Consider the following 72089-nt stretch of genomic DNA (forward strand, 5'->3'; position numbering starts at 1 on the left):
TTTCAGTCATGTCATCATCTTATCTGAGTTATGCAGAGCATTCAGCATGCAGTGTGCAGATCTTCTCCAAAAAAAAAAATATATATATATATATATATATATATATATATATATATATATATATATCCTAAACACATAAAAAACAAAATGTCTGTGCCTCTCTTATATAGTGTTGAAGATATACCCCCTTCAGAAGTCGGGGCATGTTGTAATTTGTAAGTGCAATACATATTAGCATTATATCCCAAGTGTCAAATAATTTGGCTTGATATTCATTAAACTGATGTTTGAGCAGCTATTCAGAAACTGTCAGGAAGAAGTTGGTCCAATAAAAGATATTACCTCTTCCACCTTGTGTCTCTGATGTCCTGGAATCTACACAGCTACAACTACCCTGCAAACAACTTACATTGCCACATTCACTCAACACACTGTTTCAGGGCATTCTGAAAGTGCTAATTTGTGATCAAGTCATTACATTTTTTTAAAAAAACTAAAAACTCGAAATAAGCTTAAAGATCTTGCATTTATTAAAACACCAAAACTGAGGCTACATAATATCTGATTTGCAACTGTTTGCAACAATAGTTTCCGTTCAGCATGCTAGATATCAAATGCAAGTTATTCCATGTCATTAAAAACTGTGGGCTCCATCCTCGGCAACTGTAAATCGGCATAGCTTCATTGAAATAAAAAGCTGACACTCTGGCCCTGTAATTTGAGAACAGTTTAGGAGTGCAAATACTACAAACTATGAACAAATATTTATATTAAAATAGTTTCCTTTCACTATGTGCACAAGGCAAATACAGTGTGATGCTCAGAACAAACTTAACAAGAATAAAGAAATTTCTATAAGATACAAAGTTAATGGTACATTCATCAAACTTTAAGGTTGCAAAACATTGCATCTTCTCTGCCCCATCATCAGACAAGGCAATGTTTTTTATTAAGATCAACTTTGCTATTCGAACTGATACATAGGGGGAATGGTACTTTACAATATGTGCTAACTACATATGCTAAACAACCTGTTCCACCTTGCATTTTGTTGTGAGGCTGGGAGTTCCTTTCCCAGGCCTGAAGAAGAGCTCTGTGTAGCTCGAAAGCTTGTCTCTCTCACCAACAGAAGGTGGGTCAATAAAAAATATTAACTCACCCACCTTGTCTGTCTACAATTCAGTATTGTTAAATAGGATTTACGGAACAAAAATACAAAGGAGGTTTGCATCTTGGGTCAAAAGCAGAGATAATTTACTCTGTAAGTAATCCATAGTTTTTAAAGCCAGAATGGGAGCATTATGATCATCTAGTCTGACATCCTGCACAACATAAGCCATACCACCTCACCCTGCAACCTCTGCATGAAGCAGATATTGGATTCAGAAGACACAAATAGTATTCTTGAATATAAATAGGACTGCAAAGGGTGCAAAGTAGTACCAGTACATCAGTGCAAAGGCTATGATCGCTTCGATTATCTGTCCATGTTTATGTCTATTTTGTACTGATCATTTTGATTTGTTGTTATTGTTTAAAAGGGAGCAGCTGTTTATAATTATGTCTAACAACCTTAAAGTGGTGTGATCATGTCCACTGTAATCTATCAGAGTTAAAATGTGATACAGGTACCGTTAACTGAAATCACTCCACAAGTAGATTTTCTTAAATAAGCCAAATGCAAAGTTACCATCATTATTAGTCACAAGTTATTATGCTGCTTCTCTCTCCATATCTGTGAAATGTCTGTAAGGTCAGGGATTGGGGCAGCAGAGTGAAGATCATGTCATGACAGCTCCCAAAGAAGCCACTTGCCATGGGAAAGGGATTGGTCTAAAGAGTTTTAGAGAGATATTGGACCGCTGCACAAATGCCCTAGCCTTCTACAGGTGACCCAAGATCCCGCTCATTTCCCCACTGTTCTTGAGTCCCCTGTGGGTTTGGAAGGCCAAGGTCTTTGCCAGCACTTTGCAAGGAAATCATCATGTTTTCCACAAGATGGGTAGCAGGAAACTCAGCAACTTGTTGAATAAAATACGCTGTCTAGCATACATATATATTATTCTGATAAAATTACCCACCATAGATATTCCAAGCATATAGGAATAATAATATTATTAAGCATTAATATAGCAGTTATATATATCCCAGACTGGCCTGTATCTTTCTTATAATGCTGTTCACTTATGCTAAGGATCCCATAACACCTTGCATTAGCTGCAGTAAGCTTTGGCTTAAGTAGATAGGACTGTCAGTATCAGAACATATATTGTTTCCTCATAGCAACAGAAAGGGAGTTAACCTCCCAAACCTATTTATCCTAGCACAGGCCTACAAAGTGTCCTCATGACCCTTACCACCTGGAATGCATGTACCCAGAACAAAGTTAAGAGTGCATCATGATTTGGAATGCATGCGTTCAGAACAAAAAAATAAAGGCGTACACCCCGGTATCAGAAACAAGCAAGGTAAAAAGCTGATTAATTTAGTCCAGTGTCCAGTGACATACATAGTACCTTTTACTGGTAAACAAGTAGGGTATAAAAAGATGGCTTTAGGGATGTAACCTCAGGGAGCACACCTTCTGCAGAAGGTGCATGCACAGGATTGCTCTTTGGAGACTGGTATTGTATAGAACATTTTTCCAGTACGACATTAACAAACCTGACTGACATTGGCTATTTGGTCTCTCGAGCATATTTCATAACAAACCAAAGTGTGGTCAAGCAACTGATCACACAATTTATCAACAAACTCATCAAATTTCTTGGCCAAGTGCTTATTTTTCCTCATATAGGGATGACCTAAGCCTTTCTTTTTTTTAATTAAGAAACAAGTTCCCTTCTTTACCTTAGAAAATAGTGGGTTTCGGTGCCATGCAGTGCAGCAGTACAAAGATTAACCTTATGCAGGAGGGCACGAGACGACAACAACAGAAGACAAGATAGTGGTTAAAATGTTAAAAAGGACATTTCTTAATTGACCGTGAAAACAAAAATGGTGGAGCTGAAATGCAAGTGGCTGAGAGAGATTTTTAAGCCAGAGAGTCTTGGACATAACTGGAACTGGAGCAACTGAGCTGGGAGGGAAAAGGAGAAGTTCTAATCAAAAATATTTTTAAAAGGGAAAATAGTGGTTCATTTGCTGTAAAATGAGAATAAGAGGAGAGGTGTGCTGTTTCTTTAGTAATAATTGATTTCCCGTGCTGGAGTAAACCGCATAGACTTGGGTCCCAGTTTATCCAGCTGACAATTGAACTGCTGCCTCATACAATGGAGGACCCAATAGAATATCTTGCAATTGTACTACATGTAGAAGATCACAGACACTTCAAATGCAGCTCTCCTGTGTGGTTTTTGTGTTGTAAATAGACTGCTCTGGTGAGTAACAGACAGCGAAAAGAGAGCAGGGGGAATATAGTGGCATTTTGTCATTATTGTTAACTTTGAGGATGCAATGTTGCGACTGATCATGATCACCGACAGGAGCAATAATGGGAGCAAAGTGATGTGCAAAGAAAAGCTGTTGCCATCTATGTGTTGAGACGAGTTGCAGCTAGAAGACAAGAACAGAGAAATCATGCTGGAGAGGTGGAACCATCAGTCTTCGGAAGAAATTAAAATGAGTGGGAAAGAACTGCTTGGTTGTCTTAGCTTCCAAAAGGACACTATTAGACTCTGTACTGCTGAGAGTATATTAAGCTGTTTATACGTATACCTTAGCCCAAATCTCATTTACCCCAAGGCCTGTTTACACTTGCCAGAGCAGTATAAAAAGGCCTTGGTGTAAATGAGAATTAAGCCCTATAATTGATGGAGCTCAGCAACAGAAAATGGTTCACAGGGAAGCTGAAGCCACACTTCCTTTCCTATTCCTCCCCAAAACCTGTATCCTAATCCAGCCACAGGGAGGCAACCAGAGGATCTCTCTGTGATGGGGTGATCTTCCTGGGGCTGGTTATGCCCACAGACAAGTACAAAGCAGCCCCAAAGAAGAGGATCAGAAGCAGCATGTCTAGTAGTTGCTATTAAGATCTTTGTAAGCAGATAACCTTACAAGAGTATTCCTTTGACTTTCGACATGACGTACCTAAGAAATTCTGTGAATATCTCAGCAATGTTAATTATTTACAAAGGCGTTTATAAATATCATAGTGATGAGCCCACAGTACATGCCAGTTGCATTTTCAAGCATGAGGATTTAGACCATGAAAACTAGTTATTCATAAGAGACAACAGCAGAAGTCTCCTATAAACAGGGGTGCTCTGTGGCACAATAGGGCCAAATTTCGCAACAAGTAACCCCAAATTCAGTGGCAATTATTTATTGTATCACCATGAAATAGACTCATTTCCAAACCTCTCACACTCAAATACACACCCACACAACTACAGCTTATAGTAGGAAACATTCATTCTGCAGCAAAAATGCTGAATTCTGCGGTATCTTGGAAAAATACAAACTTCTCCAGCAGCACAGTCATGCAGTCCACAGGGCCACGAGTGAGATGACAGGGGCAGTTCACACCCCTCAGAACCACCGTTTCAGGCTTTTTGCAGACTCAGATAAGCACTGGGTTACTCAGAGGTCAAATTTTCAAGGTTATTTTTGCAACCATAATGGCTAGAAAGTCAATTTAAAAAACAAACCAACCCATAATGAAAGCTGAGATTCTGCAGCCCAGTTCTGTGGCAAGGGGTACATTCTGCAGCAAATTCCACAATCACAGAACCATGGAAAAAAGTGGATCCTGCCTATAAATACTGTGGCAAATACAGTATCCCGCAGATACTGTATTTCGCACATGACATATGGCAATGTGCTTTTGACAGAAATGGTTATAAACAGTTTATAAAAGTGGCACATCCTTTACTATTAGCTAGATTGTGCGGTCATGCTACAAGGCCATGCAGGAAGATAAGGGGAAGCAAGACACCTCTCCCAAGTATGACCATGTAGGACCTACTTGGGTCATGGCTCTGGGTGCAGGAATGGAATGAACACAGGAGCTGTATGCTCCATACTTCTCTTGATCCACAGCTGCAAAGCAATGGGATGGGAAGCTTTCTACTGGCTATATAACTACTGTCCACATCACTGAGCTAAATAATGCTTCACGTTATTGAAGACAAGTCTGTAAGCATTTCACAGTTTCCAATATAGGAAGGGCTGGGTGGTTTAAAACTTAATTGATCATGGTTTAGTACTTACATGCAATAACTTGGAAATATTCAGTCATAGAACACTTGGTAGCTAAAGTTGTCAGACTTGATTTTGAAGTTGTATCTCCCAGTCTTTCGTTGGTATTGGAAAACCAAAATGGCCGCCAATCCCAGCGCAAAAACAAACACAGCAATGACAATAAGGATGATGTAGCCTACTCTTAGCCCAGGCTCCTTCCCACTTTTTGCATCAGATGCTAGAAAAAGAAAAAGTGAACATTTGGAATCCCTGGAATCTGTTCATACATTAAGACGCCAACTGAGTGTTAGAATCTTGCATGCAGTTTAGGATGCTTCAAGTAGTCCAACATCATGGTAATAGCACAACACTTTGATATGGTCCTCCTCGGAGGGTGATTCTCAGGGAAATGTCTCTGAGTTAGAGCAAATCCTGTCTTTAGATACTTGTGCAGAACCCCTACTGACTATGATGGGATATGTGTACTCCAATTGGTGTCGAGAATGTGACTCTAGGCATTTTCTGTTAAAATAGTAATAATAATATATACATTTCTGAGCTTCTACCCTAGCTTGCTTCAGTATAATCCTGCAGGCAGAATGTTCTTTGATTTTAGTCCAGTCATTCATCTGCGGTAATTAAGTATATTTGTAAAATTAATGTGTTTATGCCCTATGAGATACAATTCATATGTTCAGGGAGCAGGTACTAGTTAATGTCATGACATTACAGGCAATAATTTCACTTAAAAAGAACACTCAGCGCATATTCAGATGGAGTAGGGTAGTACAAGTAAGACCCTCTTCACACCAACTTGGTACTGAGTCTCCACTTGACTGACTTCTGGCCACTCTACCCATTTCTAAGGGGGTATAACGTGCCAAAGAACCAGGAGAGGTGTAAATTAGACTGATCTCCATCCTAGTTTACACCTTATTTCAGTTCCTAAACATGTAAATTGTGCCAACTTTTTCTCCCTTACAACATCAATAAAGTGGGTGTAAAGGAGCATAACAGACCTAACTTATATCACCTTACATAGCACACCTCTGAATTTGACCCTCAAGCCTAACATATTGTGCTCTAAAAGGAATCTAGTCTAAGCACTGTACAAAAGCTGGTTTCAGTATAAGACTTGAACAGACTCAGGACATTATAATTCAAATAACTTTTAGTTTGTGCAATTAATTCTACCTCCCCACTAGCACAAATAGCTGCACAGAACATTTCCGCCCGCATCCCCCCCAAGTGTATGACCATTACTGCATCCCAACAGACATAGACTTACCCATAAAATATCAGTAACTGCTACCCAGCTTCAATTGACCACCCTGTCTCAGCAAAAGGGGTTTATACCTTACAGAGAAGGTTTTCAAGTTCACCCACAGGTAAAACAAAATGTGTTAAATAATTAGATTGTGTCACTTTTTTGTAGCCATCTACTCATTACTCACCAGTGACTTTGCACAAAGGCCCCCAGGTTGCTTTATGAGTGGCAATAATTTCACCACTTTTCAGGGATCGAACACCTCTGCAGCTCTGTAACAATTACAAAACCTTGATCATTCATATATATTCCATATTGTTATATTATAAAGTCCTGTAATGACTACTCTAAAGAACGAAGAGTTTATGCTGACTTATTGAAGGTAGTACCCACTACCAGAGCTTTTTTTTATTTTCCAACACTAACCTTTGTTACATTCTAACATAAACTGAAAAAGATCAGAGAACAGAACTGAAAAAAACCATCAGCTTATAGTCTGTAGATCAACACTGAAAAGAAACCTCTACGGACAGGCCCCTGGGACAAAGTAGGTTGTGTAAGGTCTTTTTTTTTTTCTTTTTTTCTTTTTTTTTTAAATAAAATCTACAGGAGAATGTCTACCAAAATTTTTTCTAAGCAATACAGTGTGTGTACTAGTTAATTTTCTCCAGCTCACTTAGGGCATGTAAGAAGGATCTGCAAAATAAGCAAAATCAAATGAGACGATCTTCAGTTTCCTTTCTTAACAGCATTGCTCATTAATAATAATAATCATCATCATCATTTGTATTGTGTTGCCACCTACAGGCCTCAATCAGGATCAGCGTCTCTTTGTGTTTACAAGTAATAAGACTATCCCTCTCCTGAAGAGCTTGCAGTCTAGCTTGAAGAAAGATGCAACATGTGAAGAAAAGGACAGTAAGGGTAAGTAAAGGCTTGTTTACAGGGCAAGTTTTTACCAGTTATATTGGTATATTTAAATCTCTATAGTTATATTGGCATAACTCTACTTGTCAACACACTTATTCCAGTAAAACAGTGACTTTTTCCAGCTTAGCTTGAAAATTTTCCAAAGCAACATAATCCAAATTAAATAAAACAAAACAAACAAAAAAGCCAAAAAAGCACATGTAGCTATATTATTTCCCCACTTCACACTGATGTCAGTTAAAAAATTAAAGAAAATGTAGATGAGAAGTTTAAAGGATACCATCACCTTTTGGAAGCACATTATCCCTTCACTTTCCAGTTAGAGCACTATTAAATATCACGTAGAAAATTAAATGTAAAGGCTCAAACCTCTTACCGTCCTGCAGGTGCTTTCAGGGGTTTCCACACAAATACGAATTTTGCAGTGTAGGTAAACCACAGAATTGTTGACAAAGGAAAAGATTTTCAGCTTAAACTGAGCTTTTCTTGAATTTCCATTTTCAATCATGGTGGTGTAGGTCTCTGGGACTGGGCAGCTAAAAGGGTATAGGAAGACACACAAAGTAACTAGAGCTATAGAAGTTATTCCCCGGTAACAGCACCTTGTAATTCCATTCATAAGCTTCCTCTGAAAATCCTTATATTCCATATAGTGTTCTCCAGCACGGACAGCGGTGACAGTGTGCTGATTGTCAGCTGGTCCCTAGCATAGAACACCACTGAACACTAAAGCCTGGGTAGCTATGTAAACAGGAGATTCAGAAGTATTTAGAGAGATTCTTCAAATTCAGCATTGGAGAAAAAACAAAAATATGTTCAAGTCTGAGATGACTGAAGGCAGAAGATGATCTGGGTGTCACATGATACTGAATAGCTTTTAATGTTGTGAGCGGGATATTAAAGTCATTTGACACAATAAGCTGAAGATCAGTCATGCCCAGAGCACCATTCAGGGGTTCAAATGTCCTGCTATATATAAGAATTAATCCTTACTTTTAGAAGGGTGGTGCTGATGGAGCATTCCCATTCTTCAGAAATTGAAAAAGGGTTTTTTTTTTTAATATTTTCTTTTCAGCTCCTAAAGTGAAGTTCTGCTTTGAAAGCTGACTTTGTAAAAGTGTGTCATAGGGCTCCATCTTTATTGTCTTTCTACTATTTCCATATCAGATGGACCTTGGTTACTAGTCACTATTTTCACTCAAAGTGCCACCCCTGCAAAATGAACCTGGTCTTTGAAGGTACATCTGCACTGCAAAAAAAGACCCATGGCACGGCCAAAGCTGGCTCGGGACAGCTGACTTGGGCTCGCAGAGCTAAAAATAGCAGTGTGGACATTCGGGCTCAAGCTGGAGTCCAGGCTCTGAAAGCCCACAAGGCAGGTGGGTCTCAGAGCCTGGGCTCCAGCCCAAGCCTGAATGTCTATGCTACTATTTTTAGGCCTGCAACCTGAGCCGCACAAGGCCAAGTGAACTGAGCTGGACTCTGAGATTCAGTGCAGCGGGATTTTTACTGCAGCATGGACGTACCCTGAGTGTCAGATAGGGCTCTCTCCTTCTTTCTCATGCCCATCACTAGTAACAAAGGTTCTGCAAACCAGGTGAGGAGCTCAGTTTCACTTGTTCAACCCACTGTCTTCAAATTACGTCCTAGTGGCCTAGCCTGCTTCACAATCAGGCCAGCACGCTCTGATGCATATGAAGATGCTGAGTGTTCTTCAAGCATCACCCATATAGAGCACATTGCAATAATCTAACTTAGAGGCCCTAAAGGGGCTTTGGTAATGGCTGCATCAGAAAGAAATGGCTGCATCATAGATTTTAAAAAAATGCACTTGCACTATTGACCACCAAAGCCACCTATGTCTCCAGGACCAATCAGAGATCAAAGAGTAGACCTATACTGAACATCTCCTTTACAAATACGAGGGGGAGGCACCAGCCCCCTTCACCGCTGACTCTCTTTTAAAATGCTGGAAGTTAAGTGTTTGGCTTTGAAAAGAACAAGAACTTATTGATGACATGTAAAAAGTACATTAAAAAGATAGGGTATTAATAGCCATCTTAGGTTCATAGGAAAGCTCAGGGACTGCATTGCTAGACAGCGTGCACATGCATATGTCACTTCTAACTAATGTGTGCTGTACCTGTTGTTAATAAAAGCAAATGACAGAGGATCCACTGAACTACTAGTTGGAGTTGCCCAGCACTCAGTGAGGACAACCTTGAGCTTGCTGTCCTCTTGCTGAATTCCCACTTCAATCAGTATATCATCACTGGCAGCGACACTGAAATTTTGGGGGATTGGAGAGTTTCCAACGAACAATTGCATCTCTGTTATAAAGTGTCCAGATCCATTCAAATCTTCAAAAATGGTATAAACCCTGCAAAGACAACCAGCTGCTTTTAAAGTTCATAGATTTAATTAGTATTTTTACAGGTCACAACTACAATTCTTGTATCTCTACCTCCTGTGCACTACAGTAGTGAGGAAAAATCTGCAGTCCAGCGTATTATTAGGATATTAAGAGGAGAGGGTGGTTGCTTGCTGGAATCTAGGTCTATGGCGTACTGTGGAAGAAGTCATGGAGAAGAGTGTGGGAGGCTACAAAGGTGGAAGTTATTGGCAGTGTGAGAAGACAGCGTGGTGGGTGCAGGGAGAAATGACAACAGTGATTTAAGTGGGAACAGGAGTGTATGCATTGCTGAGGCTCAGAACAAGGCACGGAAGATAAGAGGAAGCAAGTGAAGAGATTTGAAGAGGGAATGATGTGGTCAGAATCGAAACTGAGGAAGACAACTTTGATGCTGCTTTTTGGACACATTGCAAGAGAGTGAGGGGTGAAATCATGTACGCCAAAGAGGATGGGGTTGAAGTAATCAAAGCAAAAGGTGATCAAGGTTTGGAGAAGAGGTTTTGTTGTAAGAATGGAGAAGAAAGGACAGGTTTTGGAGCTGTACAGGAAAGAAAGTGAGAGGATTTGGTGACGGCCTGGATGTGGTGGAAAGAAAGAGAAAATAGTCCATCCAAGTAAGGGATGAGGCTCATTGGCAGGACAATGTAAAGAAGTCTGGCTGTCATTTCTTGTGTTCTGCCCATTCTATAGACATAAGCAGAGGATCTCCCTCTATAGTGCTGCAAACCTGGACCCTTTCACATGAACTAAATTTGCATTACATTTTTTTTTAAAAAGGTGATCAAGTAAGTTTGTGGATTTAAAAAAAATCATCATCTTCATCATAATGCATAGCAATTACACAGCACTGCACAGACATTCATTCATCCCCAGAAGCAGAGAAGTATTATTATGGTTATTTTGCTGATGGGGAATATGACTTGCTCACGACCACACAAGGAGCCAGTGACACAGATGAGATTACAGCTCAGGAATTTCTGATTCCCAGACTTATGCACATGCCACTAGAATACACCTTAGAAGACTATATTTTTTCCCTACACAGTGACATACTCCACTTCCAAGGTCTAATGAAAGTTTTTATTTACCCTTCTGGAGTGTATCCAGATGAAATCAAGAGATCATTTTGAAACACACAATGGATTGGACTGACAATCTTCAAGTGGTGGATAACCCCTGGAGAGGAAATATCATTCCGAAGTATTGTTTTCACTACAGTGTTAGTCATATTCTGGAACAGAAAAAGGAGCGAGTGATACTTTATGAACCTTCATGTTTCTGAGAATACCTTAGTCCCACTAGTAAGCCCCTTCTGGTAATTTTAAGTCAGTGGTTTTCAACCTATTTTCATTTGCAGTCCCCTAAAAAATTTCGACTGGAGTGTGGTTCCCTTTGGAAATCTTAGACATAGTCTGCAGGCCCCCAGGGGTCTGTGGACCACAGGTTGAAAACCACAGTTCTTTGGTAACAACAACCTTTTGTGGACCCTTTCTACATAGTCTGTGGACCCCGAGGTGTCCAGAGACCAGAAGTTGAAATACTCTGTTTTAAGTAACACCTCAGGCATTCCGTATACAGCTGGCTATGAAAACCAAAACCATCAGCACCTACTAGCTTTGTCAATGTGGGGCTAGCAAATGAAAACAAGTTTTCTGTTCTCATCTTACTACATATTGGTCACTGGTTCATAAAACATCGATACCATTTGTAAGACCCTGTCTAAACCAATCAGTACAATCTTGTTTGGGTTACTCATGCATTTGCATATTACATTAAACTTTTGTCATGCAGACCCCAAATTTTAAATATGCTGCAGATTTGTGTACTGACAGTGAGAAGTTAACAGAAGAAAGGGGGAGGTTGTGACAATTGGGGAAGGAACAACACTTGGGACTTTTGGAACATAGGAGGCTAGCAAAGTGGGTTTGATTCTGGCGGGGGGCGGTGGGCAATGAGGCTTTGGGTGTTGAGGATGCAATCTTTACTTTCCTCCTGCTTCCTCTGCAAGCAGAAATGGAGGTGATTTTACTTTGGGGGAGGAGGGATTGAATTCTTTGTTCACCATTTCTGGAAACCCTGACAGTAACGGGCTGCACCCCCAAACCCAATCTCTACCACTGCGCCCTACAGTGACAAAGTACATTAGCTGGGTGTTTCTTCATGTCCACCTGTGCAGATGGACTTACACTTTGTACTTCGGTTCCACATTCATTCCACCCTGTCCACAGCACAACCCAGGTGTCGTTGCTGAAGCTCACGTTGCAGCGAGGCTCCCCAAGGTAGAGTGAAGATTCGGGGATAGATTCCTGCTGCAGGAATATCTTCTGAATGGCAATAACAATCTTCTCAATCTCGCAGAACACTCTCACTGTGTCTTGTATGAAAACCTCCTGGGCAAATTTAGTGAGTGGCAAGGAGGTGACATGTGGTGAATTAAGGGCATTCGACACAGACTCTGTGGAGGCATGTGACATTGCAGTGCCAGAAAACATAGTATCCTCCGCAGCTTTGGTTTGAGTAGCAGATGACTCCTCTGTGGCAGGTGAAAACACGTGAACTGAAGTATGTGACTGTGTCACAGGTAAACCCGTGCTGCCGACATGTTTGCCACGTGCAGTTGTAGAACCCTGGCTAAGAGGAAATGCTATGGAGCAAGAAAAATAGAGAGATTGCAAGTTACAGATTCAAATTTGATTTCTTGAGAAGACTCACATAAAAAAATCCTTATCGAGAAACTCTTAGTCACTGGTAGCAAAACAGCTGCTCTTCTTTCTTAACTGGTCATGTGTAATTACTTCAAAATATACTATTATTTTTAATTAAGAAAAAGGAAAATAATTTGCACCCTCACAATGTATAGAGGTTCCCTATGTCTCTTGGGGCAGCCAGATTTTCAAAATAGCTCACCTCCCATTTAGGCATCAAAATAAGTGACCATATTTTGCCACTCACAGTGTCACAATGGGAGGTACTGGATGTGGAGAACTTTTGAAAGTCTGGCCCTTATTTTTGTCCATAAATAAGAGCTGAGCTCTTTGGAAAATATGGCTCCAGCTGTGAGCACTGGACACTTGAAAAATCAGACCTGACCTGTATTTTTTTGAGAACCTGGTTCTTGTTGCACTGCAGTGCAATAGCAGTACAGCAGGTAGGTACAGTCTATACACGTGTATCGGGAGCTTTATGAGGAAGTTAGCAAATGTATTTCAGTAGAAGTTTTGTTATTGGAGAGGGGGAGGGAGGAAAGAGAAGGAAACTGGGGAGGTAGGAGGGCGGTATTAGTCTGGTATTGAACACCAAACTCCTTTCCCTCAGCCGCTCTGCTAACACAGGTTTTTGGGTTACCTGCTAGATTATCCTCTGATCAAAGATGGATGAAGACTAGAGTTGTGGGTATTGCTAAAATATCATAGATGGCACCAACAAAATGATCTACCTCCACAAATCTAATACCGTCTTTGTTTTAAATCATGTAGATTCTACTATGCAATATGTTACTGAATTACACAGACAAATAGCATGTATTCTCCAATCCAAAATTTTAAAATATTGCCTTCCTAGGAAACCATCATCATATCTTCTGGGATGTCCCAAATTAAAAAATTACTGATCTCATGAAAGAAAAAAGGATGCAAGAGTTATTTCAGAAATGTTTGTTCCAAATCCTTATTATCACTGTGCTAAGAGAATGTCCTGACTTACTGAAACCAAACAAAGACAGGGCATCTAGTTACAATACTTGAGATGTCAGCCAGTACATGTGGTTCATCACCAGGGTTACAAAAACAAATACAAACCAAAGAAAAAAACTAATAAACTGAAAGACCTATCTTAGATGAACAAATAAATTATCTGAGGAAAGGTGGCATGAGTTAGATGCATTAACTAAAGACAAATCAATGCATTCAAACAGCAGTATTTACCTATACTGTAACCCATAACAAACTGCTTCCACTCTGATTTAGTCGCTTATTTAGTACCTCTAATGTCCTATCTATTACTGCTCGTATAAGAAAATAACTCGTATTCTCAACAATTCTGTTTACCTTTAAAGGGGAAAAATGAAAAAATAGAAATCATGGTTAAAAGAAAAAATATTAGAATGAACTGGGCCCATTAAATGTTCATAGAGTAAACTTTTATGATAAAGCAAAAGTATAATAAATGTATTTAAATATAATAGAAGTATACAAAAATACACTAAAATAGACATTTTTTCAGTAGTATATGGTTGAACACACTGAGCCAAAGTCACCCTGGTATATCTCTGTGGACTGCAGTGGCGTTCCACCAGGATGTAACCTGTGGATGTAACCAAATGATTTTATGAAGACTACATCATTATAATTTCAAATAAATCACTAAGTAATGAAAAATAATACTGCCTTCACAATTCCTCCCAGGCCTCTCTGAATTGACATCAGCAAATCCTTCATTACAGCTGCATTGATAGCTCCCATATGTATTGTGGCATGATGCATCCGAGGAACAATCATCATCTTCTCCTTTGCACTCATCATAATCTGTTGGGGTGTGGGGTTTTGTTTTTTTTTAAAAGAGAGAGAGAACATTACTGTCATTGTGATTATTCCTTAACTGGAACTACCATCATAATGTCACTGGGATATTAGTTCTCATTGCCAGCATCATGGTGTTACCATGCACCTTGCTTATCTGGGAGATGATCTTACAGAGCAAGAATACTTAGTATCACTGCCTGGAAGGTCGGAGTTAACAAAAGCCTCCAGTGGCACTGCTGGCAGCTGATAATGGGAGGCAAATCCCACCCTCTTCCTCCCCTACCCCTTACCCCAGCCCACCCAATTAATTCTCCTGATAACTGTCACAAGGGACTATTCCCAAACTGCCTCTTCCATCCTACAGGCTCACCACTCTTAAAAGGGAAGAGGGTGGTTGACAATTTACAGAATATTTGGAGCTGGATGAAAAACAGACAAAAGTGTTTGGGAAAGTTTCTTGCAACTTGTTTTCCCATTCTTTGGTCAAAATTTGGTATTTCAAGGAAAATATTTGTTAAAATGTCCATTTTTTTTACAGGTTCTAATCAGGATTGTGTATGAATGGAAGCACTGCCACAGGAGGGTTTCAAATTTCCCATTTGTTACTCTCACTAATCTGTGTACTACCCACACCACTGTAGGTGGCTCTTGTTAACTCTGTCCCTGAAACCCTCAACTAATCCCAGTTCTAGGCAGCACGTATAACACAGCTAGCACTGAGGTACTACCATGATACAGTCATCCTTTTATTAGTAATGAGAAATGTGTTGTTGGCCGTGGTGAAGGTGGAGAAAAAGCAACACCATGTGGTCAACAGCATGGATTTCTGTACCGTATGTAGATCAGACTCTGTGCCATAGGAGAACATGTATTTTGTTTTTACATGCAGGAGAATCAAAATGAGTATTCACAGCTTAAGATGGGCACCAAAAATCCAAATAGCTATAGAAATAGCCAACCTGCACTCAGCTTTTGTAGACTTGTAGTGCTCTACTTTCAGAGAAGAGATGTTAAGGGCCATCTACCACAGTCAGCAGTGTGCAGATTGAAATGTACTGAGAATGTCAGAAGTGTGGAATCACTGAAGAACGTTATTAACAACTCAGTAAGGGAACGTAGGCAGAATATACCTCAGTAAGAACCAGCAAGTTGGAGAAGGATGTTTTTAGGGAGGGGAAAGGGAGTTGGTTCATTTATTCTAACACTGGGCCAAATAACAACAGATTGACCATTTCTAATCGCTTTGGAGCAGATTTTGCCACCTCTACTCACATGAGTAGCATTTTACTTCTCAAGTAGTCCCACTGAAATGTGAGTAAGGCTGGTAGAATCTGGCCCTTAGAAAACAATAACTTGATGAACACTATGCAACATGGTTTTATAAAGGACGCAAAATGCCTGACAAAAATTGATAGCCTTCTTTTACATACAATTGTAAGTGTGGCAGGCAAGGAGAAGGCGCCAGATGGAATAAATCTATTTTAGTAAAGTTTTCCATAATGTCCTTCATGCAATTCTAATTAAGAGGTTAGAACAATATTATTTGGAGAAGCATATTGTGATGCTGATGAGCCATCAAGAGAAAGATTATAAATTATTTTATATAGCGACACATCAATTTGAGGAGCTGTATATAAATGATTCTAGTGCAGTCAATCAATGGAACAGTCTTATTTATCTTCTTTATGAATCTTCTTTATAAATGACTTGTGAGAAGAAAGAAACAGTACAATAACCCTGGCCCTGGTTATACCAATGGTCCTGGTTATACCAAACTGGTGATCTACATCTGAGCCTTGCTACACCACACATCTCACTGTATCTTTTGAAGTTCTCTGAAAAAGCTCCTGGGATGAATAGGCAGAAATTCTAAGGAAAAGATCATGGTTTTTCATCCAGCACTTTCACAGATGCTGTACTCTCAAAGTCACAAACAAAAGACAGATTTTATCATGTTGCTAGTTTTGAAAAATGACAGTGATATAAAACTGCACCTTACCGTGTATGGAGAGGCTGTTGTTGTCAACCATTAAACAGGAATTACATTTAAAGGCATCCTGAAAAGCTGTGGAAATGTAGTGGATATCCAAGTCCTTTGCAAACAGTAAATTGAAACCTACCACTACGCTCCCATTAGTAATACTGGTTATCAGCATTTTCATTATACCAAGATCCATTTCCTGCTGGAGGTTAATGGGCAAAGATTTACGTACCTGGGATCAAAACAGAATGTATGTGAATAGGAGCGGACAGCATGAATTAAATTATATGCTTTACATGCTGTGATGACGACCCAGAAGACCCAAACAACATAATGCATAACCACCGAGCTCCACGTTCAGAAGAGAGACAGCAGAAAATGGGCTTTTATTTAACTACTGAATTTTCTGAATACATCTGTTTGGCTCAAATATGTATTTAACTGTGAATATAAAACAAGGGAATGATTCAGCTCAGGGCATACACAGGAGGAGGTAAGCACAGACCCTAGTAGGGGCCCCGGGTAACACCTAGCCTGCCAAAGAGAGAGATTCCATTGGTGCAATTCAGCTTCAATACTGCCTCCATCAAGGTGCCTTCAAGGAGACAGTGCAGCCCAATACCAAGAGGCTTTAGCTATGGAGGCAGCATGGCTAGAGTGGACTCTGAATGGGATGCCCCGATTTTGTGCATCTCTGCCAACGCTCTCCAGAGGCACCTCAACCATCTCTTATAGCTGCTCCCACAGCTCAAACCCCTAAGTGAATGTAGCAGCTGTACCACCTCCATCCCTTAAGGTGGAGCTCCGCAGAGGGCTAGGCTGGGACAGAAAGTTCCTCTATGCATCATTAAGAGTAAATCTGGCCTCCAGCTGTATCCAGGGATCAAGCCAAAGAGGAACTAGAAAAACAGTTTTTCCTTCTTTCAGTGTCTCCATGCAGCCTCAGCCAGACTTAATCAAAAATGTTTCGTAAGAGTCTTCCCTGGGGAGTCTCCCAACTATCACTGCAGGTCCTAACTGCCGCTTGGACACACATCCCAGGCTCCCACATTTCCCTGACAGCCTAGTGGCCAGGCCAGAAAATACCTAACACAATCTGAATGTGAATATTTAGCCTCAAATACTACAATTAGGGTGGCTGATCGTGACACATTATAATAAACACTTAATTTATATGCAGATGTTCTGGAATCTATATTGGGTTGAAAAGAGAAAATAACACCTTTCCCAGTGACTATTGAACCTCCATAAAAACTAGAATATAGCAACAACCTTTTGTACTGCTTTGGATAGAAGGATGGTCTGGTTTCCACAGGACTGGAATTCATGGTTCTACTTTTGGTTGTGCCGCTGATTTGCTGCACGTGTTTGGACAAGCTGTTCAACCTCTCTGCGCCTTAACTTCCCTACATATAACATGCGGAAAATATTGACCTGTTTCTAGATAGGCTATGAGGCTGAAAATTAATTAACTTTGTACAGCATGTTGAGATCACTGGATGGAAGGCACTATATAAATGCAATGTATTACTAGTACTACTACAGTTAAAGAGTTTAAACATCAGTAACCAGAGAGAGAAAAGAATACATCCTATTTATTTCCTCTACTAATTTAGATGCAAATTGAGATGCCCCATCCCAACCACATTGAGTTCCAGAGAAGCCTACAATAAAAATAATACAGAGTTTCTGAGAGGGGCCTTAAGTTTTGTGCTGAGGAAAAGCTGGTAAAACCACTACCCATCAAGTAACTTTAAATAAAACGACATGAAAGCCAGCTAGTTTGATAATATTTTCTGTATCTATCATAGATTAAAAACCTTTCATAACATATGTGCAAAACATTTTATGAAATACAGAACCAATATGGGAGAGAAATATTCTACACTGCTGACGTAGACTTGTCTCTCTTTAAAGTTTGACTGCTGAGTAAACTGCTGTTTCTATCTGCCTGTCAGACACTTCTAATACGCCATCAGTGTAATATCTAGATGCACTGAATTTGTCCATAAAAGACCATTCTCCTCCCGTCCTTGCTTCAGAAGCTGCTAATAGTATCCCTTGTGTTTCTTTTCCTTACCTGTATTCTTTTCTGATTTTGACCATCACTTGCTGTGTTATGTCTGAATTTAGACTTTAAGCTCTCAGAGGTACTGATTTGTGTCTGTGAACCCTAAGGATATTTTTCACATTTGGAAATAACTTTTTCAAATCCAAATACCTAAAATTAGGCTTCATATTCTATAGTTAGGAACCTTGTTATAATTAGTTGTCTTTTGTTATTTATTTCACAGTAGCAAATGTGGAAGGAAGATCATAGCCCCACTATGCGCAAACAGAACAAGAGACAGTCCCTACTGCAATGAGCTTACACTCTAAGACAACAAGACAGACAAATGATGAGAGGAAGGAAGTATTTCTTTTGGTCATGAATTCCTCCAGCATGCTGACAACATGAGACAGGCACTGTCCTCTTGATGCACGTCCATCACTCCCATTAGCTTCGAATGAGAACACCAAGAGGAGGAAATACCTCTATTTTTATAACTTGAGATTTCATTGCTTCTCAAGCTACATCTACGCTGTGAGGTGGAGTGGGATTACCCTGCTCATGTACATCTACTCCGGCTAGCTCTCCTCAAGCTAGCATGAGTGGGACTAGTAATGTAGCGGCACTAGCACGAGTAGCAGCAGCGGAGGCAGGGCTGAGTCGTGCCGAGTACTTAACCACCAATTTCAGGTGGGATTGTTCTTGGCATGGTTAAGCCGTGCCTCTGCTACCACTGCCCATGCTGCCACGGCTGCATTGCTATTTGTACTTGCTCTAGCTCGAGTATGTGTATGTAAGCAAGAGAATCACAGCCCTAATTCGCAGCGCAGACATAGCCTCAGTATAATCATTCTTGCCCTTTGCTTGCAAGATCCTCTATTTAAATTCCCTCATTCCTATTTCAAGCTCTCAAGTGAGCAGTATTTCATAGATCAATGATTGCGAGGCAGACAAACAGCAGCTTTGCTATTTTCAGGCTATTTCCCCATTAAGGGCTAGATTGGGAAAGGCTCAGCCATGAGTAAGAGGCAAGCACATAGCTGCACTGTCCAGGATAGCCACCATTCCTTCCCCACTCCCCCCTTGCTCCTGGGCCAGGGGAATAAAACAGGACATCTTTTTACAGGGTGCAGCTTCTCCCCTCCCACTCTACTCTCCAGAACATTAAGAGTAGAAACAGGCTCCACCCATTCCCCATCTATTTGCTCTTGCAAGGAATATCCAGGGTGCCACACCAGACCCGGACACAAGATCCTGGAAAGACTTACTTGCCCAGAGTGTGGCCTTTCTCCCCTTTACTTTGAAAAGTCATGAAAGATAAGGCCAGAATATAGCCTTAAGTTTTTGTCTTTCATAATTTGTGGTCTGAATTACGACCATTAAGTATGTCTGCAATCTTCTCCTGGACCTTCCTCAGCATTCACCAATATTCCCTTTTCAGAATTAGCTTTGTTTTGTGGACTCTGCTTTAATGGAGGGTTGGTTTTTTTTATTTTATTAATAGCTGTTCACATTGCAGTTAGCCACTAGATGACACTACTAACCTCTCTCTTCAGATAACTGCATGACTTAACAATGCCATACCATTAAAATAATAGGTGATAAAAGCAGGAGGCCAAGGGAGCATTATGGTATATGAAAAAAAACCCTCTAACTTTTCAAAGGAAATAATTATATTACAAAAGGAAAATCCATCCCTGTACTCTGAAGTTTTTCTACCAGGAAATAAATCTACCTAGTGGTTTCTAGTACAAAGGAAATACCAGGAATGCCTAAACAGAACAGGTAAAGGGTACGCCGACATTGCAAGGGAAGGTGTGATTGTAGAATGGGAAGGCATCCCCATGCTAGCTTTAATCTAGCTACCACAGGTAACAACAGCAGTGTAGATGTGGTGGCACAGGATTCAGCATAGGCTAGCTGTCCAAGTAACAGCCCTCTGGGGAGCCTGGGACAGGCTAGCCCACCTTGAAGTCTGTGCCACTGAGTCTTCACTATTATTGTTACCTGTGCTAACCAGATAAAAGGTAGAGCCATTATGCCAACCTGTGCTACAATTACACCTTCACTTGCAGTGTAGTACATTGGTAACTCTCCCTTGGGCACCTTTTATATTTTACCTTTCAGAGAGGAGGAAAACAATGGCAAAACCAATAGCTACAGCATGAGACGGGAACCCCCTTTGGTAAAGCAAGAATTCTAGGAGGGAGATAGACCCAAAGTTAAGAAGCAGCCTTCATGGAGGAGCCAGAGGAAGCCAGGCTGAAATACTAGTAAAATTAGAGAAGCCTCAGTCACATGGCTGGAGGTTTGGTGCAGTTGAGAAGGAAGAGAGAGAAATAGGTTCAGAGTGGAGTGGGAGTCTGCGTGGAGGGCAGTAGTAATTTCTGATGGGTTCTGGTTGGAGTGAAAAGCCACCCTGCCAGTAGATCAGGGCAAAACGTCAGCGAGACAGGCAGCAGCTAAGCTGGGCACTTCTGGTCACATATGTGGGGAACCCTGTTGAGAGGGGAAGAACGGGAATTACAGTGAAACCCTGGAGACTGATGATAAAATGAGTAAGAGGGTATTTTAACAGAATAGGCTATTGCTATGTAGGATGGCGCGTACCAATCTTTTCCACCTGCTCACCCCCCAGGTGCTGTCCTCACCTACTGCATTTTATGATGGGGCCAACTGGAAGAAAAGTGCAACCTAGTCCAGCACTAATAGACTGGAGTCCCCATCACCCAAGCTACCACCACAACTGACACTAACTGCTGTCCTCTGCAGTCTCAACAGAGAGGCTGAGGAACGTGCACAGAGACAGAACTATCCTCACGCTCCCAGTGACCGTTCCTACAAGCCAGGCTTAGGGTGTGTCACAGGGCAGCCCCCGCTGGGCACCCACAGTGGTGAGAGGTTGCGCGACAGCACCCTGTCTCTGTTTTTCCCTTGTTCGGGACCCTTTAAGGACGCACTCTGTTCAAAGGTAGTTCAAACAATCCCCTCCGGGGGTCCAAGTTATTGAGGGCACAGGTGCACATTGGCCCTCTAGGCACCAACCCCAGTTCAGTGTCTCTCTCCTGATAATCTAAAAACCACAACGTCTTACAAAGAGAGAATACAAACGCACAGAGTCTTCGACCCAGTTTCAGCTGGGCACAGCCCCACCTCCCCAAGAAGCTGTCTGTCATCTTCCCAAAACCTCTTTCTCCATACAGACTCTTCCACCTGGGCCTTTGCCCCTCCCCTCCCCTCCCCTCTCCTCTCCTCCCAGGCCTACCTGCTCGGAGAGCTTTCCTCGCTCTCTCCTGTTTCTTGAGCTTTCCCCCTGCTCATTCAATGCCCTGCAGACATAGCTGCAGTTTCCTGGATCTCCCCCCTTCATGGCCACCAATCACCTGAGTCCTCTCAGGTAAGGCTCATCCTGTCATCAGAGTTGCTTAACCCCAGGCTCTCCAGCCCACGGGGCAAGTCACCCTGCTACAAAGTTTACTGGCAGGACAGCATAGGGAAGCTATCTTGGGCATTGATGGTGCCATCTGTCAGTTCAGGCTTTTACATCCTGCATTTCTCCACGCTATGGCATGGCCAGGATTTCACTCTCCAGCACCGTCACCCTAGCACCGCTATGAAGCACTATGCGCATTTTTTTAAAAACTGTGATTTTTATACATCAGAAAATATATGTGGGCTGTGAAGACATAAGGCCATAAACCACATTTAAGGAAATCTTCTGGCAAAGCTTACTTAACTGGGCCCTGATCCTGCTCTTAAAATCAGTGGGACTTTTCCTATTTATTTTAATGGGATCATGGTCTGGCCCTTACATCCAGAAAAGAAGATTGTAAAGATCTTTTTATTTTCCAGACTCTCTCTCTTCTTTGATGGATAGAAACTCAAGAATTGTCATAAAATGCTGTCAGAAAGAAGAGTATTTTGCCTCGAGCAGAGGCTTACATCTAATAGTTCACAGATGGATGGGAAAGACTTCACAATACACCTGGCCAGTAGTATTGTTGGAAGGAACAATTATTTCCTTATTTTCACAGGTGATCAACTTATGCCTAAAGCATGAGTTTTGGGTAACAGTGTGACTTAGCTTACATTGTTACCAATATTACTTTAATTCTTCCACCTAATCTTTCTATATCTCCTAAACTACTTATGCCAATGATTTTCTGAAGCAGGGAAGTTGATTGTGCTGCATGAAGATAAAACACTTCATTTTATCCATTTTAATAAAATATGAAGGGACAGGGACTGGGACAAGGCCTTATCAATGTTCTAATATTCAAAATAGCCTGAAACATAGAACAATGATGAATAAGAGGCAGGACAATGGATGCTTGCTGTATTTTTACTTTGCATGAGTATGTCACTTTCATTTTATGACTGTTGAACCAGTAGTGCTAGGATGTGTCAGCCGGAGGCCTAAACAGCTTCCAGAAATCTGTGACCTTCCCCATTCCCCCCTTGCTGCTGGGCCAAAGGGAGGTTGACTGCACAAAAGGAAGGACCGGTGAAAACTAACAACGTGGGAAGTTATTTTATACCTTAGACATTCTCTATCAATATTTTCATGCTGCGTACAGCATTCTTCTCTTTCTATCCTGAACTCTTCCTGGACATGGTTAAACTGTTGCCACTTTGCATCCCAGAGATGGCTGTATTTCAGGTATGCGTTAAGGGATACCTAAAGTGCTTTGCTGTCTTTGAACGGTCAGTCATGAATTTATCATTATCTGTATTAGTCTCCCAAACAATGCATCTGTAATGTAGACTTGTGAGAGGAGACAAACAGCTGGAACTATATTGCAGCCAAAGCAACATGACCTGTGGGTTTCCAGTGTGAAGGGATCTGGGTGTTTGTTGAATAAATGACAGAAGAAACAAAGACAAACAATTAATGGATTAGCCAAAAAATTAGAAGAGGATGGCATCTCCAAATGAAATCCCTCTGAAGTACAAGACTGTTAAAGGAGATACTAGATCTTCCAATGTAGCTTGCTATTCTGTGCCCTAATTAAATGTGATATTAAAGGTGATTTAATAAAGGTGGGGTAGGGAATAGGGTATAAAATTAGGGGATGGGGAGAAGGATAATAATAAAAATTTCTACCATTTCAGTCCTAAGTGGATATGAGAAAGGACAATAACAGTATTAATTTGCATAGATATAGAGTCTTGAAGTCCAAGGATCTCAAAGTGCTTCAGAAATATTCACGAAACAACCATATGAGTTAAGTCGGCTTGATTATCCCCACGTTACTGATGGAGAAATGGAGGCACAGAGAGCCAGGAATAAACCCCACAAACTTCTGATTCCTGGTCTCATGCTGTAACCACTGTACGCTGCTTCCTCCTTTTTCCAATGTAATCAATGGGTCTCACTCATTTGGGTACCTGGGGAATAGGTGTATGGTACGAAACCCTCATTGGCCAATCATATTCCTCATTTCATCAAGCCCATTTACAAACAATGACCGTTTTTTGTTTTTTTTTTATCAACTTACTTCACCAAGAAACAGCTGTGTAAAGTTTTGATACTCTTCACTACTTGCATTGCTGAAACCGGCAGAATATTTCATATTTGTTATTCTTACTGATCCATTAAGTTTTTGAGCAGCTGCAAAATCAGAAAACAGTTATTTAGAAGAATCTGACCCACAGACCATTGGTGTCCTTCAGAAAGCTGGCTGCCACCCTAGCTGCTGAATCTCGTCAACTAACCTAAATAATTAAATAATTTCCTAGTATTACTTTTTTCACAGAAGCAATTGCTGTAGTTGCAACAGAGATGTCACATGCCCATGAATGGGAAGGGAGGAGGTGTACATGACATGATTTGGATCAATGGTACCATTCCAGGGCCAACTTCAAGTGTTGACTTTATGCCACTGTTAAATTTGCAGTTATTGTCAGCCCCTTGTTTTTGACCTGTCCACATCCATCCTTAGTATGTCCACCGGATCCTGTGCTGGCCATGTGCTCTCTTATAAATAGAAGTCCATTTCCCCCATAGACTTCAGTGGGGCAATCATAATCTTAAAAAGCAATCATAACAGTAGTTTCTAAATTAAATTACCAGTCTTTACTTTCTGGTGTGCTGGTGTACTTTCCTTCTCACAAACTTCTGTCCTGATTTCAACAGTGTACAAGATCCCCGGTTCTAGCCCTGACACCGTCAGACTGCTGCTCTGAGTTTCAGCCTCCCATATTAGCTGTTTTTCCTGAAGCAGTAGAAATCGGAAAGCAGGATTCAGTGCCGAATCTGTGGACCAGGCTACATGAAAGCTGATGCTAGTCACATTGGAGAAAATAATCCTTTGAACTGGGACAGGTACTGAGAAGAAAAGAAATTATCATCAATCAAACTTTTCGTGGAGGAGGGGGAGAAGTACCACATCTGCTTAGATCTAACTACTGAAGCAGGATCTCTCCATCCTACAATGATTCTGATGCAGAAGAAATGCCTTTAAGATTATTGGGATTTAAATACTCTGACTCTATGTGCCTGCTGCCGTTTGTCTTGCAGCCTTGGAATAGATTCTAGAAATGTTAACCATTATTCAGGTATCTGACTTGAAAGGTAACAATGACCATTACTCAGCTAATTTTCAGTATTAAAACATCTGCATTTAAATGTTAACAAATAAAACAAGTCCAATACTGGCTAAAGCCTGCATTTATACCAAGCTAAGAAAGGTTAGATAAGAGGAGTATTTGGATGGGTAAACTCCAGGGCAAGGACATTGGCACCAGGGAGATGCGATGGTACACTACGGCCCCACCCACAACTCGACATACAGAGCAGGGGGGCGGGCACCTCAAAAACCCAGTACTTCCTGCTTCGAGCCAGCACATGCTGTTATGATGTTCCCTCTTCTCATTCACAATACCTAGCAGCAGTCCCCTGGCTGTCCCCTTTCCCGGCTCTCAGTATCTTCAGAGGAGGCAGCAAGGAGAGAAGAGGCAGCCATCCAGCCAACACCCTGAGTGGTGTGCAAGGCAGCTCCACAAAGCATTAGAAGAGCCTGGGAGAGGGGGGCTGTCTGGCTGGTGGTGAGAAGTGGAAGAGGGGGTGGGGGGACTCAAGAGAGCAGACAGAGGCAAGGGTGGGACCTCCAGGAAAGAGAAGGAGATTGTTTCCAAGAGATAAAATGAGGCGCAAGGAGGCAGGGAGTCCAAAGAGAGTAAAGAGAAGCGGTGGGATAGGAAGGAAGGAAATCCAAAGAGTGGGAGACAGGAAGGTGTCAAGAAGAGAAAAGGGCAGAAAGGGTGGGAGTCAGGCAAGGGAGAGATTTAGAAGGAATAAAAGAAAGAATAAACTGGGGGAGGGGGGAGCGGGAAACAGACACTGTAAAAGGAAAAATGGACAGGCAGAGATCAACGGGAAAGAAAAACGAGGAAGGCAGTGGGACAAACACCAAGGTAGGCAGAGAGTTAAGGGGAGAGGTGGAGAGTGGGCAGGAGGAGAGCCATGGGGAAGATAAGGATGGATGGTAGAAATTAAGGGGTGAGTGAGTGGTTTGTGCTGGAATGTGTGGGGAAGTGGATAATGAAGAGGGGTACAGAAGTAGAGGAAGGGCTGGGGAAAGTGAATGGGGCAAATAATGGATAGCGAGTGATGAGGGGTAGTTAGGACAGAGGGTAGCGGGAGAGATGAGGAAATGGGGAAGTAGTACCATCTTAGGTGGAATGCAGAAGCAAACAGGAGTCATACTGGTGACTAAGGGCGGCTCTGCTTTCTTTTCTGATGTAAACATTTTCCCTGAGCAAAGTAAAAGCAGCACACATGCTCCTTTATGCCACCACAGCATTTTTATTATCAGTTTGTTTGTTGGCCTGGGTCCAGAAGCCAAGGGAGCCAGATATTTCCCAATATCTCCAGTGAGGAGCACAGCCAGCCTTTAAGACCTGTGCAGAGTCAGAGGGAAGTAGCAGGTGTCAACACAGGTGAGTTGCAAAAATATTGTTTATTTATTAGAAGGTGCTGAAAGTCTGTACAGTCTCTCCTTTATTTATAAAGTAACCCAGTGCTATGTGCTCCTTTCCCAACTGCTACTTCAAGCACCAGCTCCTGTGAGGTTGAGATGCTTTTATTCTCTGTTTAAATCCAAAAGGTGAATTGTGAGCATTTTTTTTTTTTTGTTCCTAGTTTACTATGTCAATTAAAAAGGGAAGGTGAAAAGCAGCCTGTGGCCTCACAGGAGATATTGCTCAATCCAGTGACCTGGCCCTGATAAAAAGACTGTCGCTTGCTCTGTCTTCATTGCCAGCCCCCCCCTCACCGGTAGCAGCATTTCCCTTCAGGCTGCAGAGAGGCAGCAGTAAAGCAGAAGCATACACTGACTCCATTTCCTTTTCAGAATAGACATTAGAAGCTAAAATCAGGAGACACTGGTGAAAGCAGTGGCTGGGCCAACCAGAAATAGTCCAGTCAGGAGCAACTCAATAATACATTAAATAAATAAATATAACACTTGAAGAGGGTGACATTCAGATCCAGACACAATCAAAATCCAGAGTTAAGGCTACAGTTTTTATCCAAACCCCAACTCTGTTTCAGATCCAAATGCTGAACCAAAGAGGTGGGAAATTTGTAAGAACCACTGTAGTGTATCTCTCCAGGTCCAAACAGACCATGCCTCCTCAATGCCATTAGAAATCTTCAAGAAGTTGCTCTCAGATTTCCACACCTTCCCCTATTTGCTGTGGTTTTCAGGAGTCCAGCTGGCGCTTGCCTAACTGGCAACTTTGACTGAGAAGAGCAAAACCAGACCATCTCTCTCTCCTTCACCTCAGGTATTCAGGCCCATCAACCTATGGGTGTCCTACAATGTCCTGTTCCAGGGAAACACTCCCTCAGATGGCAAAGGGACTTAAACAACCTTCATATGCTGCTGCATAGCATGCCATAGCAGGAGAGAGGATCCCTCTCAAGATCTTTGTGGCCCAGGAGGTTTTTTATCATACATTTAAATGGAGCGACATTTAAGGTGTCACATGAGTCACCTCATCTGTTTTTGAGGACAGACTTCTAAAGTGTTACAAATCCATGAAACTACTGTCAACATATTGGAAGGTTCAGTTGTTTTGGCAAACATTATTTAGAAAAATGCACCCAAGGACAATGCCAGTGCCTACGAGAAAATGTATATTTAAGAAAGTCGAACTAAGTTTTGATCAATCCAGTTCCACACCCCAATACACACACACCCAACCATGCATCTTTCAGGACCCTGACTGTTCTTCTTATGGACAATTAGCAAGCATGCAGGACAGTGCTGTGAAGCATACTCACTACAATCTGTGGTCGGAAAAGTAGTTGTGCTGGAAGTGGGTGAGAAGTCTGGAGAAAGAGCTGCCACTGTGAATGATTCTTCAGGAGATCTCACAGACCAAGAGTTGCTAGCTCTTCCCATCTCTTCATGTACATCAAGGGTGGAATTTAGAGTATGAATTGTAGGGTCTTCTGTAATAGGCAGGGATGTGCTGGAGCCATTCTGAGAACTTGCTTCAGGAACATGGAGAGGTATGTGGGTCTCTCCTGTAGCTTTATTTCTCACAACAGCATAAGTTGTATTTGAAACCATAGATAACATGGGCAATGGTAAATCATGCTGCTCTTGCCTGGTTGCATCCACGGAGGCATTGGTAACAGGAGCCAGTTGCTGTGGTGCACCAGCTGAAGTTTCTCGAACAGAGTTTTCTAGTGATGCACTTACAGCTTTCCAATGTTCTGTCACCAAGACTAGTGTTGTTGGACTCTCTATACCGATTGTGCTATTATTTCTTCCAAAACTAATTGACGATGCCATGCCTTTTCTCTGAGTTACTGGAGGAGTGTTGATGTAAGGATGACTGATTGAGGCTTGTGTGCCACTTGATGGCAGCATAGCAGGTATATTTAATGTGGTACTCATCTCGGAGCGGAGAGTAGTCATTGTTCTTATTTCAGTGACTGCTGGTGAAGCATACAGGGCAGTACTTGTTTCAGGTGGTATTTCTGTGCTGCCTGATGCATCTGGAGGCATCCCATCAGTAATTGGGCTCACAATTTCACCTGTAACAACATTGTTATGACACTGAAATGGAAGTTCAAACCAAAGGAATAAAACATCAGAACACTCGCTATTTTATTTTAAAATATATCAGATCATTTTAGTGTCATGTAAGCAAGATGCATGTATTTCATTAACATATTTACCCAATAAGCTACTCAAAACAGGATCTGGCAGTGTGCTTGAGTGCTCTGCCTTACTACACAAGAGAAGCAGATTAAATTCCTGGTCTCCCTCTCCTCTGGTCAGCAGGACATGGGTAACCACTGAAGAGAGCACTTAGCCCCTGGGATGCACGGGAACTCATTACTCAAAAGCCACCCTTCTGGCCGAGAAAGGAGTGATATGGAGATGTTCCAAAGGGAGATCCACTCTGTTGTCCCTTCCTGGAAAGATGGCAGTCACAATGCAGGCCCTTGAGCATAGGAGATGGTAGACTGTATGCTTCCTGGGGCAAGGACCTTGCCTTATATACATGTGTAAAGCACTGTGCACACCTTCTGCACTATATAAATGATATAGATAATAATAAAAATGAAGTGGAAGTGGGGAAATGATGTGTTACAGTTCTTCCTGAAGAAAGAAACTAAATGAAAATCTCTTGCTCACCTTCACAGTTTCTTCCAGGTCGCAATGGATTGGTATCCATGGTTGTCTTGCATCTGCACATGTATGAGCCCATTAAATTGATACACTCTGCATACATACAGCAGTCATTCTCTGAACGAGATGCACATTCATCCCAGTCTGTAATGCCAAAAACAAAGTGTCAGTAAAACAACTCCTCTCTTCTGGCTGAATTGGGTTATAACTAGAAATAATCACAAAATACCCTTGAACTTACTTAAATAGTTCTCAGGCCTCACAGTTTACCTGAGATCCAAGCTTTGAATGACTCGGAACATTGCCTAATATTGAGATCCTTGCAGATAAAAATTTTAAAATGAGCATTCTAGCCAGGAAAAGATTTTTGTAAAGGGGATTCTTTAGATCTTTCCATAGATGTAAAATTAGACACACTATAGGCTTGAACCAGAGAAAGTTAATTGGGTATAAGAAAATAAAATATGCATTTATGCCAGAAAAACAATGGGGCACGTTAGTCCAGAGTGTACACACTACTGAATTCAGTTTACAACGTCTCATGAGATTTCATGTACCAGTGAAGTTACACCCAAGCATGCATCTGGCCCAGCAAGTCCACTGGATATCTGATTTAGATTTAAACAGAATTTGGATCCAAAATTTTTCTTATTTGGAAGAAGTGATGCCCACAAGGAACACTTTTGAACTTTTGGAAGAGGCAGTTCTAAGGGTGAAAACTCCCTTTCTTTAAAAAAAAGTATTCTTTGTAAAAGAAATATAATAAAAACTACTGTCATAGCTGACACCCTTTTAGGCAGTCTCAGGAAAGAGATCATGGATTGGATATGTAAGAAAATGCTTTACGGGCACCCTGCTACAGTCAAGTGGAAAAAGCGTCCATCACCCTGCCAGTGGTATGAGTGTGGCTAATATAAAACAATTCTCAAGGGTTCTCTCTCCAACAACTTTTATTAATACTTGGATGCCAGTCCATCAAACCCTTAAACATGTGATTAACTTTACATATGTAAGTAGTCCCATTAAGTTCAACGTGATTACTCACACACGTAAAGTTATTTTCATGTCTAAATTTTCACAGGATCAGATCATTAGTTCACTTGAAAAAAAGATTATGCTAAAAACGTAGTCCATACTGCAAATCACCCTGATCAAAGGACTGCAAAACTGAGTTTCTCAAAATAACGTCTTAGGCTCTTGTTCTGAAAAATGTGCAGACATTCATTACTGTGACTTTTTTTCAATAACAAAGGAAACTTCTGTTCTAGGAACAGAAGAGGAAAAGTGTGTGCGCACGCATGCATTTGTCTTTGTGCATGAACACATGCCTTACTTGGTACTTCCCTCCCGGGTGACATTTTAATTCTCTCTCTTTCAGACTCATTAGCTAATTGCCATATTTTATTTATCCCAAGTCCACATGCATTTTTAAATTGAAACCTCAACCCCTTGATAGGTAGTGAAGTACCACAATTTACCACAGTAGGAGGAATGCAAGAACTTCACTAATGTTTTACCAAGACATGGTACCATTGTGACTCTTGATACAGTTTTATGCTGTTAGTGGGAAGTTTCAGCTCTAATTATAAAATAATTTACGTTCCATTACTCATGAGGATTGTCACTGAGATTTCCTGTCATTTTGCTTAGTGTACCCTCAGTGTGCAAATTCCCTTACCTCTCAAGTCTGATACCTTATTCCATGATGTAACAGTTACAGTAGCTAAATTCTCTGTTTTGTGCTGATTGGCTGTTTGCACCAACCCTTTCCCGCCCCATCCACCACAGTCTTTATTTATCAGCATCATTCCACCTGCTCTCCATACTTCCCTCCTCCCTTTCCTCCCATGCTATTACCCCTCACTTCAGTGTCCCTTCTCCATTCATTAGGGCTTGTCTACTCTTGAAATGTTGTAGCAGTTGGGTGTAGACACTTACTACAACTGCAGGAGGGGTTCTCCCATTGGCACAGTTATTCCACCTCCCTGAGAAGCAATAGCTAGGTTAATGGAAGAATTCTTCCATCAACCTAGTGCAATCTACACCAGGGGTTAGGTCAGTTTAACTACATTGCTCAGGGGTCTGGATTTTTTTTTTTTTTAAAAACATCCCTAAGCGACGTAGCTGGGTTGACTTAAGGCCTTGTCTACACTCAAAAGTTAAGTCATTTCATCTAGCTAATCTTCATCCCACTTGAACAATTATAAAAATAATTCTTTAAGGGCCATCACGCTGTTCACTCTGCTGATACGTTATATGTGCCTATGTAAAGGCATGTACATGTATTCTTTATCTACCTTATCTATTTAGATTGTCATCTCTTTGGGGCAGGGCCTGTCTACTACTCTGACTGTACAGTGCCTAGGACAATGAGCATCCATTCTTCGGTGGTTTATTAGGCACTACCACAATAGACATAATACATAATGGTAATACATGATCCCAAAGAAAAAGGCTTATTGTCCCAGTACGTTCTACTATATTAGCCTTTCTGATTTTTTCAGCTCTGCTGTTTTAAGGCTGGATTCACTGGTCTGCCAAGTGCACTTTGTCCTTATCCTTAGTCTGTGTAAAACAGTGTAGCTTCATTCATAGAAATGGAGTTATACTGGTTACACCAGCTGAAGATATGGACATGATATCCAGGAATGGTTTCAGATGCAGTTTTGATACAGCTGGGAAGCCTGATGGACAAATCTTTCCCCATGTGTTACATTTTTCAGTTCTATTTCCTGCATTTAACTTTCAGAAATGATTGATAAACAAATGTTTGCCCAGAGGTAAGAAATATAAAAGCCTTTTTCAGCCGAACAGGAGAGTGGAGTAGTTGTCTGTGCCATTCTAGAGAACTGCTACTAGGTAAGAACTCTCATGAATTTCTAAATTAAAACCTTTTAGAACTTTTGCTCTCTCCCCACCCCTTGACACTCACAATTCCTATATAATATATGTGCAGCAAGGAGCGAACACTCTAATGTTTGTGATGTAGTTTGGCACACATCACTGATTATCACTTTGCAAGATTGTATCTCATGGAAGTTTGATCAGTGTATGCTTCAGCTGCAGCTTGTCTCTTCATTAATTCCATCCACCCAGTTCTGCAAGTTGAAAGGGTGTTTTTCTTGACCATGCTAAATAAAGCTTTCATAGGACACATTACTCAGAGATACAACCACCTATTTTGCTGCCTTTGGCAACTGTCTGAACTCTGGCTGGCTCATCAGTTGTGAAACCTGATGACAGAAACATCTGATTAGAAAAAATAGTGGGTACTGTAGATCAATAGAGGACTACTAACAACATAAATTCCATGCACAGTTCTTTAGTTCATTTCACTGGGATGATATCAGGTAATTTCTCTAACTGGACTCCTATCATGGAAATGTTGAATTGCATTTATTAAGAGCTGGACCAAACACAACAGCAGTAGCCTTGAACAAAGTATTCCAGAGGGGGTGTATATTTCACGTCTCCAGAGTAATCCACACACTGTCCTCAACTATCCACAAGATGGCAACCTCCTAGCATCCCACAAAGAAGAGGATGGAGGGAGGGAAACTGGCTTATCCAGGCTCCACTTATCCCCACATCAGGACCCAGAAACCATAAACAGAGGAAAGGATTCCCACAGAGGCACAAGACACCTGCCATCCCTTTTCCCCTTATCATGTGGGCCAAGGGACAAAGAGTTGCCAGAGGCTCATTCTAGTTCTAAGCCTGTGAAGGGAGGTCTGATTTCATTATTTTCCTTTCAATACTATTGCTGTAAGCTTAATACTGGACCTTATTTTGATGTAAAGTATTTTTAACAAAGAATGCAAATGATACTGTAGGTTATGAAAATAATATTAAAAAAAAATCTACCTTCTACTGAGGCGCTCTGCTGATCAACCAAAAACACTGAACTGTTATACAGAGAAGAAAGCATAGGAGCAAATGTGGACATGTCTATTGGAAACTCGGGATTTTGTATGATGATTCTAAGCCTCACAATGATACTTCCAGCCTTCAGGGACTCAATTTGCACCTTCAGCTTCCCAGTTTTGTATAATATATAAATATTCGGTGGAAATGAGTTTTCAATCTGAAAAAAGTGAGAGAAATATTGGTAATAAGAATACAATTCAAGTAGCACATTCCATATGAAATTAACATTTATGCTGTCTCCATTTTATTATTCTATATATACACACCATTTATAGAAAAACACCTCCCATCTGTCATACAAATCAGCAAAGAATAATTCAGCTGAGTCTAATACATTCACAACACAGTGGAAAGACATAACGTGAATTAAGAATGTAGAATCAATACATTTTGAATATTTGTAGTGTGTAGTAAGAGATTCAAAACTATCATATCTACCTCTCTGTGTATAAGTGCCCATTGCTGTCAAGCACTAATAGAGTTTCTGAAGCCTAATTCTCATTTACACTAAGGCCCCTTTTTGCACCACTCTGGCAGCATAAAGGAACTTTAATTTGGGAGTGAAAGTAATTTATGCTCACCTTAAGGTCCATTTGCTCTGCCAAGGCAGTGCAAAGGGCCACAATGTAAATGAGAATGAAGTCCTAAAAGATGTGATATATGGTGATAAAAACAGAGATGGGTCAATGAGCACTTCAGATTCTGGATCAACTTCTCAGCCCCAATGAGGGACAGCTCTGGTGATAGAAAATAGCCTCAGTCCTGGTTTAGGTGGCCAGCTAGCAATTTCCCTGGCATAGGGGACTGCCTGGGTGCCTTTGGGCCAGCATAGCCAGGATCCATAACCAACCTCCTTTGTTCCCACAAGAGTAAGGACCAGGTCACAGGCATGATGGGGAGAAGAAGATGGCTGGAGCATGCTGTGATAAACTACTGGATTGATCCCCGTTAGAGCAGCTCTGAGATGGCTCTAACATATATCTGAGGTCAAATCAGCCCTGGGATCAGGGAGTGCAGAGGCAGCATAAACCCACCTTCCTACCCTTTCCCTGAGTCCTGTCCTGAGCACTCTGGACCCAAAGAAAAGAGCTGCTCTCTACTATAAAACTGAACTACAGTTAAAAAAATGTTAATGCTCCTAAGTGGTTTAGAAACCTAAGTCCCATCTCCAGAACTCACTAAGGTGCTTCAGAGCCTAAATCTCATTGGTTCATTGACTTTCAGTGAGACTAAGGCACCTCAGAGACTTTTGAAAATGGGACTTAGGCACTTCTGGAAAATGTCATTTCTAATGAACGATGACGCTATGGACCAAATTCAGGCCTGGCTCAAATGAGCAGAATTCCACTGATTTCATTAGCATTGAACTCACTTGCACGAGGCCTGAATGTGGCCCAGTGACTTCATGTCCAATCAACTTTTGATGCCAGTTTGGTATAATTCTAGTGCTCTCATCTGCTGGTTTGTCCCTAGTTCACCTGTTCAATTCCATGTGACCTGATTGAAACCCTCAGACTGCAGTTTCACACAATCCCAACCCAATTGTAACTGAATCCAATTACAAAGAAATCAGATTGAGACAAGAAAAAATTGACTTTTAAAAAAATGGGTAGCTTATATAAATCAGTTTTATTTGGATGAATTGACTGAAAGTCAACCCAACAAATGTATTATGCTTTCCCAGCATTGAGCTGAGTGGATGTATATACTGAGCCCATAGAGTTACATGAGGGATGATTCTAGTGCACTAATGTCAGTGTTAGATATGTGCTAAACTTGGCAGTTTTGCCTTACAGGTGCTTGAGCAGAATTTTCTCTGGGTTTCAACCTTTCAACCTTCAACCATGATTTCTGCATGAACCTGGAAGCTTTTGCTTTGAGTTTACAATGTGGGATTAGTGTGCAGGTGCTGGGGGGTGTTGGAGGCCTATGCTATACAGGAGGTCAGACTAGATCAGTGTTTCTCAACCTTTTTGATACCAGGGACCGGCTTGCTGACCTTCCTAAACTATGTCAGGGAGATCTCAGGGACTGGCACCAGTTCACAGATGTCGTTGAGAAACAGTGGACTAAATGATCTGGTGGTCTCTTCTGGCCTTAAACTCTATTACTCTATATGAAACCATAAAGCAGTGGAGGTTTGCTCAAACTGAGCTAAGGTTTGCTCAAAACATTCATGAATATGAGCAAACTATTTGACTGGTCTGAGTTCTGAATTTCCTGTGGCTTGGGATGGTGTTGAAAATATTGGGCAGTTTGAGTCAGCCAGACCTACAAAAATGCCCCTCCACAACAAGGGTGGAGTATTCATGGCTGCAGAAACCTACATCTTGCACTTACGTAAGCAATTATCCATTTTGCATATGCAAATGTCCATTTAGGTAAGCAAATGTACCTGTTACGTTTTCCTTTGAAAATTTGGTCTTGCATGGCCAATCTTTCTTGTTGTCAGTCTTTTTTTAATCTTATAGGTACAAATGGTCCCAAGTCCCTTTAGTTTTGGGAAATTCTGGGCTTGGATTTAGATCACAATCAGGGCCCTTCTCTTTAAGATGGAACTAAAACAGTGTACCCTATCTGAAACTCCCCACACTTTGTGAAAGTTCATGTCTGGATCCAAATTCCCTGGCTCAGGCCTATTTACTTCATAGTTCATGACTGATGAATTGATAAGACTTTAGATTCATGGCGTGCAGTATGTGAATATCTAATCCTGACCCAATCATCTCTGCTTAAAAGAGAAAGAGCTCTGAGAATAGGTGAAAATTTGCTGAAAACAGAACACAAAGAAATCCATGCCCCATGATCATTTCAAAGATCCATTAAAATCTTGAGATCAACTTGAAGCAAATTCATTGTCAATATAAACATCTGAAATGGACATGGCCCCTCCATACCACTGTTTTTTCCTTCACTCCTCTGTTAAGCAAAACTTCCGTTGACTTTAGTGGCAATCAGGTCAGGGCCTTGATTCACTTTTTTATTTTGCCAACAGCTTTTGTTTCAATTGTAAGTGAAGGTCCAAAGAAATGGCCTGAGGATTTTACCAGATTTTGTAAATGTATACAAGCTTCTCTGATACATTAAGTAAATCCCAAGTTAAAAAGAATCACACACATATGTTTTAGTGTTACCTCTGTGAGCAACAGTGTAGAAAATTCATGATATTCTGAGCTACTGGTGTTGTGGAAATGTTCAGTGAAGTTATAGTTCAGGATTTTTACTGTAACACCGAATATCTGGGCATCTGTAAGACATAATATTGAAATACTGGTAAAGGAGAAGAGGAAATTATTTGATCAAAACTGATGGACCTGAATCAAAATCTCAGAACTGGGTTCAGGCATAAACTGAAACACTGAGAACCAAAAGTGGAATAGCATAGCTTCATTGAAGTCAATGGAGCTCCTCTGATTTACAACAGCCAAGAATCTGACCTGAATCTAACCGCTCTGAAGTTTGGGAAAGTTCAGATTTTAACCCTTAACATTTAGGAATTATCAGATCCATTTTGTGGTCACCCATTATATAAGAAGTTTGAGCTAGACTTTGTATCCAAATATTTGTTTTAGACCCATCTATCCCCAAAAATCAGTGAAGAGCTGTATAGAAATAAAGCAATTAAGAATGGGTGGGGCAGGTGTTAGAAAAAGAAAACATAATTGGAGAAATACTTAGTGCTGAAGGTGAGATTCTCTGTCTAATAACCTAGTACTAGTGCAAAGTATATGGGACACTATATTTCTTAGGTGTTAATGTTAAACTAAGAAACTAGAGCCCGTTTTCTGATACTGATCTTCTAAAGACTGAGGCAAGCACTTAACAATTCTCCAATGTGTTTTTAAATCCAGGTCTGGGTTCCTATGAGGTCATCACAACTTGTCCTTGGAAATTATTTTCCAGATCTCAGCTACGTGGTATTAACAGTACTCCTAAAATAAAGATTGGACAAAGTACATACAGTTTCCACTGCCTCACAAACAATAATGGCTTTCATGTACAGTGTATTATCTGAAATCAGCAGAGCCTGTAACCATAGATGTTACAAGGTAAAGCAGTTAAGATAGATACTTTCAGTCTCCAGTTGAGACCTTTTCTTTTTTGATGGCTTTACCGTCATATCTGACTGATGTACCTATATTTCCTCAACTGCTATAGCTTCTATTTTCTCCTCCAAAAGAGATAAGGGAGTTCCTTACAGAGCCAAACAATTGTCATTCCTTAGCTGATTAAAGGGAAGAATCCTACAAAAAAACTGACTAGCAACAACCTTACAATGGCTGTAACCAAATATTTTGCTTAGAGCTGGTTGGAACCCAAAGGTTTTCATCTCTTTTATTGAAACCCAAATGTTTTTCAGAGACATTTGACAAAGTTTTTTCTGGGAAAGTTTCTGAGGTCCAGGGTTCTCTGGTAACTTATAACCAGGATGAGAAGAATCAAAAACCTAACCTTTTCAACGCACTTCTGTTTTGTGAAAACATTCAAAAGGTTTTGTCCTCATTCCAGTATGAAACAAAAACAAATTTTGAAACCTTGAAAACCATCATGAAACAGAATTGTTGACCTCTAATTTTTACTGACAAATATTTAAGAAGCCATGTGGGTCTCAGGAAATAATTTCAGACCAAAGGAACAGCAAAACTTCAGTAGACCAATGGTACACCTAATAGTCCAATATTGACCAACGTTGGATACTTTAGAGCAGGTGTAACCCCCACACAATGATGCAGCTAATTATACCATATTCTACCAAGAGGGAAATTTCTCTTTCACCCCACCTGTAGGGTGACCAGATAGCAAGTGTGAAAAATTGTGACAGGGGCGGGAGGTAACAGGTGCTTATATAAGAAAAAGTCCTGAATATCGGGAATGTCCCTATAAAATCGGGACACCTGGTCACCCTACCAGCTAGTGACCAGTTTATGCCTTGGAGCGTGAGGCTCGTTAACGAACGTCACTGCAAATACTGACCTCATTCAGACAAGAATATTGTATCTTGTTTAAAATTCAGGAGGCTGTTTGGTGCACAGGAAAGTAAGGGGGTAGCAGCACTGGCTGAGTGGATGGAACCAGAAGTAATATAGTATATCCTCTGCAAGATTCATTACATGGCTCTCACCAATGTACTTCAATCCTGATCTGTTGCATACTAGCTCACCAAAATCTGGCCTTCACTCAAGCAGTGCATCAGTTAGAATATTCTCAAAGAAGCTCCTGATTTATACCTAAAGTAAATCATTCACTTCCTTGTTCCTCTCTCAACCCAGCTATAAATCAGGCAAAAGCAGGACCTCCCCCAAAATTCAGCTTTATTTGAAAAAGGGTAGTGCAGCAAGAGCAGCTGATTTCATTGCCAAACTGGCAACACCAAATTCTAAATTAGATGTATGTCTCTAATTGCCTGAGTCCTGAAGCAAATGCTTCACTTTATCAGATGCATAACAAAAGAACCACATAACTCAGCACAACCCCTGCTGGCTGGTTATCTGAATGACACTAGCATTGCCTAAGAGGAAGACAGCATGTGAGTGGAAGGTGATAGGGAGGTGGAGTCTTGAAGGCATCCTGGGGAATCATTACAGGACAGAGCGTGGAATCATGTGCAACATTTCTAAGGTGGTATTTACCAGTTTTGACATTTTGATAGGAGAGAATGTTCTTTCCACAAGCTTCATAGCTGATCTTCACCGTGTATATTATACCTGCTTCCAGCCCAGACACATCCATTTTCATTTCTGTAGTTTCCATTCTTGTGAGCAACTCTTTGCCCTTGTAGACTTTTACTTGGAATGTGTGGTTCAGAGTAGAATTTACAGTCCAAGATACTTCAAAACTGCTGCTGGTAACACTGGAGATTCGGTGGTTTCTAATTGTAGAGTGATCTATAATAGCACAAGGAGGCTTCATCAAAAGTGAAAGGAACATTTTTTCTAAGAGATGATGTACTTCAAACCCATTATATACATATACTGGTTTGATCAATAGAGTGAAATTGCTCTTTGCAGAATAAATGGCCAGATTCTGTCACTTATACAGAGTAGTATCCTACTTCACAAGTAGCCCCACTGGAGCCATTATCTATAAACTTATAATTTGTTTTCCTCTTTTGCCTCCAGGATTTGTGATTGATCTATATTAATACAGATACCCATCCAATAAAACACTGGCTTGAATGACAGATGTAAATTCAATCTCAATGATACAACTCAGAGTAGAATGCCATTCAACTTGAATAAGGGTTGCAGAATTAGGAATCAATAACAGCATTCAATATCTTTGGTGTAATTATCATATGTACTATATGCATGGATGAGTTGGTGCAGCCATGTTGGTCCCAGGATATGAGAGAGAAAAGGTAGATGAGGTAATATCCTTGATTGGACCAACTTCTTTTGGTGAGAGACAAGCATTTGAGCCTGAAGAAGAGCTCTGTGAAGCTCAAAAGCTTGTCTCTCTCACCAACAGAAGTTGGCCCAATAAAAGATGTTATCTCATCTTCCTGGTCTCTCTATATGCATGTATTCTTTATTTATTATACACTTTGCTCATCCAATGCACTTCCTCAGCCAAATGCTACCCCTCAAGGAAGTGTAAATCAGAGCAAAGCTTGGATCCTAGTTTTCATACAGACACTCAACATAGAACTGGAGACCCTGGCATCAGTCAGTCACAGTTTCAGTTCTTTTTATGTTGATTGAACTTTCTAAGAAAAAGGGAATAAAAGGTTTTTAAAAACTAAACCATGTGGGTGCCTGTTTCAATGGAAAGGATCTGTTCCCAGTCATTCAAACCAATGGCCTAGCAGACAGATATTTTTACAAATCCTAGAGGCCAAAGACATAATGCCTACTGCTCTAACATGTCTGATTTAATTTCTGCAACATCAAATTAAATTGCAAGTACAGGACAAAGATGAGGATCAAAGTCATAATAACTGACAGTCTCTGGGAACTAGACAAAGGGTCACCTCTTAAAACCTTCTCCTCTGTAAAGAAAAAGAGGGGGAGATTGTTAATGGTATTGAGATACTGCTCAAGTAAAGGAACTAAACTGAGTAATTAAAAGGCTAATCTATTGAGGATCATTCTTAGTAAGATCTCTCAAATGCCACTGTAGACATTCTAAACGGCCTTCAGGACAGAGGGGATTGAATTGGTGATGGACTTTAAATCAAGAAATATTACTTAACATCCAAGGTTACTTACAACATTCTGAATCAGTAGATTTGTTAGTTGTTGATTTGCTTATAGCAACAGAACTATTGCTAGTACTAACTGGATCATATGGTGAACTTGGAGTAGAACCTATCATAATAAGGAAGAAAGGGCACTGTTAAATAATTAGCCATTCCTAGCAAAACAAATCCAGATTAATCATCATCCACATTTTCAACAGCTGATAAGACTAAATCAGTGCAATGTAAGTAATGTAAATTGAAACAAGAATAAAATAATAATTATATCTTACACATATATTTAATCTCAAAGAATCACTACTATCTCAGGCCCTGATCCTACAGACACTAACTGACATGTGTATCTATAAGCACATGAGTAGTCCCATTGAAATCAGTGGGATTTAAGCACGTTTAAATGCGTTTCTGAATTGTGCCATAAGGAACTGCAGAGGTGTCTGATGTGGTACACAGCAAGAGTTTAACAGCTTAAGGTTCACATTACACAACAGTTGAGGACAGTAATAAATACTGTGTGCAGCTGAAAGTGCAAGGGGACTTTCAGTATGCAGAATCTTCTTACACATATTTGCATTTCCCCATGACCCAGGGAATATGTATTGATAATGCATGACTGGATCATAGAAGTTATCACAGATTAAAGCTAGAGGTTTTGGCAGCTGAATTGTGGGCAGATGGGGCTTTTAGCAATTGGGTAGGTATAGGAAATGGTTTGGGATTGTGTGATAAAATACATGGATGTTTTTGCTAAAACAATCAACAATGAAACAGTAAATAGGCAGATCTATGCCATCTTCCACTCCCAACTCCTGTCATAAAGGGCAGAGAGTACATTTGCTCCAGAACTCCTTTACTTGGCTTCAGCCCATTAAGTAAATCCCTCAGGTGAGTGCTCATCAGTTCTGAAAATCAGGCCCAGGCTTCATACCTTTACATTCTTTGCGTGGCTGACTAGAATTCCAGTCCACATGTTCGTGTTCACAAGTGCAGTTATAATAACCTTCTATGTTTATGCAAAGCTCTGATTTGGAACAAGCATTGAGTTCAATGTGGGAACATTCATTTACATCTAAAGAGAGGAGCATAGTTTAGGACAGAATTTACAAGTGTCGACAGAAGCACAGGGATTCACCTGCAGTCTATAGCATAGGGAAGGCCAAACTATGAACACTATTACAGCAGTGTAAATCAGGAGTAACTCCACTGGAGATACTCTGGATTTGCACCAGCACAACTGAGATCAAAATCTGGTCAACAAGCAATTTCAAAGCACCTACTGTAGAAAGAATGATTTGCTACTCTCAAAGCTAAGTCCACAATGAAGTAATTGCCTATGTAAATTACGGGAAGAAGTTTCATTTTGAAACTTGTTCATGGACTGTGATTAGCCCAGTGTCAGTTTTGCACATTTTTAAAGGAAATGCAAAAGTCATACAAGAATGCTATTTTCCTCAGTGCTACTCCTTTATTATGTCTCCTCACCCACAGAGTCCATCCCACAACCACCCTCTCTGTGAAGTCCCTGCCACTCTCACCCCTTCCAGCTTGTTGCCGTGAAAGAAAAAAAAAAGAAGTATTTTATCATTACCTCTCGCAGCCCCCTTATTTTGGCCATAGAGAGGAGTGTGGGAATGCCACATGGGACTGCAGTGTTACCACCTCCCTAGAACTAGCTTTGATCCAATTATAACTCTCCCATAACTTATTTTTAAGACATGATTTCTAAAATTATTTTGACTTCCTTGCTATTCTAGGGCATGAGTTAAAACCCATTGAAGTCAATGGGAGTCTTTCCATTGACTGCAGGGGGAGTTGGATTGAGTCTTTAAAGCATTATTCTTCAAATTATGTTTTTATGCCAAGAAGCGTTTGTACTGCATTTTTGGAGCTTTAAATCTTCAAAGACTTAAATAGTAATGTTTTGGTAAATAGATCAGATTTAGGTGATAGAATCTAAGAAAGTGGCCTAAATATTGGGACTTATATACCACAGCAATGTGTGCACCCTAAATATCTAGACAAATCATATTCTCATTTGTTCATCCAAGTTATCTGCAGTAACATTCGCAACAAGTTTCCAAAATACAAAGAATTCTTGGTTTCAAAGTGCACCTTGAAAGTTTTTTATTAATATCACCTATTTAAAATGGCTACCATTGTGCCACAAATTCAGGCATACATTTCCTTTAAGTCTAAAGATATTCTACTTTATGAAAGTATATTTCTTCTTGAGTAGCCAAGAGAATCCCCACCAAAATGCAGATTTCCAAATATCTACTCATTAAAAACTTCATGTCCCATAGAGCAGGTATCTTAGACACCCATATTTGCAAAGTTTCATTTCATATTTCCCATGAAGTCAATGGAGAGCCATAGGGCTAAAACTCTGAGTTACTCTGAATGTTTCCCCAAGAGACAGAACCATAATAAATAACAACCTCGAACATCTATGTTGATAACTTCATACACACGCTTCACAATGTCTTTCAACAAAGAAGAAACTTTCGTTAGTGGAGCTGGCTGATGTAATCCAATCAGAACCTGAGATGCTAATGTCCCAGCATATGTTTCTGCCTGAGTAGTCTGGATATGGTACACTGAGGAATTTAAGGGCCATAATGCACCAGTCATCTGTAAAAGAGATGAATAAATTCTTTTATATCTGATTTGTTTAACAATACAACTGAGCATCAATGAGGTATAACCTATCCAGTGATTATCATATTAGAACTAATACTAAACTGAACCAAGTAAGCATTCATTCAGAATACAAAAACAAGCAATATTTTGGTCTGAATTTGTACAGAATGAACATTCCTATTTCTCTTATTTCATAGAAAAGGATACAGTGTGATAACTGCAAAAATAATGAAGGAGTTGAACTCTGTCAGCTCTAAAAACTTTGCCAGGAACACATAAGAAAAGGAAGGTAAGGTTGTTATGGACAGGTCCCTTCAATAACAAGAAGACACTTATTACAGGCAGGTCTAGTAGCTCTATCTATTATTAAGAGGACCAAACACTTCCCTTTTAAGCAACCAAAAACAGAATCTTAAAACTTTGCCAAAATTCAACCATTTAATCTGAAATTGGACGTCTGCCTCATGATGTCTTTTTTTTTTTTTTTAAAGGTTTCTACCAAAATGGTTCAGCTGTTTCCAAGAATGAGGCTAGGGGGAAATACATTGTTTTGCAATGTTAAGAATATTTTGGCAACCTTTTCTTTGAGAAATAATACTGCCCACTTGCTTTGGAGCAGGGACTTGCAATTTAGCAGGGGGTGATTTTTGTGTCAGAGAGAGGTTTTTTGTTCCTACTGTGAAAAGCCACCCAAATTTGAACAAGTTTAAAGCCTCTGAAAAATCTCTTTGCACATGCTCAGTAGAAACTTGCTAGAGCTTAGCAGCTAAATCCTCTGAAGATTCCTTATGCACTGAGCATGCTCCAGTCCTTCACAGCTCCTAGTGAGGACCAGACTGCACATGCGCCATTCTAACAAAGCGACTGAGCTCATTCAGAAGCTCATTAGGACTTTCCCTGTAACCCACAACTACCTTTTACCCCTGGAGCTAAACAATCAAAATTTGGAGGATTCAGAATCTGACTAATATCTAGATCCCAATTTCACAGCTGGCCCTTGTTTCCAGAATGAGTCAAACCAAAACCCCAGGTCTGAAAACACCCAACTTTGTAGTTCTTTAAATCCAGGCCTAAATTGTGTCTCTCAAGTCCATCTCTGTTTTCAAATAGGGGTTAGAGACAGAGCAGGTGTCACTGGAGTAGAAGGAAAATTAGATCTTATAGCATAAGAACTTTAAACTCCTTTTCAGTGTCTTGAGAAATATCAAAAGGAACTATGGAGTTGCTGTTACTTGACAAAAGTAAAACTGGCGTTCACCTATTGAGAATTCATTAGGAAAAATTAAATCTATCCTGCTATGATATGGGGGAGTGGCTGGATAAGAAGATCCTGCCCAGCACAAACAACCTTTCCAGCCCAATGTAGCGTGGCTGTGTTGGTACTGAGTATCAATAATGCCAGTGCAATGAGAGAAACAAGAACATAAGAGCTTTTGGTTCTTTGTATCTATACATACCATCGAGTGCAAAAGGCGTGAATGATTCAAAAGTCTTGGATCCACTCTGCTTAATTCATTAAAATCCATTTTCACAAGGACTGACACATTATACCAATATTTTTGCAGGTTTCTCTCTAAAATTGAACAAAATTAAAATATAAAATAAATTTGGGCCTGATCGGGAACAAATTGGAGTCAGTTGAAAGGCTCCCATTGGCTGCAGTGGGCTTTGACCCAGAATCTGTGAATGTACCATGTACAGCCAACACATATCAAGGTATCTCTCATATAATTCAAATGACAGAACTAGCAGGGGAAAAGAATTAGAGCAAGAAATTTCCACCAAACCTGCAAACCCTTTATTAAGGGCTCACAGATTCAGTATTGAAACCAATCATCCTTGAATTGATGGAAATCAGATTAATGTATGAAGATACACAATTGCTTTGTTTGCCCTCATCTGCAGGAGAAAAAGAAAGGCTTACTTCTTTTGGAGGGAGGTTAGAATTTATCAATAACATACCCTCTGGTATAGGATCCACACAACCTATTCCTCTGGATGAGTTACAGCATTTTTTAAGTCCTGGACAATCAGTATCAAGTGTGCATGAATAGTTGAAAGATTCTATTCCCTGCTCTGGACAAACACCAGGTCTTGAGGCAAATTCACTGGATCTGTTCAATGCTGTGTAAGAAAAACATTTAACAGTAAAATTGTTTGGTTTCTTTAGCATTGTCATATTCAATCTAAGGCATATATCTCTTCATAGTCCTGGGTGAGGGTCTCTTTGTAGGATTATCCGGGGGGAGAAGAGGGAGGGGAATAGCAGCTTAAGAAGTGTTCTGTAAAAAAATTGTCAACATCATCAACATTTTCTGATTTTTGTGACTTTTTCCTGTGACATTTTTATCAAAATTTTGGGTTAATAGAAAAGACAGTTTGCAGTAAATGGAAGGGGGAGGGGGAACACAACTTTGGGTAAAATACAGAAAGCTCCAGCAAAACAGAAATAACTTGGACATTTTCATGAAGTCATTTTCCTTGTTTTTTGACCAGCACTAGTCCAAACAGAATGAAATGCAAGGGTCAATATGCAGCAAAAGGGTGAGATGTTCTGGGTTTACCCTTCCAGCTCTTCCAGTTTTTATAATCTAAGAGATTACACAGGGAAGGAAATGTGTTTTCATAGGGATAAATTCTGCTCTCCATTGCACCCCTGCCATGCAGCTGAAAGCTAAAGGGTTACAAACTAAGAAAGGGAAGCAGAATTCAGCCCACAATTTTTAACCGGACAGTGTCCATTTAATTTCTTGAAGATATATGAAGTTGCTTGCTATCCTAAAACAGATTTAATCAAGAAGAGAATGGCTAAGGAAGAATATTACCACTTCCTAAGTAAAATGCAAACAATTTTCTTGGCTTCATGCCAATAACTGGTTTCGGCCTGAAGAAGACTGAAAATATTTTCTGTGATTTAATATCAGGCTTCTCTGAGCCTTCCTTTCATATACTCCATCAGACATTGGCCCAAGTGGTGCTCATCCCCTCTAGTCTTCCCCTGTTGGATCCTACGCTTTCTCTTTTCTTCTCCATTCATTGCGCCCAGTGCTTTTGGGTCTCACTAACTCCCTCCCATTCTGCTGCGTGGATAATTTACTTCAGCCAAGAGGAAAATGAAAATGATTCCTGTGCTGTATCCATAGGCATTCAAGCTATGAAAAATACATTCACCATAATCGAACATCTAGGGAATTGAAGGGACACTGCCAATTTTGAATGGGGTTTCAATTTCTCTTATCCCAATACGCCAATTAAAAATAAAATTTTGATTTTTTTTTTCTGTAAAGTGGGCTGTAATATTGAATGAGATCTTTTGTCTCCTCTAAATATACTCCTTTAACAGGCTAGTGATCTTTATTACTCAAGATTTAAAGTGAACATATTTAATCTTCTAGTGAGTGTGCTTTACAGGGTCCCCCCCCCCCCCCGTGTTAATCCACAGATGATACGAGCCTAACCACAGCTAGGGAGGCATGGCTTTCTAGCTCAAGATGTAGCAGCTCACACTTTTAGGTATGGAGGTCCCCAGTTCCACCAGTGTGTTGGTGATGGTATCCATCATATATGTGTAAAATTACACATGCATAATTTGCAGCACAGTTTCTGCAATTGGCCATGCCGTCATAGTAACTGCATCAAGAAATTACTGATTTAGACTTCAGACTGGTCATTTGTACATTCAGTTGCCACCATTACCTGCACAGTCCAAGTAACTGGCATGCAAATTATTTGCATGGGCAGTTTTGAAGATTTGAGCCCAGAATACTTTAGATGTGTCATTCCCATACTTTTTTAACTCCATTTTGTTCTCAATACGTATAAAATCAAACATTTGGGTGTTTTAGCAGAGCTGTATGCAACCTTGCAAAGGGCTTCATGGACTTAGCGCTACAGTTTGTTCCATAAGGGCTGACAGGAAACCTGCCCTTGACATTTCAATTGAAAATTAGTGTTCAACCAAGGTGAACCTCCAAGGTGAACCCCAGCTGCCTGCTCCCCACAAATATTGGGTTGCTTTAGCTCATGTGTCTTCAGAGAGTGTCCTGGGAATTTGGTGAGGGAGGGGCAGATATTTTGGAGAGAGGCCGTCTCAGAGGAGAGCGGTTCGCCAGCTTGACAGAAAGAATGGTTTTGTGGTTAAAACACTGTACTGGAACTCCTGATACAGAACTAACTCCCAGCTCTGCCACAGACTAACTGTGTGATCATGGCCAAAGCACTTAATCTCTTTGCTTCAGTTCCCCCATCTGCGAAAGAGTGGCCTCCCTTTCACCTGTTTCTGCCTGGTCTATTTCAATTCTAAGCTCCTGTCTGGCAATTCTACCACACCCAGAGTTCTTCCTGTGTTTCAGTCTGATTCCTTGCCAAACCGCCACCCCCAACCTTTCCTAGCAGGATCTCAATCTTCTAGCTCAGGCTTCCTTCTCCTGCCAAGATCTCCGTTGTTCAGAGGGAGAAGGCAGCATATGCACTGCTGTCCTTCTGAGAGCTCTTCCCAATTGGCTATGAGATAAGGGAAACACCCCTATCCCAGTGTCCCTGGAACATAGTCTTCGGGCTCCCTCCAAGCCTAAAGGACCAGTATATCCCATTACAGAGACTTATTGTGCTATGTGCTACAGTAATACAAATAATAATAAGCTTCCCAATTCTGCAAACTTCCACAAGCTTATGTTTACTGATTTTTTCTGAGCTTAGACTCAGATTTATGAACCCATCAAATTCTGTAACTAAGGCTCATTTTAAACAAGTTTGAGGTTCCCTATAGCTAATTCACACAGTTCTTTTTTTATCATGTGAAATTGCAGCATAAACCATTAATGAGTCACGTGCAATCTAAGAAAACAGTGCAAGCGATGGGAATGCTATTGAGTTCTGGCTGAAAGCCATACCATCCATTAATTTAGAATCTAAAGGTCATAATTTTTACATCAGCAGAGAAACAAAGCTGGACTCACAGCACATTTCTGCTTAATCATAGCAGACACACATTAAAATCAATTTATTCTCTCTACTGCAAGTATCATGGGAACAGTCACCCAGAACTAAGCCATCTGCAAAACAGCATCACAGTATCCGGGAGCAAATCAATGCAGTCTTGCCAGTAGAATTACATACTCTTCTCTTCTTCTATAACTTTACACAAATAAAGTAGAAATAATAAAGTGCAATTGACATCAGAAGGAGTTACAGAAGAAACCATACCTGCCATGTACAATACTCCTAGCCCCTCCCTTAAATGTTAAACAGAGAAACAGAGAAAGCCACTGAGCCTGCCTTCCCAGGCAGAGGGGTATGATTGCTTCTAAAAAAATAAAGGTGGGAACATAGTCTCTCAAAAGCTAAGAATATAGAGAAAGCCACTGTGGATAACATTGGGGGGAGGGGTTATGGGACAATAGTGCAATGGCATGCAGTGCAATAATTCCAGAAGTTCCAAATGTCTTCCTGTCACCATTTAAGACTTTGCTAGACAGTGCATTACCATTCATAGAATTTATGACTAACGTCCTGAAAAGCATTACTTTGCCACCTCCTGAGTGCCTGAATAATCTAAGATGCCTGAATAATCTAATGCCAGAAATCATCTAGAAACTATGCAAGTCCTTTAGCTGTTTAAAATACTCCCAAATTAACTTTAAAAAGAATAGTCAAAATGATAGCATTTCCAGAGTATAAGTGTGCTAATTAATGGTATGTAAAGGTTGGTTTGAGAATTGCAGAGCTAACCATTGCAGGCAATTTCCATTTTTTTAAATATTAGTTTCATTTTTAAAATCATGTATATCAGGTAGATGTTGTTTGCACTAACACTCCTCCATCTTAACTGTTAATTAAAGAAGCTTTTTGTCTTAAAAATATACATTAATTACACAGGACAACATTTTTCAAAAGAGACTAACAATTTTGGGTGGCTAAATTTTTGAATGTCCAACTAAGGGCTCTTTAAAAGGGCCAGATTTTCAGAAATGTTGAGCACCCACCCCAAAAAAATCAAGAGTCACTTTTCAAACTCTTGGCCAAAATTGATTTTTGTTGGTTTGTGTTATATAATTAATAGCAACTATCCCTGACTGCTACTCAACCTTGCCATTATTTGGTTAATTTTTTACACTGTAGAAGTGGATCTTGAAGAAGGGATTTGATCTCCAGTTGTTTTCCACCAACCCAAAGCTACTGCTTGGAAATTTTGTATAATTATCAATAACTTTCCACTCCCTGATGATCCTGTCTGGAAATATTGCAACCTGTGGCCAAATTCTGCATTGATTTATACTCTATGCAAACCACTGCAGTCAACAGAACTGCATGAAGGAATAACTCAGCAGAATTTGTGTCTAACTATGCTTTTTTTTTTTTAAGCAGATTATTTTGAGGAAAAGATGAGTTAACAAACAGACACAACTTTTATGTTCCAGTCATTTTAACTGAAATTTTGTATTGCCAAAAGGTGATTTAATCAGCAATAAATGATCAACAGCTTGCATAAATTGTTTGCAATTTATAATATTATGGGATGGGTTTCCAATAAGTGACTTAGAGCATAAGGGCTTGAGCCCACAAGAAAGTTGTACTAGTATAACCTGAATCATCTTTTAAACCAATATAGTTAAACCAGTGCAAAAGGATATGTAGACACATTTCAGTATAAAAGTGGCTTACTTCAGTTTAATTAACCTGTTCCTAATTGACTTTAGATTAAGTCAACTAGGAACAGGTTAATTAAACTGAAATAAGCCACTTTTATACCAAAATTAGCGCCATACAAACTTTTGCTCTGGTTTAACTACATAGGGAAAGTCACACCTTAGGTTCTACCAGTTCTTCCTTGTGTCCTCCAATCCCACTGAAAGTCGGTGGTACTTCTACTCTCAAGTCATGTAGATATGTCTACACTGCAGCTGAGACTGTGCCTCTTGGCCCCAGTAGACAGGCATGCGCTCTCTCTCTTTGAGCTAGTATGTAAAAATAGCAGTGTGGATGTTGTGGCATGGACATCAGATTGGGCTGGCCACCTGAGTAAAAGCTCACCCAGACACCTGGGTCCGTACTCAGGTAACTAGTCCCTGCTGCAAAGTTTGCACTGCTATTTTTAGCACACCAGCTCAAGCCCTGCTAGTGCATATCTGTCTTCCTAAGCTGGGAGGCTGCAATGTAGACTTACCTTTAGGTACTTCTGAAAATCCCACCACTGTCTCTATGGAACTCAAGGTATCTGTAACCTTTGGGAGTTTTCTTAAAATATGAATTTATTGTCAACAACAAGCAACCCTGTGCAAAATGTTCAGGTTGGTCTGAAGGCACGTGAAACTTACCAGATTTGGAGTTTTGTTATAAACCAGAAAGTCAGATCAGATTCAGAGATAGCTTCACTACATTTTCCAACTTTTCAAGCAAACCTGGGACAACATTTGGATTCATGAAGAAGTCATGACATCAGGTAGCTGTTGCATAAGTTTTCCTTTGAATTTTTAGGTTAATTTGAACTCAAAATTCAAAGCACAGCTGGAAGATGGCCATGAATTACCATGGCTCCAAACTCAAGCAAATATTAAAATAAGCCATTGTGAAATTAAACTTGCATGTTTCTGGCAGCTCTAACTTATAGCCCTGTAAAATGAAGTCATCCACAGAACAGTTACAACACCAGGCAGTGACTATGCAAGCTACTCTGCACTGCCCTATTAATATCATCAACCCTGACACAAGCAAAGACAAGCTGTGGGGGTGGCTGTGGCTGTGTGTCTGGAAAAGCAATGCATTTCCAAAACAGACATTTTGGAACAAATTTATTGATGACCTGTGCAAACTCAGTGGTTTCACTAAGCTGACACCAGCAGTGAATTTGGCCTTGAGTCAAAATTTACAATAAATCACATAACAAAAAGGAATATTTATTTAAATAGTTATTCTGACTAATACTTACATAAAGTGCAATAGAGCCCAACTTGTTCATACCCTTCACAGCAATCTGTCAAATTCATAATCTCGGGGACTTCAACAGTGTGATACTGAGTTTCATAATAAGTCTTAGGACAAACCATCCATGGAATCCATCCGCCACAAGAAGTGTTTTTCTCATAGGACTTTTGGTAGGCAACCATTTTAGACACCAGTTTAGTCATGTTATAGTTGCACAGATGGTAGCCTAGCAAGGAGAGGCCTTTTTCTAAAAAAAAAGAAAAATAAAAAATCATTGTTAGCTGCTAGCACCACAGAGTGAGTCTCCTTCAGTGTTTGGGTGCAAACGTGATTATGAGATAGGGAAAAAGAGCCATTTACTGAATGATTGATTCTCAGAAAGGCGAGTATTAGGAGGGATGTTACTTGAGAAAGTGGACAAGTGAAGTTTGCTGATGGCAATTAGTAGCAGGAGTTGTTTTGGTTAGTAAAAATTATACAGTTTATGAGAAGCTCCAGATAATCCTAAATGCCATGGGGGTTTGGGCAGAACAATGGCAATTTAACTTGAATGAATGTAATGGACATTAGCCTAAAATTCACATGAGCTAAAGGATGCCAAACTTCTATGATTTTCTGAGGGAAAAGTCAGAGTTCATAGTGCCTGGAAACAGAAATCAGAGGTGGGATAAGCTTATTAGATTTTTTTTATTTTCTCTTGCATGCTTCGTCCCATCTTATTTTCAGTGCTCAACAACATCCTTTGACAGACTATACTAGACTAGCACACAGTGACCCCACAACATCTGGCCACAGACCACTCGTGAAATTGTGAGCAATTCACTTAATCTCTCTCTCTCTGCCTCAGATCTCAGCTATAACATGGGGATAATGCTACCTGACTGGGGTGCTGTGAGCATAAATTAATTATAGCATTCAGATTTTACCAGGAAGGAAGTATTATGTATATATAAATATACAGACTCTGCTCATTGGTTTCATAGATCAAAAGTTGTGATATTCAAGACTTGCAGTGTTCAATTTAAAATGTTAGGCTTGCATGGATTCATAACGAAGGGCTGTTCTGCATGCCCCCATCGCCATGACGACAGTGCTCAGATACCATTGTGACAAGTGTGGTATAAAAACCTGAATAGAGCAGAGCAGTGAGATAAGAGGAAAGCTAAAGATATCTGTCCTCACAACTGAAAAGCTGAAAAGACAGTCTAAAGAGATCATCCCAAATCTAAAGCTTCCAGTGCAAGCACAACCAACTTGGGATTCATAACAACATTGAACACACACACACAGATATGAAATCTAGAAAGTAAAATGGTACAGCTGTGTGAAAATTACCTTTAAATATAGAATTAAAAAGCACCTTTTTCGGGCCAAATATATGCAATTAAATTTTATGGTTATTTCAGTAGGCCTGGGATGAAACTGTCAGAGTCAAGAAAGCAGGTTTGAGAAATTCCCATGAGAGTGTAGAAAGAGACGAAACCAAAGCTAACAGGAGAGAGCACAGCACCAGCTTCTCCCTCTCTAAAGCTAGTTCAGGCTCCCAGTGCAGTCTAATTTAAAATGAGGTTTGTTACCATGAGAGCTCAGTGCTCTGGGGACAGCAGTTTCCCTTGAGCACTGTGGTTTAGCACAACTTGATCTGTTCAGCAAATTGGCATTCTCTGCTCATTAGCTCCCAATCAGCAGGAATTAGAGTGTACTGGATGTCTTTCTACCAACTCACAGTTGAAGTTACTAGCAAAGCAGTGAGAAGATAATCATCTGAAGTTACTTCTGTTACATAAGGTCTGCCATCTTTGAGCATTTCAGTTTTCATTTTAGCAATCACAACCATGGACAGGGAAAGTACAAATGTTATTATACTAAAGCAACAATAGCAAAAGCACCTGACCATTTTACTATAAGAGGTGAGCTGCGTTAATTAGGCAATATTCACCTCGGACCCTGAATTAAAAGTAGGCTGTGTTGTGATTTCAAGGTCAAGACCAAATCAGGCCTGGTATATGGGATCATGGTCAAATTTACCAGGGACAAAAACTTCTGAGCTGTTTATGCTAGATTTTTCCATCCCAAATTATAGAAATCTCACAAGACCAATTGCGTCTGTTGGGCTGAAATTTGCAAGAATGCTTAACATCTAAATCTAAACGGGAACCAGAGACAAAGCCCCTTATTGCTTTGATGTGACCTAGAATTAAACCAATGGGGGCATGAGGGGTCCTTCTCCAAGGGATTCAAACAACCATTCTATCCTCCAAAGTTAGAAAAGATTCGAATTAAAGGTTCTGTTTTCTAGGCTCTCATATCTGAGAACCTTAAACATTTTTTTGAATCAAGCACAAGAAGCTCTCTCTATCTCCTGCCTTTCCCCCATTCTGCAGGGTCATTTTTTAAAATGTGATTTTGGTAGGGTTTTTAGAAGAGCCCATGTTTAAGCAGTGGGTTATATATTTTGGTTGAGATTTTCAAAGCCTACTAGGCAATTTAAAAAAACCCCACCATAACAACAAAACCTCAGCCAAAAATTAAAAGCAGTTCAAATCTAAATAAATAATGAAATAGTCTAGAAATTAAGAGAAAATTAGGAATTAAAACTAGTGCTCCAAACGCAGAAATTTGGATGGTTATTTGATTGAATTATTCCCATCCACAACCAATAACTGAGGGTAAGAGTTAAAGATGTACCATCTGCACTCTCACCTTTGCCACCTCATACATCTCTAGAAGTTTGTTAGTTTTAATTTGTAGATACTCTTCAGTACAAAAGGCTTTTTCACCAAAATCTGCACATTACTGAATAGAAAGCTGCAGCTCCAGCCTCTATTCTCTGGCAAAAGGGAAATGATAGGTTTTTTAAATTGGTGGATTCTTATGTGTTCAATGAGACACAGCTGGGCTTCTGTAGAGCAGCAATAATCACTGGTTCATATAGACTAAAGAGACACCTCATATCCAAACTAAAATACCCAACATTTCTCAGATTCATGGTGTATAACTCACCTGTAAAGACATTTCCTTTCCCTTGCCCCGTGTCTGTCCAGAGAATGAAGACAGAAATAACAATGATCCTGGTCATTGTACCAGCAAAGGTTGGCATTGTTCTTCTTCTTTCTTTGTTCCCAGGGAACAAAAACTCACTTGTTCTTATTCCAAAAATCTGGATATAATAAAAATGTTTCCTGTTTTTCTCCTTTGCAAATGGGTGATAATAACAGACTACCAAACAAAGAGAAAATCCAGTGGGTATTTCACCTGTGTAGCTTCATTAATGCTTTCCCCATGGAATCCTGGTATCTCAATTACTGAGGTTACCAGTGTGCAGCTTGAGACATTCAATGTAGTCATTTACAGAATAAGGTCTTAGAAAAACTGCTGCACTGGTCCACATCTACCCATCTGAGCACCAACCCCCTTTTATGCCTTGAACATCAGACAGACGGGAGCCAGATCTCACACAGTTGATTGTGCCTCAGCATTCATTTTAAACTCAGTTTTGACTCTATCCAAATCAGAGCTGATGTTATGTTACAGTCCACACCTGGATATTATTGCCCTCATATTCTGCCTCTTGAACTGGAAGTGATTAAAAATAACTGTGTATGTTAAAATAATGCTCCCCACTTAAGTTTAAGCTTCCTCACTGGCTGTTTTTAGTGCCTCCTTCTTTTTGTTGTGACCTCACTGTCACGCAAGTTGCAGGCTGAGTGAGAGCTAGGGCAGGATCAGGTTGTATATAAGTAAATTTGGGCATCCAGAACCCCTTTCTTTTCACCATCTAAAACAAGAATGTAAATTGCAAAGACAAATGGATCATGCCCTTCTATATACACAGGGAGTACATTTCAATGTGCGAGCATAGAGATTGCTTTTTCTCTTTTATTAAAAAACAAAGAAACAACCCCTCCCAAACCCTAATGAAATGTTATAACTAAGATTTCAGAATGAAGCCTGAAAGTTAAAAGTTCTGGTTCCCACAACAAATATAATATGCTCATATCACACAAATATATTAATAGCGTACATATAGCAGTAGTACCAATTACTACCAATGCTTAAGAGAATCAGGTAAAGTTTCTATGGTGATCACAGTTGTGAATTTTCCAGTTTGAGTGGGTTTAAAATCTCAGTCACAACAATGCAACAATATGTCTTTGGACAATTCCTTGTTAGGCCTCTCAAGCTAAGTAGGCTTAGGTCTCTGAGGAACATGCAGAGGCAACGAGTGATTCAATAGGTAACTTACTTCCCTCTGCATCAGGACTGAGACAGAGCTCTAGCATAGTATTGAGGACACCTAGCTGCTGTTGGTGCTACCCATCTGTTTTGTTGCATGACATTTAAAACTTAGAGCTGGTCAGAAAAAAATTCCCTAGAAAATTTAGATGAAAATGAAAAAAAATTCATTTTCATCTAAACTTTCCACTAAAAATTTTGGGGAATTTTGGAGGAAACTCAAATACCAAAAAAAATTCAGCCAAAACCCAACATTTTTAGTTGGAAATGCTGACACAGTGTCTCATTGGAGTTGTAGTGGTGCTGAGGGACTTGCCCAATGCACCGTAACATAATTTCCAAATAGAAATATTTTGCATTAGAGAAATATTTTGGGTTTGGAAAGTTCATTTTTTTCACTGACAAGTCAAAATTTCCTGCTGAAAGTAGACTCTTCATGGAAAAAAAAATTGTTTTTCCAAAAACTCAATTTTCTGTCAAAAGTTGACAGAAAATTTTTAACTAACCCTATAAAACTTATGCCCTGACTTATGGTCATTAAAAATTCCAGAGCACTTTTGGAAGAACAGAGAATGTAGATAATTACATTCTGCCAACCTAATTTCCCAGTGAGGTTTCAGATGCATGTGGTATTCCTCACTTACTAACCTAAATTGTATAGTGTTGCTAGGCACCTTTAAAACAGCCACAGTACTCCAGAGTTGGCTGTGTAACAACTGTCATCTTATCCACGTCTGACGGCTGAGGCTAGAATTTCTGTAGCTAAAGCATGAACCTCTATATCTTGAGGTAGAGAACTAATGCTCCCAATGCTGAAAAAACTCATGCACACACTTGAATTTAAGCATGGGTGTTCCCATGACTGGGGTTATTCACATGCCTTAAGTTGAGTACGTGGGTAAAACTTTGCAGGATCACAGCTCCAGCCCCTTGCTGGCAGCTGTAGAAGGCTGATATCTTCTGTGAACCAGGCATTTAACGGTGGGTTACAACAGCATTTCAGTGGTGGATGAAATGACTCCTGGATACATAAACAGAAGCAAATCCATCCTGAAGTCATTACCTGACAAAATTCCCATTAAAGTCAATGGGAGTTTTGCCTGAATAGGAAACGAATACAAACTGAGCATAGACTCCAGGATTTGTCCTATAGATTGTTCTTGGCCCTGTGATTCACATTTGCAGTGTTTCTTATATGATATTACTGTTTAGACACATACAACTTCTATTTTCAATAATGCCTAAACACAGCTATGGAGATCGCAGAGGCCTTGATTCAGCAAGATACTTAAATACATGCCAAATGTTAAGTATGTGAGTCACCCTTTAGAAGTAAACAGGGCTACTCACATGCTTAAAAGCTAGTCATGTACCTTGATGAACTGTGGCTAGAATCAAGTGATGCAGAAAGACCTATTAGGCCATCTAGTCCATTACTCAACTGGTATGAACTGTGTGCAGTTTCCCGTTTTAAAAGAAAAACGTCATGAGAACAGGCATCCAATTTCAAATCTTTCAGAAGTCTTCTTACACAGATTCCCATGGCACATAGGTCACTGTTATCTTTAAGACGATTCTTCCTATCTCAGGAGGCAGAACGTGTGCTTTGTATTACTGCAGTTTTTATAGCAAGTTGTGTTTGGTTTAGTGGCAACAAATCTCCTACAGAGAGTTAAACAGACTCATCAGTCATTTGGGAAGATTGTTTAAAGAAATAAATAAAAAGCTTGACAAGCATTTATACATTTTGTGTTCAGACCTAGGCCATTTCCCCTTATTCATTTCCCTCTCAACCATACATTGTCCCTCAGCTGCCTAATGGAAAGACTAATTGCCCCGTTGGTGGTGGGAAAATAGAAAGGAGAGAAAAAGCATTCTGTGGAATGAAAGCTCTCACTGCGGTCTGCCAGCAGCGTGTGGTGGCAAACTCTGGGTTGTGTTCATTGCAAGGGCTCAATCTAGAACATTTGCAACTGATCAATTATCCTGACTTTGTTGATATTCTCTGTAATTACATTTTTAACGTATTAATTTAGCCAAATAGATGCAATCTGCCCAAGGATTAGCTAACTCTGCCAGGTAAAACTATGGCAAAAATAAATTAATAAATAAATTAAATTAAGGGGTAAAGGAGCAGGTTGTTTCAGATGGGGAACACAGGATTTGGATCTCCTTGGTTGGGAGGCTGAAAAGTGACTTTCCCATTATATGTATATGTGCTTACTTCTTTTGACACATCCAGCTTATATTTTAACTAGTGTTTTTGAAAAGGGTATGGAAAAATATTCCCTTGTTTGGGCCAGGAATTTGATTACAGAAGGTCAATTGATCTATTATTCATTTTACCCTATAAATTACTTATTTTGTATTTCACTTAGTATCTGCTGCTTGAAATATCCTTAGGAGATATGCTCTGTATGTGACAAGAGAGTGAGTGGTTTACACATTTAGACCCAAAAAATAGGGCTGTGCCCTTGGGTTCCACAGGAACCTGATAAAGGCCTTTCCGTACTACAAATACAAATGTGGTTTTGTAACTAATTTGACATCCTTAGAGCTAGTAGGAAATTTTCAGGCTAAACAGTTTTTCCATCATAAAATGCCAATTCTTTGAAACCAAAATGTTTTGTGGAAGTGTATCAATTTCAATTAACTTTTGACAAAACCTAGTTTCTTGCCAGCTCAGCACCCTGTAGCCAAGGGCCCCACTATTATGACCACTTCTGAATTGGGGACCCTAGGGCTCTCAGGGTCTGCAGCAGTCCCACCATGTGGACTCCCCAAGGATCAAAGACTCCAGAACTTCCTAGCTCCCTGTCATGGAGCTGGGAACCTGGAATCCCTGAGGGAGTCACAGCTGAGCTGGGAGGCTTGATTTTGGTTTGAATGGTTTTAAACAAAACTATTTCAATTATTTTGTAATGACATTTTTTCAGATTTTTCCCTTATGAAATTTCTACTTTTTGTTCCCAAATTATTCAGAATGGAATTAAAATTTTGACTTTTGATCATCCCTACCTCTAACCCAGTTAGAGCAAATTGGGTTGAATTGTGCCTGTAACAGGGTGGTTGCCTACACACAGAGTACCCTAGTCATCTCATAGGGTAGCTCTGCACCACCTCTACCTCAGTTTCCCCTTCTCAGGGTTCTTTAAAAAACTCCACAGCCAATTTCACTGCTACAGTGACTTGGTCCTCCATCTAAGTCATTTAACAAAAAGTCCATCCTCTCTGTGTTACACCAATCCACAAGCACAAAAAAACCCAGAGTTTACACCATGGTCTGTCCTCTACCCAGACACTCTTCACAAAGCCCTGTAGCTCAGTTTTCAGCCCTTTCCAGTCTCTCCCCCATCAGCCTCTCTTGAGCTCCTTTGTATTGCTCCCTTCTCTTTTGCTGATGATCAACTCCCAAGGCTTCCTTCCTAGAGGCACCTCACTACCACCTGCCCTATATGTGAAGAAGCCTTGTCTGTGCCTCCCAGGAATCAGCTCCCCGACTCCACCAGTCATGGGCAACGCAAGCCCTCCCCTCTAGGCCTTGCAGGTCCTGCTGTCACTCTACAAGTTAGCAACAGGCACACTCCAACCCTCAAGCCCCCCAAGTGTCTCCTAGGAGTGTCCAGCCCCTGGTCCACTGGACACTCTCAGTATTCACAGATTCACTGCTCCCAAAGAAACAGTGCATCCCAGTTTACCAGTTCCACCTCAGATCACTGCTCTGCTTCACAAAGATTCGCTTATAGTGAAATCAAGAATAAGTTTATTTAACAAAGCACAGAGATTCAAGTAATAGCAAGAAGTAGTCCTGGAAACAAATGGTTACATATAAAATAAAGTCATAATGCTCGTTCTAGAGTTGAGACTTAATTAATGAAACAGCGAGAGTCCTGTGGCACCTTAAAGACTAACACATTTATTTGGGCATAAGCTTTTGTGGGCAGAAACCCACTTCATCGAAGTCTGACAAAGTGGGTTTCTGCCCACGAAATCTTATGCCCAAATAAATGTGTTAGTCTTTAAGGTGCCACAGGACTCTCCCTGTTTTGCTAAAAACAGACTAACACGGCTACCCCTCTGGAACTTAATTAATGAGATACTCTCATGTCTTGCAGAGTTTGGCTCACCCAAAATCCTTGCTGCGCTTTTCAGCCAGGCTTTGCTATAATCCTTCTTTCAGAGTAAGACCTGGTCTACACTACAAAGTTAGGACAATGTAATGCATCAACCTATTTATGCATGTGTGTACACTCAGATTTGTCTCCTGCCAACATAAGCACTTTATTACGGCAACACAGTAACATCACCTCCCTGAGTGGCGCCACAATGCCCAACACTGACAGCTCAGGTCACAGCTGTAAACGCCACTGTCCAGGGGTCACCAAACTACCCCCTTTAAAACTCCTGTGTATTTTTGAAGTGCCTTTTCCTGCTTGCCCAGCCTGGTGAGCATACCTAGCTGCTCTCTCTTGTTGTTTGCAACTGGCCAACAGACCATGCTGGCTACATGCTCCAAACATGCTCCTGACTCGAGTAGACAGGAGGTATTAGATCTCTTGGGCCTGTGAAGAGAAGAGGCTGTCTGCAAGCACAGCTGTGGACCAGCCAGAGAGATGTGGACATCTACGAGCAGATTGTATGGGGATTGCAGAAGAAGGGGTACAACAGGGACCAGCAGCAGGGCCGCATGAAAATGAAAGAACTGTATCGGGCATACCAGAAAGCCAGGGGGGCCAGCAGTTGGACTGGTGGTGAACTGCAGACCTGCCATTTTTGCAATGAGGTTCATGCCAAACTTGGTGGAGACACCACCAGTGACCAGCAGAGCATTATAGATACCTCTAGGGAGGCCAAGACACAGACCCCTGTGTGAACACCAAGGAGGAGAAGAATGGAGTGCCATGAGGCAGGAGCTGTTTGAGATTCTACCACAGTCTAGTCAGTCTCGGCAGCTGAGCATGGGTGAGCCTGATGCAATGGAAGGAACATCAGGTAAGTATGTGAATGCATTTTCTATTACAATGTTTAAATGTATAAATGGTGCCTGACCCCAGCTTAGCAGGACACAGATACAGATTTTTCATTAATTTACTCAACTAGAAGAAGTCACAGTACAACAGAGGTATAGTTATTATCTGCTTTTCATTCTCCTCTACGGTTAGGCAGGGAAGCATGCAGAGCAGTTTGTTTACCTACATAGGGATGTTCTTGAATCCTCCTGAGAGATCTCAATGAAACTTTCATGGAGGTACTCTGCAGTCCTCACCTGAAGGTTTCTAGAGATGGCAGACTTATTTCTTCCTCTTCAGTAGGATAGTTTCCCATGCCACTTCATGATGACTTTGGCAGGAACCATTGCTGTAAACAAGCTAGCGGTGTACAGACCCAGCTGGCTTCAGGACACCAGCAGCAGCTGTGGTCTCCAGGCCTTTGTTACCCTCAGAAGTGAGGTATCAACTAAAATCACTACCACCTGTGGAAAATAGTGCCAGTATTCAGCACCAGTGCCCTATACTTGTACCCATGGAAACAGAGGCTGAAAATTTATTTTTTCATACATCTGAACAACTTCTTCACTCTCTCCCTCCATCCACCCCGGGCAGGCCAAACTCACCATGACTGGGACTGGAGAATGATACTCAGTGCTCCAAAGTTGATGTGTCAATAAGCATATCTTGTTTAAAACTTTAGAACATAAGAATGGCCATACCAGGTCAGACCAATGGTCCATCTAGCCCAGTATCCTTTCTTCCAACAGTGGCCAATGTCAGGTGCTTCAGAGGGAATGAACAGAACAGGTAATCATCAAGTGATCCATCCCATCGCCCATTCCCAGCTTCTGGCAAACAGCAATCCCTACCCATCTGGCTAATAGCCATTGATGAACCTATCCTCCATGAACTTAGCTAGTCCTTTTTTGAACCCAGTTATAGTCTTGCCCTTCACAACATCCTCTGGCAAGGAGTTCCACAGGTTGACTGTGTGTTGTGTGAAGAAATACTTTCTTTTGTTCATTTTAAACCTGCTACCTATTAATTTTATTTGGGGACTCCTAATTCTTGTGTTATGAGAAGGAGTAAATAACACTTCCTTATTTACTTTCTCCACACCAGTCATGATAGTATAGACATCTATCATATCCCCCCTTAGTAATCTCCTTTCCAAGATGAAAAGCCCCAGTATTATGAATCTCTCCTCATATGCAAGTTTTTCCATTCCCCTAATAATTTTTGCTGCCCTTTTCTATACCTTTTCCAATTCTTTTTTGAGATGGGGCGACCAGATCTGCATGCAGTATTCAAGATGTGAGTGTACCACGGATGTATAAAGAGGCAATATGATATTTTCTGTCTTATTATCTATCCCTTTCCTAATGATTCCTAATATTCTGTAGCTTTTTTGACTGCTGCTGCACATTGAGTAGATGTTTTCAGAGAACTATCCACAGAGACTCCAAGTTCTCCTTCTTGAGTGGTAACAACTAATTTAGACCCCATCATTTTATATGGATAGTTGGGATTACATTTTCCAATGTGCATTACTTTGCATTTATCAACATTGAATTTTATCTTCCATTTTGTTGCCCAGTCACCCAGTTTTGTGAGATCCCTTTGAAATTCATCAGTCTGCTTTGAACTTAACCATCTTGAGTAGTTTTGTATCATCTGCAAATTTTGCCACCTCACTGTTCACCCCTTTTTCCAGATCATTTATGAATATGTTGAACAGCACTGGTCACAGTACTTACCCCTGGGGGACACAACTATTTACCTCTCTCCATTCTGAAAACTGACTATTTATTCCATTAACAAGGGAAGGATGTTCTGAAACTTAACTTCTGCTTTCCATTATGACCATAAATCCAATGAGACAGGGTCAGAGTCAGGCCGGGATTGGAGACTGGAGATCAGAGGCAATACTGGGTTAGAACTGAGCAGCAGGAATCGGGGTTGAAGTCAGGCTGCGATCAGAGGACAAGGCAAAGTCTGGCTTTACAGCAAGCCATGATCTGTGTGGTTGCCCAGACAACTTCCTGGGGCAATCGCTGGGGTTAAGTAGGGGGCACTTGGCCAATCAGAGTCACAGTCCTGCAAAGCAGGAGATTATTAATGACCCTGCCCACTTGCATGACAACAGCCCCCACTGGATTTTCCAGTGTCAAAATGATTTCCCACTGACCAGTAGCAATACAGCGTTGCAAGCTTCCGTAGCACAATCACCACTCACTTCTCAACTGTCTGTGCAGTTCTTATTCCAGTGTTCCTGTGCTGGAAGGCTGGGCAAGCTCAGCACACAGATTCAGGAACGAGGCCTTGCATTTCCGAAAGTTCTGTAGCCATTGCTCATCATCCCAAACCTGCATTATGATGTGATCCCACCTGTCAGTGCTTGTTTCTCGGACCCAGAAGCAATCCTCTGCAGCTGCTCTGTGATCACCACCAACAATCTCAAATTTGTTTTTGCTGTGTCCCACACCAATCAGTCCTCCATGAAATCATCATGTTCTCCGCTGCTGCAGTTCTTCTTGCAGGTATGTCACCTCCTGGTGGCCTCCCTTAACTCCAAGAACTTAAGAACATAATATTCAGTATAGCTACGTAATTACTTGAATATTACCTGTACATACATTTTGCAATGGTTATGATGATCAATGGGCTACTGGCTCTTAGTAAATACTCCCACATGCTACCCTTCGGTGAACTAATATGCATATGTCTGACCCATAGGATACTTGTAAAACACCATGCACCATCTGTGCACTCTGCCCTTTGGCAACAAGCAGACCCAGGGTCACACACTGTCCATTCTGCAGCTTTCTCAAAAGCCCACGAGTCAACTGAGCTTGTGGGTCTGCACCCAACGTGCAGTCTAACCATGTTTCTATCAGTTTATTCGGAGAATATCCAAGCAGTATCCCAGACTGCCTCAGCAGGGGGATAGAGTGCCAAGAGGATATGCACAGAGCTGCACAAGCAGCGTCTAGGCAAATAATACTGGGATGTCCTGCTGCACAGAGAGCTGAGAAGACGGGTTACACAGGCATGAAGGGGAGAGTCCTGCCCACATGATGACATAATAGCGTTACAAACTAGTCACACAAAGACAACCACATACCATCCGAAGCCTCCGCCAAGAGTGACACATGTTTAGTTGCCATGGTTACAGACCACGTTTAGAGCCAGCAACTGTTCAAACTTTGTTAAAAGCTCTAGTGCAGACAGCGACTAAAGCTAAAAATCTAGTCTCCCCAAATACCTCCAGGACCCACTATTGTCTAGAAGCCCCATGTGGTGAAGATACAGCCAGAGAGAACAATACTTTAGTCCCCACCCTGCACCAGGGAATCCTGCTACAACCTCTTCAAGCTAAGCCCATCTCCTCCCTGCAACTTAGTGAATGAGGGTTCTCTCTCCCCTTTCTTCTTCAGCCTCTCCCTGCTCATAAACTCTCCTTTTCCACTGCTGCACCCTTAATCCCAGTAATGCTAGAGCCTTGTTGCCTCCTCTGCCTGACATTGCTTCAACATTGCCAACTCTCCCACTCTTCTCACAAGCCTGGTGATATGTGGCGGTTTTCTTAAAAGCCCACAGCTCCTGGAGTTGTGTGATTACAGCAGGCTCTCTGGGTTCATTTTTGGAAGAAGTAAGTTTCTAGCCCTCAATGGCTGGGGAGGGAGGGGAGCTTGAAAATGTGACCCCCTAAAGGTTCCAAAAGCAGAAAATGAATGAAGAAAACCCCCACATTATTTTTTTAAATCTTGAGATTTTTAAGCCAATCTCATGACTTTTGAACACTTAAACTTGACAATACTGGTGCTGACTCCATTCTTCCTCTCGCACCTGAGAGCACCCCAGTCCTTACTGTCCCAACTATTGCTTCTTCCCTCTCTCCACTACTTCCTGTTCCTCTTTTTGACAGCTCCTCTTACCAGCCCATTTCACTTACCTGTTCCCCTCTGCCCACCCCCTAACTCCTCACAAGCTTTTAGACCCAACACCAAGCACCTCCCGCCCTCTACCTTTTCCCTTTTCCCACTCTACACTCCCGCTGGTATAAACACCAAGGAATGAGAATTATTTAGAGCAATACAATGGGGTAACCGGACAAAACTAAGAAAGGGAAATAACTAAGTCAGGAAAACCTTTCCGACGGTGGGATCTGTTAGGCTGTGGGATAACATTTAATAATTAGCCTGCAAAAAACACTAGTAAGTGTTCTCTAGGGAATAATCATAAATTGGCAGAGAAATAGATTTGATCGTCAAATAGCTCTTTTCCTATCTCTGGCTTCTCAATTCTATTTTTAGTTTAATGTCACACAGCTCCAGTGAGAACCCAAAACTAGCAGAGGAACTTATTTTCATCAAGAGCAGCCTGACTTTATTAAATGATAAATGGTTTGAATTTACCAGATATATTGGGCAGCAGCAGGACCCCATCCTGCACCAGTGAGGTCAATTTGAATTTTGTTATTTACTTCAATGGGAGCAGTGTTGGGCCCTGAGCAGGCAGTAGTGGATTTTTTATTTTTTGCAGAGTCACTCACAGGAGCATAATACTAATGCATATGATCTTTAATAATCAAAGTTAACATCTGAAAAATTATATTTCTCTTCTTTTGTTAGCAAGAGTTAAGCCAGGTATGGAACGAAGATAATGCATGCTTATTTTAATATAAAATACTGCTTTACCTCCATGTAGCCTTAAAAAAGCTAGAGATAAACAAAGGCTAACACTGCCCATGTACACCACTACTCACCACAGAGGGGGTCAAATGCTACAATGACTTATACCCTCTGCAGCTCCATTTATTTTAATAAGCTAGCACATGATATATATCATTGCAAAATCTGGCCTAATTTTTTACTGTACATTATCGCTATCAGACATTTAGGGTCATTCCTCTGTAGTGTAATTCTGCTGAAGTCAACAGAATTACACCAGGGATGAATGTGCTTCGTAAATCTTGCTAGTTGATATACATAAACTAGTCTTTCACAAGTAAACTTCCTGCAGTTAAAAAAAAATCATTCCTATCATTCAAGATTCAGATTTGCTCCATTTCCTTTCCTGTTTCAGAAAATCAATTTTCATAACTGGCATCTTTGCCTAATTTCAGAACAATGATATTTAAATTTCTAAAATCCTTCACATACATTCCCCAAAGTTAGGGCACTAGCTTGGGACATTGATTCATTTCCCACCTCTTTCACTGACATCGACAGTGACTTTGGGCAAATTACTTAGGACAGGTCTATACTACAGGTCCTTTTGCCTGTGTAGTAATGTCATTTAGGGGTGTGATTTGTTTGCAACATTTCTATACCAGAAAAAGCCCGTTATATTGGCAAAAAAAACAAAAAAAAAAAATGCTTTTGCTGGTATACTTTAGTTTGCTCGGGGAACCAGTATAAGTTATACCAGCCAAAGCACTTTTTTGCCAGTATGAGCTATATCTACGGTAGGATGGATGGTTTGCTGGTATAGCTCCACCAATATAGCATTATTTCTAGTGCAGATCTGGCCTTAGTCCTTTTCTGCCTCTGCTCCCCATCTGTAAAATGAGGATAACAGCATTGACCTACCTCACTGGAGCATTGTGAAGATAAATACATTAGAAATTGTGAGACGCTTAGATACTGCAGAAATGGGACTATATCTGTGTGACTGACAGACAGTGATATTACTGGAAAAGTTTCCATAAATTGAACAATCTCTTACTGTATTAAAATATTACTTGCTCTTTTTTACCAACACACGTTTCCATGGATAAGTTGTTTTGTTTTTCTGCTAACTTGCACAGCTGTATAAAAATGATTCATGAGGAAAAAAGTTCTCACTGGTAACAGCAGAAAAAAAAAACCCATGAGTCAGGAGCAGTTCATGCTGAACATCTGACTGATCTTGTATCTCTGAGGGAACAAAGCTTGTGTAATTTTCAGGTCATGGAAGCGTAGTTCTTTGATGGAAAAATCCTGCTCAAAATGCAGACTAAAGCTAATATCAGAACAAGACTATTGCTCAGACCACACACTGTATTCAGAAAATACTGCTGGAAAGAAGCAGACGTTCTTCTGAAAAGCTTTTGCACATTAAATACTGTTCCTTTTTTGTTTGCTCTCAATAAAAAACATAAAGAGTTCTCAATGTGAAACAATCTGAGGGACAGAGCCTGCCCGCTGCTATGCAGGTTCACTAGTGAGGAAAGAGGGCATAGCAGGGGTCTTCCCGCCTCGCTCTCCCCCTTCTGTTGTGCGGGTCCAAATTCTAATTTAGGGCTCGATTCAGCAGACTATTTAAGCATGTGCCTATCTTTAAATACACAAGGACTGGATGTCAGTAAGACTACTTACATGCTTCAAGTTAGGCATGTGCTTTCGTATCTTTCAGGGCCTTAGTGCTCAAGAATCACAGACCCTTTCAAATGGCAACAGGAACATGGCAGCTAGGGGATGTGGTCAAACTACTCCTGTGGCATGTGCAAAGATGGCTGTCTCTGACACATGATAGCTAAGGGCACATGCAGCTCCTTTTCAAGGACAACTGTTCAGCCCACTTCTTGTCCTCCTTATCTGCCCCCTTTAATTCTGCCCTGACCAGTAAGATGTAAGAGGCAAAGTATGCAACAACCAGACTTCTTGATCCCCCTCCTCTGTGTTGGTCATGGTAGGAGTAGCCCTAATTTACAACTAAGGAATGTCTAAATAATAAAATAAATCCATAAATAAAGCAAGCCTAGCACCTGCTGAAATATTTTTTTTTAATGTTTGCAGAAAATGTTCTGTGTTATAGACTTTAGGGAATTTTTCAAAATCCCTTTATGCTAAGACTGTCCCAAGCTATAGGTGGGTCTTTATTCATTCAAAAGGCTTTAATACCAAACTGTTTACCACGAAAATGTGCTCTAGTTCCATGTGCTCTAGTGCCAATGTCAATAAATGACAGGCAGACTTATAAAGAAGAATCATCCTGAATCTGCAGCACTGGATGGAGCTAGCACATTATGGCTGGGCCAAATTCTGATGCCCTCACTCACATCTTACTCATGCCAACCGTTCAGTTACCTTCAAAACGGGTTTGCCTGTGTAATGACTAAGGACCACAGGATCTGGCCCAGTGTTTCTAAGGGTTAGAAGGAAACCAGCAGAGTTTTCCAGTAGTAGTTTCAAGAATTAATTGGATCAATTTACAAGAAGCAATATAGAGGATTTTTTTTTAAATGCCTTCCCATTGTAATGCTTCCAGACAAAGACTGGATTGCTAGTGCACCAAGGATGGAGGGTTTGTTTTGGGTTTTTTTAAATAAAAATGAAACCACCAAACAAAAGCCATCAGTTGCAAGAGGGTGGAGGGGGAGAGAGAGAGAGAGAAGTAAATTGCATGCCAAAAAGAAAATACAAAACCAAAAAACAGACAAGCTACAAACGGAAACCTGTTTCTTTGTGTGAATTTGAACAGACTGAGAATTTGCCAGTAGCTCTATGGTTTTCACTGCTAGATCGGAAAGACTGATTTTTCTTTATTTTATAAAAAGCATTTGGATAGACCCTCAATCATATTTGTTTATGAAATGATTTTTTTAATGACATTCATTTTCAGATTCAGACTACATAATTAGAATGGAAAAGCCAAACACTTTGTGGCTTCTCTGCTCCTTGTCCCACCTGCCTTGCCTCTCGCCCCTCTAAAATTTACATTAATCCACTTTGTGAACCACAGCAGTAGGTGTTCCCAGAAGGCCAGAAGTGAGTAATTCAGACTTGCCCAGAAGGTACCACCAAGTTAAAACTTATCATGAGTAACTCTGCTGTAGGCTTTTAGAGGCATGGATTTTTCCACTCTTTCATTTTGCCACCAGATCTCTGTAATATGAAGGGTCCATTGACTTCAAAGAATTTATTTAAAAAAAAAAAAAAAAAAAAAAGCTCCAAATTACACAACCACATTCCAGCCTGTAAGCAAGATTCATTTCACCAGGTATCTGAGAACAGATTTCAAATAGGAACCCTTTTCAGTTAGGTAATGGAACAGTGCAAATGTTACTAATTGTAGCCCATAGACTTCATACAAAGGATGCATTCTGCATGACTTCCAGCAACAAAGGAAAAGCATCTATCAGCATACATTATTTTCATGCTATCGTGTGGATGAACTATCCTTCTGCCTCAACAGTTTACTCTGTACTGATATTTCCACTTCTGATGCCAGGAAAGCTGCTGCTACTGTCTCCACACCCTCTGCTACACAGAGCCATTGCCTAAGCTAAGTAGCACCCTCTGACTCCCCAGATCACAAGGCAAGTAGTATCTATCCCTATTCCCAAAAGCATGAACTGCTGTGACAAACTTAGTAGTTTCTCTATGACACTAGATCATTTAAAAGAGATGTTAAAAACATTAAATACTGGTTTGCAATGACATCCTGTATTGCATCACTGGCGTGGTGGTGCCCCATAAAAGAACCATACGAAAGTACCAATTTAAATGGACAGTAGAACTTTCCTTGCGTTGCTATGATGCACACCTGATCAAGACAAAAGCGAAGTAATGAGACATATATGAGAAGAAAGTGATGCACTATTTGAAGTTGAGTAGTTAAAGGCACAGCTTCTAAGTATTCTGATGGAAAAAAAGATGTGGCAATATCTAGTAGAATGTGCATTTTTATTTATTTAAATTCATAGAACACAAAAAAACTGAAAGGATTTCAGTTACTTTATATTTAAAAAACCCTCATTTTTGGTCAGAGATCAAGAATAGATCATTTCAGCTCAAAGGAAGATTTTTTTCCCCAGAAATTTATGACCCTGTGAAAACAGTGGCTTATTACTAAAACTGTTTTGTACCCTTCACTAGAACAGTTGCTACTAGAGAAACTTTCTTTTTGTTTCCTCCCATGATGATCTTATACATGAGAAAAACCCCATCAAAATTATCCTTTTTAAAATCCCTTCTTAAAATCTAATGCCAGCTGCTGGTTAAACAAGCACACTTGTCTGTCTTGTTTATCCTGTCTGAGACTGAGATTGCAAGCTCTCTGGAGCAGGGACTGTCTTCTTTCTTATTTGCTTATACAGTGCCTAGCACAATGGGGCCCAGATCTTAGACACTACTGTAAGAGAATAATAATACCAGGGGACGACTATCATCATAATTAACATCTCAAGATCACAGTATACATTTCAGTCCATACAATATTCCATAGGACCCAATAAGAATTTTATATCCAAGCATACTTCATCCTTGTAATTAATTTCTAACAGTCGATAGGCTACCAATCACATATTGTACTTAACATGGGTCTGATCTTAAAGGGGTGCCCTCAATTCCCATTACAGTTTATGGGAGTTGAGGGCACTCAGCACTACCCAGAACAGGCCCTGTATTGATAATCTATCCACCTGTATTGTTTAATGTGACACACAAAAATGCGTGTACACCTTTCTTTAAAAGATAAGAGCTAAATAAATAGGAACATATTTAGCATATTTAAATTTCTTTGGCTGGTCTCCAACTTCTCTAACGTATGATAGGAATAGACTGAGAAGCACACAATGACAAAAGTCAATAAAGGCTCTAGTCTATTATTAGATTCCAGAAATTTTCATGCCTGAACTGCAAGGAATATAAGAAAGCAAAAGCAAGGCTAAATAATGAGAATAAATGAATGTTTCACCAACATACAAATGACACTAAACAGTTATGCATCTAAGCAGAGAATTAGCAATTATGGTATTAGAAAAGCATTGGAATGAAATTTAAGTCCTTGGCCTCAAATGAACCATTTTTGATCTTGATCTTTTACTGCCAGCACCACCAGAGACAAAGATTATTGTTGACTATTGGCCTCAGGAAGAGAGAGAAACTTACACTGCTATCTACCCTGGGCACAGGGGAAGGGTCATAATATAAGCCCCAACTGGTTAACTAAATAGCGTCATTTACAGGGTGGTGGCGAGACCCTTTGCTGGCATTCCTGAGTGGATGACCTCCATGCAGTGTGAAGAGAGAGTTCAGTGCTTCTACAAGGATCAACATGGAAGAAACCTTGTGGTCACAGTAAGAAGGTCCAGTAAAAAAAATCAATTTTATGACCCACAAGTGAAAGTAATGCTGTCATGTTAAAAATAATGTGCCAGATCCTGGCCACCAGTATATCTGCTTTGCACCATCCAGTGGTGCAAAGTAGCCTTAAAGCTGTCTTAATCAGCTACCTAGGATTCCCTTGGTATAAAGTAGGAGCGACCAAACTTACTGACCCCGAGAGTTTCCTCAAGCCCTGCCATACTGCCACAGGGCAGAAGCTCCGAGCTCCCCAGCCGTCTGGTAGATGGAGAATGGGGTGGGGGCATAGGGGACTCTGCAAGCCACACTTTAACTGTAAAAGAGCTGCATAAGGCTCACAGGCCACAGTTTGGCCACCCCTGGCATAGAGGAATCCTGGGGGATGTAGATTCGGCATAATGAGCTCCACTCTGGTTCCTGACATAGCAGATGTAATGGGGAAAAAGGGCATGTTCAGAGTGCTGCTGGCCCCTAGCAATTCCTAGATGCCAGAATAGCTCTGAGACCTTTCAGGGTCAGACTAGCAAATCAAGGATCAAGAAGCAGCAAGGGTGACTCCTAGCGACCTTAGTAACCCATTCCCCATGCTGCCCCAGGCATCAAATGGATGGTTCAAATCATCTGGCCCACTATATTTTAAAAAAATAAAGGCCTATATTTGAAAAGTTGAATGCCTAAATTAGGCATCTAAATCCTATTAGGCACCTAAATCCTAGGCCTGATTTTCAAACTTTTGCTACTTGAATATAGATTTGAGGGACATTTTTCAGAGGCGCATAGCATAGTTAGGCACCCAAGTCCATTTTTAATCTCAAAAATCTCTCCCTAGGTTCCTAATTTCAAGCACTCAAGTTTGTATATTTTGATCAACAAAGTCTTACATATATTACAGTACAAGCAACAAGAGCCAAAAGATTTTTTAAAATCCAATTTACTTTTAGCTTCTTATGCTGTTTCCCATTCTGCATTTCCCTCAGTTTGAATAATAAAAATAGATTAGTCAGTTTCATTTTTGCTTCTAGTTTGTTTCTTGTCAATACCACTGCCAGGTTCAGATGCAATAGCACAATATAAACACTGCAGGGAGATCCTGATTTGATTTTAAAAAGTGTTAATCTTCAAAATAAAAATAATAGAATGATATTTATCTTCACTTATCAAAGTTTTTTTTTTTTTTTTTACATAAAACCTAAATTTCAGCCGACTATAGTCCTAAAGCTATCACAAGTCACTGCCTTGACTAGTGATAATAGCTTAGGATAAGGAAGAACTCTGGAATTAGGTAGAAGAGATGGGAAAGAGTGCAAACAAATAAAAGTAATGAGCTGAATTTCATTCTTGGCCAATCATCTGCAGTCAGTGAGAGTAGAAATGGCTCACTGTGCATAGCGTTATGCAATTGGGTTTTTGTAAACACTCTTTTTAAACCTTTTATCGACCAGTATCGTTTCAGCCTCTACCTTTACACAAGCCTTTGTATGCACAGTGAAAAGGCAGGTCCCACAGCTCCTTATTAACTTGTTTATTCTTCCCAGCCCTCTGGATTAAAGATAAATCATGTTACACAAATAGTAGTTATGAAAACACAGTCAAATTTATTTTGTTTTGTCATTCTTAAGGATCAATATAGAGTGTATCTCTTTAAAAGGGTATTTGAAAGGTACATTTATAAACAGTTTGATGTTTGAAATATTTGTCTATGCCTGTAAAAAAGACCCAGAAATTACTATTGCATGATAGTTTAAATAGAAGAGGGCAGTATAAGAGATATGCAGTTCAGCCTGAAAGTTAATAACCTAATTTGGTCATTTGGGTACTTGTTTATTTCACTTGCAGGAGTAGAAGAGCGAATTTGAATCTTTTTAATATTTTTAGACCTCAAAAGAAAAAAGACTGTTTTTGACATGTCAGTGGGCTGATCCTGCAGTCTATTAGTATTTTCTTCTGTCTTAATTCTTGCTTTCAAATTTTGGTGCCCACTCATTCTGTTATTAGCACCTTGTTTGGAGATAAAAGGCAAAATTTCAGCTACACTACATGACATTTGCTTGCATGGGAGAGGGAAAGAGACAGTCACCATGTAAACAAACAAAAACAAAAAATCTGG

At 40.4% G+C, this 72089-nt stretch overlaps 1 protein-coding gene across 1 annotated transcript; it reads right to left on the reverse strand.

The window, feature by feature from the left end:
• Window positions 1-575: 575 nt before the first annotated feature.
• On the reverse strand, window positions 576-60243 carry UMODL1 (uromodulin like 1). The gene is given in 24 exon segments (XM_067544995.1): window positions 576-711; window positions 5212-5419; window positions 6636-6720; window positions 7755-7914; window positions 9522-9758; window positions 10880-11022; window positions 11978-12435; window positions 14177-14314; window positions 16311-16524; window positions 23841-23953; window positions 24413-24670; window positions 27632-28393; window positions 29001-29138; window positions 32859-33078; window positions 36056-36168; window positions 38552-38806; window positions 41048-41188; window positions 42558-42750; window positions 44217-44332; window positions 44722-44883; window positions 50687-50929; window positions 53686-53867; window positions 53869-53901; window positions 60185-60243. Coding segments are annotated over 23 exon segments (4611 nt in total). The 3' UTR covers window positions 576-711; window positions 5212-5231.
• Between the last annotated feature and the right edge of the window lie 11846 nt (window positions 60244-72089).

Source organism: Emydura macquarii, unplaced genomic scaffold (assembly GCF_026122565.2).
Source record: "Emydura macquarii macquarii isolate MOO-44397 ecotype Brisbane River unplaced genomic scaffold, CSIRO-AGI_Emac_v2 contig_1043, whole genome shotgun sequence".
Classification (NCBI taxonomy): domain Eukaryota; kingdom Metazoa; phylum Chordata; order Testudines; family Chelidae; genus Emydura; species Emydura macquarii.